The 72,089-nt window shown below is 36.5% G+C and overlaps 1 non-coding gene across 1 annotated transcript; it reads left to right on the top strand.

Moving 5' to 3' along the window:
• The first annotated feature begins 50,239 nt into the window (after nucleotides 1-50,239).
• On the top strand, nucleotides 50,240-50,313 carry Trnat-agu (transfer RNA threonine (anticodon AGU)). The gene has a single exon. It is a non-coding gene; the product is annotated as a tRNA-Thr (tRNA).
• The last annotated feature ends 21,776 nt before the right edge of the window (nucleotides 50,314-72,089 follow it).

Below are 72,089 nucleotides of genomic sequence, written 5' to 3'. Positions count from 1 at the left end.
CATCATCATTGCCTTCTTCTTTGTCTTTTTCATCATCATCATCATCATCATCATCATCATCATCATCGTCAGCAGCAGGAGCATCTCCATCACCAATAACATCATTGTCATCCTCATCAGTGTTTTCCTCCTCCTCCTCCTCCTCCTCCTCCTCCTCCTCCTCCTCCTCATCCTCCTCATCCTCATCCTCATCCTCATCCTCATCCTCCTCATCATCATCATCATCATCATCATCATCATCATCAAAGCAAAAGCAAACTTGCCAACCAAGTCATATAAAGGCATTATTACCAATATAACCATGCACAGGTTGGATTCCACCTGTTACTAACTTAAATCTCATATCACAAAATTACCTCAGTCTTTCTACATCTTCATATCAAGCATTATTACCATTGTAGCATGCATAGCCCGAGTAGCAAGCTATATCTTGATGTCATGTTATCAGATATAACAAGCAGAATATTTGCAAAGATTCTATCGGTAAACTACTAAAAAAAGAGCTGTATGCCTAGAGGGGATAGCAGCTCGCTTCTCTAGGAGAAAAGGATACAGCACCTTGTCTGTAATAAATTGTGTAGGATTATTACAACTTGAGGCAGTGCAGCGGTATAAGACTTATATAGAATGTGTTTTACTAAATAGTTTTTACTTCAAACTTCACAGTGTGAGAAGTAAAACATGGATTGTTCTTAAGAAATTTGATGGATTTCAAATATTGCCTTTTTGGCTTAATGGGATGTGTGGTTCTTGACAGAATGGTCATGATGAAAAAAACTCATTGTGGCGCTTCAATCTAAAACAGGCACTATAGTGATTCACAGCTTCAACCCCCCCCCTCAACTTTCTTCAAATCTGTTTCTCACTTTCCTTTCCATATAGGACTAAATAGTTTTTTTACTTCAAACTTCCAGCCGAGACCCACCAAAATTTAGGGTCAAAGGTCAAATTTCAATATTGGTCCAATCAAGCTCAAATTGAACAAGAAAATCGCCATGGGTTGTTGCAGGTTCATTTACTTCTACCAAAAGTAATCGCAAAAGCAGGCGGTGGCGAAAGCAGGCGAGACTCAAACTTCATTGTGGCAGTGTGAGAAGTAAAACATGGATCGCTCTTTAAGAAATTTGACGGAATTCAAACATTGTCTTTTTGGCTTAATGGGATGTGTGGTTCTTGACAGAATGGTCATGATGAAAAAAACTTGTTGTGGCGCTTCAACCTTAAAGTGGCACTTTGTGATCCACAACCTAACCCCCAAATTGAAAAAGATATCATAATTTGTATTTTTCCGGTTGTCCACAGCCTGAAATTACAATACAGTGGTTTATAAATCGCTGTAATACGTGTAATTATGCGCAACTCGCAGATTTAATGGTCGAATCAAGTGAAACTTTTTCGTAATATCTTTTAAGCCATACCCTAAAAGAGGATGTTAAAATCTCAAAATACTCCTTTAAGAACCATAATACAATCGAGAATATTTTTAAGGTGTGACACTCAAATTCCTTTGCCATTATTGATGTGAACAGAATTTATTATGTTTGTTACTGTGTAGCCCGGCGATTAACGTTTTTAACTCTGGTGCAAGAAACCACTTGGTTCAATTCCCGATTGAAGCAAACGTCCGTACTGCTCCATTACTGCATTTCAGTTGTGAAAGAGGCTGTGAATGACAAAGATCTCGCAGCCAGTTCTGATCAGGGTGATGCCTGGCTGTTTGTACACCCCACCCAAAAACCCCAATGGAAATAAACTTCATATTAGCTTTCTTGGGTTATCCTGGGCAATAAGGTTTAAAGAACCAAAAGTAAAAAAGATTATGGCAGACATGAGTGTGACCTTAATGATCTGTGTGCTAGCCATAGGCTTCAACATAAAAAAAATTAGTTGTGAGATATTTCTAAAATATCATGAGTTATCTCAAAAACCAATGAACCAATACTGGGCTTGTTTGTACTCATTTTAATTAATTTTTCATGCTGATTCCAAATATATTCATGACCACGTACAATTCTGAAATTTTTGAATTTTTAAAGGAAATGTCAAACTTGTTATCTGTAGTCGACACCCTCCCTCCTCCAGTCATCATTTTGTTGCTTGCTTTTTTCTTCTGTTGTTGAAAGGAATCCCATGCTTTTTTTATTGTATTGTGGAAAGTGCTTGAATATTTTCACAAGTCATTGAATTACAATTCACATGAATTCTAGTTATCAGTCAAGATTCACAGGTCACGTCCGTGTAAAAAAGTCACAGATCTGGCCGATTCTGCCCACACTCCCATCTATTACCCGCCCACATAGCGTCCACTGCTTATTTGTTTGCACCAGATTCTCATACATGACAATGTGTCAGGGCACAGTTCATTCATCTCTATATGCTTGCACACTCATTGAATGAACTTTGGACATATTGAGTACAAAAACTCATACTCCACAACATGAGGTCAAGTTTAGCTCAACTGCAGACGACAAGTTTCAAAAAATTTTAACAAAATTCAAAAATGTCAGAATTGTAAATTTTCATGACCATATTTGGAATCAGCATGAAAAATGTATCAAAATGAGTACAAACACGCCTAGTATTGGTTCAGTGATTCTTAAGATAGCTCTTGATATTTTGAGAAAATATCTCAAAACTTGGACTTGATGTTGAAGCCTATGGCTAGCATGCAGAGCATTAATGTTAGATGTAGGTTTTTGAACTTTAGCCATTTGAAATGAGGTAGTTCTAGCTCATGATAATTGCTTTCTTTATATAAACTTAAGTCCACTTATGCGCCTGGACTTTTGCTGAAAATGTGGTCGTTTTGTTTATTTAATTCATGTAATTGTGTAACAAACCTAGTTGGGGTCAATGAACTCAATAGAATATTATGCTTGTTTGTTCTCATTAAGATATACATTTCCCTTGCTCTTGATAAACTTGCAAATGTTGTTATTTAAAATTTACCATCTGGGTATTTTGTGTTCAAACCTATCTGCATAATGTTAAACATGATATTTTCGCTGCCTTAAAATTTCGCATTTTGGAGAGAACCCATGTTTCTGCCACATCAAATGTTCGCAAATTTGTACATTTTCTTTGGTTATCAGAAGAAAAAAATATTTATGTGCATGAAAATTGGCGATTTGAGTACAGGTGCAAAATTAGCGAAATTTTCTTGGATGCAAAAATTACTATAATAGCATATGGGTCATTGAACTATCGAGATAGTATGCAAGACAAGTTGGAGAGGATGTGAATGGCGATAAATATCAATAAACTCATTGTGGCTTGTTGAGTACACCGACATTTTACACACCATCTTAATTTATTCCCCGTACATCGAGTAACAATTCCACGAGGGGTTCAGGTACGTGTCGTTTTCGTAGATGCGTATATTGCAATGGGGTAGTTGTTGTCTTACTCTTAAATGTTAGCAAGACTCGGGGGATTGGTGCTGGTGTATATGGTGCAGTTTGACTAGTGTTTTATCAAATTGATGTTATTACTGAAAAGCGTGATGTTTTTTCGCGATATGAACTGTTCGGAAGAGTTTGCGGTTTCTTATATTAGCGATTACAAACAGTAACACATTAAAGCTTACTGGGTAAAAATATTTTCTTTTAAGTTTGTGGTTCTGAACTTTACCGCAAATAAAAACCTCGTGAACATTTCCCGTTTACAGTATCAGGACAAAAAGGGTGTACCATGACTCGAAATTTCAAATGTTTCTTTTACTTTGGTTGATGTGTTCTCCATTTCATAATTTGTTTATATAAATCCAAGTTTGGTTTGTTAATGTTGGGAAATCTTGCAAATCTTTAATTTCCTCAAGTAATACAGAGTTCTAATTCAAGAGATTTTCTGGACTTGCATTGGGTTATTCCACTTCAACATACACCCTCTGTGGAAGACATGACCTTACTCTCACACACAAGGGATGTAGACTTCAAATGGAGTCACCCATTCAGCTAACATTCAATTCACACTCCCTGTGTGGAAGATCAAGATCAAGTCTTCCAAGTATGGATTTCAACTTGAATAGCACATTTCAAATGTTTCTTTTGCTTTGGTTGATGTGTTTTTTGTTTCATAATGTTTTTATAAAGGCAAGGTTGGTTTGATTGAAAGCGATTTTCAGAGGTTTCCTAATTTTGGGAAATCTTTCAAATCTTATTTTTTCCCTCACAGAGATCTTATTGTGGAGATTTTATTTATAGAGATTTTATGGAATTCCAATGGGCCAATTTTGGTATATGTATGGTCCTTTTGTAAAAAATATCGATATTTTTTCCCGGAAAATAACCAAATTTTACCTCACTATTAATAGCTAAATCTGCCACTGTGTGGAAGATTAAGGCCATGTCTTACATAGGGGGAGCATGGATTTCAACTGGAATAGCCAAGTAGAGCTTATCACACAACATACAGCCACTGTGATTGAATCTAATCGAACATTTTCATACCTGTACGCTTGGTAAATTTCCCACACACCAAAATTTAGTGTCGGGGAATAAGTAGGTAGTTGACACACATGTTATACAGTAATTGGCACTGAGTGTTTAGTGCTATGGCAGTAGATTTAGTTGAAGTGTAACATATATAGGCATAAACGGGTTAAATTAAATTGGCAGTTTGTCAAAATATTTGATTATTTTAACAAATTGGCTGACACCTTGTGTTTCACATGCTGTATATCATGCATGCATTCTGTCTGTGTTATGTACTAGGTAAAATATGGTACTCTCTGCTTGATTGGAGTTGGTATAGTGTATCATTCTGAACAGTCATATAGTTTGATAAGCTTGTAACCATTTATAATAGATATGTATTTAAGTCTGTAGTGCTTTAGTATATGTCAGCTTATAACATATAACTGTACTGCTATCTTTGGTAGATGATATTTGATTGCTTGCACAAGTTGTGCTATCATCAGTAGATAGCTACGACATGTATTTATGGTTCTATCTATACTGTAGATACCAACTTATGACATATAACTACTGTTATCTTCGGTAGATAGCAATATATTATATATCCTGTAATATAGCAATCTTCAGAAGACAGCAATATATATAGCTATCATCAGTAGATAGCTATGTCATGTATTTATGGTTCTGTCTACTATAGATGCCACCTTATGGCATGCAACTGTACTGTTATCTTCAGTAGATAGCTGTATTACAGGATATATAATATATTGCTATCTTCAGTAGACAGCAATATATTATATATCCTGTAATATAGCTATCTTCAGTAGACAGCAATATGTTATATATCATGTAATACAGCTATCTTCAGTAGACAGCAATATAATTATATCGTCGGTCGCAACACATAGTGGCGTACGGTGATTTTGGTCAGTTTTATAAAATTTGGCCCAACGGCTTTATATATCAAGTTTTTCAAGTATACCAAGTTAGAAAGCTCAACTATACTTAATTAATGAATAACGTTAATTAATTAATTGACTTATGTTAAGAATCCCGTAAAAATCCAATATCTTCCGTTTCACAAACTGATGTACGATTATCATACGCCATTATGTGAAACGGCGAAAATCGGATTTGATGACATTTAGGCACATCATCCGTCAATAATGTGGCGTACCCTTCAGAAACCAGCCGAAAACCCAAAATCTTCTGTTTCACATAGTGGCGTATGTGCGACTTACGCTTCAAAAACCTGCTGAACCTCCCAATCTTCCGTTTCACATAGTGGCGTACGTGCGACTTACGCTTCAAAAATCCGCAAACACCCAAATCTTCCGTTTCACATAGTGGCGTATAAGTTTAGAGCTAGATATATCATGCAAAAGTTATTCCTTTTTAACTTTTTAAGTTACAGTTTAATAGTGTAATCCTTTAACTTCAATTTCAAATGTAATCTGTCCACTGAGAGATAATATTGGAGGAGTTCTGACTATGTTATTTGTAGCATATCCTTCAAACACGTTTTTCTCGGAAATGTATTTTGCGTTTGTCCTGCACGTACACCACTATGTGTTGCGACCGACGATATATACTGTAATGTAGCATGCAACTGTACTGTTATCTTCAGTAGATAGCTGTATTACAGGATATATAATATATTGCTATCTTCAGTAGACAACAATATGTTATATATCCTGTAATACAGCTATCTTCAATAGACAGCAATATGTTATATATCATGTAATACAGCTATCTTTAGTAGACAGCAATATGTTATATATCATGTAATACAGCTATCTTCAGTAGACAGCAATATGTTATATATTCTGTAATACAGCTATCTTCAGTAGACAGCAATATGTTATATATTCTGTAATACAGCTATCTTCAGTAGACAGCAATATTATATATCCTGTAATACAGCTATCTTAAAACATTATTAAGCGTTCACAAAATATTTAGCGTAAGTGTTCGCCAAACAATATTTTGCAATAACATTTTTAAAATGTTGTCGTAATGTTTTCTCTTGTCAAACATTTAAAAAATTTTACATGATCTTTATATAATCTGACATTTTTAAATATTATTCCCGTCTTGACCCAAACCATACCGTGTTTATAACACGTTTTAACAACATTTTTGTGTTTGCTGCATGAATATTACCACTTTACAGTACTTCCCAGCTCATTAAAAGATAAATAACACACAGACATTATACACCTAAGGCTGAATTTTTGTAATAAATTTAGCTCATAATAAAACAGCAACAAAATAATAAACCAGCCAGTCGCTAGTTCAATATCCTCCCCAATGCATGCCATGATAACCCCATGAGAACTACCTGCCGATTGGCCAAAAAGAAGTTTTCATTATCAATTGTACCAATCAGCAACATTGTTAGAATGAGTTCACCACACAAAAAATTGGGGTGAATTATTTGCAAAGCTCCATTCTGATTGGTGATTAAAGTGAAGATATCATGTAATTGACCAATCAGAGGCAATGTTAGATCGGCAGGTAGTGCTCAGGGGTTAAAAATTTGTGAAAATTGATTGACTGGGAAGATGATTGAGAGAACTGAAAGAAGATTTTGTTCAATTTTTTGTCATGTTGTATTGCGTCTTGTCATGTTTTATTGATGATATGGATATCAAACTTGAGATTTTCTTGGTTTAGATGTTTATGAAGATGAAACACTCCATGAGATTTGTGTCAGTAACTCAGTATGAATAATTAAAACCATTTTGTCAACTTTATTTGCCAGAAGGGAAGTCTGACAGGTATTTTTTGTCTTGTTGTTTGCGATGTACTTGGTTTACTGAAGTAATTGTCGTCATGTTGAATAAAGGCCTCAAGGTGTTTTGGGTATGTGTGTGTGGAAGTTTGGAGGGTATTGGGGAATGTAAAATGTTGCTTCTTTCTTCTTCTTTTTTCATTAGGTAAAGTTGTGACTTCCATCATGTGTTAAATTAGTGGAAAGATTGATGGTTTATCACCTTATAAGGAGTCAATGGGATCTAAATTATGTGGTGTGATCAAGCAAAATCAGTATAAGTTTAAACTAATTGGTGAATGACAACAACGTTTTAGTTCATTAAATGTAACTTGATTATATATTTTTCTTACACATTCAAATGCAGACATTTTAATCATGGTAATGCTGACAAACTAGTAAAAATTGCAACAAAAAAATCAAATAGATTTATCTCAAATTGGTCATATTTGTGAGAAGTCACTACCGTAAAACCTTGTCTACAAGCATATAGAGTGCTTTTGATAAAAGCTAAATTAATCCAGACACCATCCATCGACAAAATTATAATATTTTTTAGTTGGAGCAAATTAATTACCGATACAAGCATATACAAACAAATACTATTGTAAGACCAATCTACTGTATTGGCATATTTATTGCTGTCTCGTATTAATTTAGCTTTAATCAAAAACACTTTATATGCTTCTAGACGAGGTTTTACGTTATGTCATCCGAGCGACAAACTTAACGTGAGAAAAGAAAAAACTTAACATGAGAAAAGAAGGGAAAGTACGATGTCTAGACACTGCAGATGGTTAAATTGGTTGTATGTATAAGAGTAAAAAAGTACAATAAATGTTGCAAACAGACAAGATAATAGAACTGGATTAAATATTCCGGCAGTGTGTGCATTGTATCTGTACTGCAAGATGGTATCGGGTGAACACAAATAAAGCTGTCTACTGAAGATAGCAATGTACGAGGGGGTACATCCAAAAGTTTTTGACATCACCCAGAAGTGAAAGAGCTATACCGATGAAATTTTGTCAGTGTAATCACAGGTCCTTATGTACATTATGGTCCACAAATGGTCTCATAAGTATGTTTACTTTCTTTACAGGTGGCGCTAATGAGTATTTTTCACTGTCAAGTCTTTTAAAAATATCTCAGACTAGAGAAGATCTTATAAGAAGCAGTCAATTTTGCAATATTTTTATTTTTTCTCTGTCAATTTATGTCTTTAGGAAGCAAAAAAAAGTTTCTTTTTCTTAACTTTTGCTGTCAACATAATGTTACAAAAATGCATGTTCAAATTTGCCATTGTAACATAATGTCTTGCTGTTTGCAGAGTCTGGTTGATTTATGCCCTTTGAGTGCTCGCCAAAAAGGGATTTTTATTTCAATTTTGCTGTCAACATAATGTTACAAAAAATGCATTTTAAAGTTTGCTGTTGAAACATAACGTTACAAGCAACATTCATGACTTACTGTTTGCAGAGTCAGTTTGATTTATGCCCTTTGTCTGCTTGCCAGAAAGGGAATTTTATTTCAATTTTGCTGTCAACATAATGTTAGAAAAAATGCATTTTAAAGTTTGCTGTTGTAACATAAATGTTACAAGCAACATTCATGCAATGTTTTACTGTTTGCAGAGTCAGTTTGATTTATACCCTTTGTGTGCTTGCCAAAAACGAATTTTAATGCATTTTAAAGTTTGCTGTTGTAACATAATGTTACAAGCAACATTCCCATGACTTACTGTTTGCAGAGTCTGGTTGATTAATGCCCTTTGTCTGTTGGCCATGGTTAAACCTCAGACAGAAACTTCTTGACTTTTCCCTCAAATAATTACCGATTTGCATCGGCAAAGCTGCATCCAAATCAGTATCATATTTATCCTAAGTAGATGGACCCTACCGCACTTCACAAGTACTTAAAGCCCTAAATCAAATTCAACCTCCACCATGAGCCCATAAAACGCAACTTGAGACCACAAAATCAACGCATTTTAAACGTAATGAACAAGTTATTCACCACTCATGAATCCAATGTCTTTTGTTGCTAAATGGTCCAGATTCAATGCATCAAATCATCTGGGAATTTGTGTTACACTCAGCTGCCCTATCAAGTGGTCTTTGTCCCTGCTTGCCATATTTTGGTTAAAATAGCTCCATACCATGTGGCATAGTTCACTTAGATTGTGCAGAGAGTTACTATGACCTTTCACCTTAGGTTTCTGGGTATGAGATTTTATTCTCAAAATATGCAAAGTTAACATTTAAGAATCGTGTATCACTGGAGCTACGGAACATTGCAGTTTGAAGAGAAGCATGTGTGATGTCGCTGTGTGATGTGGTGTTGCTTTTAGTTTCATTCTATGAAACATTTTGTTCCCTAAAAATGAAGCATATCTCTCAAAACCATGAATCAGTGCTTTCAGTCATTGCAGAAATTTATTATCCACAATTATGAGTAAAATGTTAGGATACTTTATACATTTTCCAGATCTCTGCTTCCTGTAACAGTTGTAGGTTTTAATAAATGTGATTGTGTATCACTTGTTGGGAGTGAAATTGTACAAAATAATGTGTATTGAGATGTTGATGCGTCTAATGCACTCCTCCTGTGGGGCTCATGCATTAGACGCATCGACATTTTAGTATGTGTGTATTATTTTGTACAATTTCTTGAGCAACAAATGATACACATTTACCTATGTGAAAAAAATGGCATGATTTTTGTTTTCTGAATAGTTCTTGCTATCTAAGAGTGTATGAGTGATGAATGGAGTGGCGGATGATAGTGCAATATGTACAATTGTACACCCGAACATTGCTTGGAATGGGGGGGAAGCACTAAGTCTTAAACTATGAAAACACAGTATTAATTTCCAATTTTGCACACAGGACCTTCAAAATAGCAAGTGTTACACTTAATTTGCACAAGATTGCAAGTATTTTCAACTCAGCAATAGAAATGTAGAATAATGATATTTGTTTTTATTTTTTATTTATTTTTATTTTTCATTCATCAAAGAAATCTTAATGAATGGACTATTGCAGTTGAAATCCACACACCCCTATGGAAGACATGACCTTAAGAGAGTGAGAATTTCAGATTGAGATTGGTTACTTGAATAGGTGACTCCAAATCTACACCCCTGTGTGGGAGATAAAGGTCATGTCTTCCATAGGGAAGCCAATGTTTGCCCTACTTTCCGAGAACTTTTCTCTCAGACAACAAAAATCGTAAGACACACTTCTTTTTATCATGAAATACTACACCACTGTTATCAATTGCTACATCTTAGATTTTCATGTCCCACCGGAAATATTGTTAAATTGAATGAAAGTTAGTGTTATATATTAGTTAGATACAGCATCGGAGATATAGACTAAAGCTTCCATTCCTCTGTGATAGGGAAATCACAAGTAGAAAATGAAAAACAAAGAAATCATGAAATATTGGAAAAAAAAGAAAAACAATCTGTGGTAAAATGAAAAAAAAACCCGATGGGATACTCTCTTGAGTGGCTGTGTCCAATAACTCTTGTTGTGAAGTATAGAGGTATTTATTTGGGCCATGCGAATGGGCTATTCCAGTTGAAATTCACACATCCAATGGAAGACATCTCCTTAATTTTCCACACAGTGGTTGTTGATATCATTCAGGGGGGTGACTGACAGATATACATTGCATGTGCGTACTGTTGGTCTATTAAAAGCCTACTTAGGGCCTACAATTGGCAGCAAGTTTGAGGATAAAATTACAAATTTGATGCTAATATTGAAGACATTTGCTACATTTAGATGCTACAAAATGTATTAAGATAATAGAGCCCAATTAATAATTGATAAGTGTAACATGATGTACCTGAAAGCAGTATAACATTAGGCTATGCAAGTTGAAATCCATACACCCCCTTATGGAAGACATGACCTTAATCTTCCACACAGGGAGTGTGAATTTCAAATGGAGTCACCCATTCAGTTACCCCATTTGAAATTCACACTCAGTGTGTTGAAGATTAAGGTTGTGTCTTCCATAGGTGTATAAAGTTTTTAGCTGGAATAGCCCAAATTTTTGGCAAATAAAATCAGTATTTTCTTACTGAAATTGGGGTATTAGAGGGAAAATTTGAGAGAAAAAGAAAATCAGGATGTACATGCATAATTCATTGGTATCATTTTGTACAATTCAAGAAGGTGAATCATTTTGGGGTAAGCTACATGGGAGAACAGATCCACATCAATGTGATTTATCTCAAATCTAGATTATTGCAGACTTACAGACAAGGAGGGTGGATAAAGTTTGGTTTGGATAGGGATATGCTGCCAATAATCTGAAAGTGGCCCCATATTTATATTACTTTTCCAAAAATATTTGTTTTTCTATTCCTGATGCCCAGAATTGTGAAATGTGGGCTAGTTAAGTAAAAATGATGGTTTTAATTTGAAAACAATGGCCCATTTTTATTCCAAAATTGGGACAATTATTATGCCAGAGTCCTGACATAATTACTTATGGACTGCTGTCAACAGCGTGCAAATTGCAACAGTGGAAAAAAGTTGTGGTGTGTAAATCTGCCCCCTGTAGTATCGACCAGTAAGCTGCACTTTAACACTAAGGGAGAGGGGTATAGCAGAAATGTCAGCAACACATACAGTGGCGTACCGTGGCCGCTCCTACCCCGGGGGACTGAAGAAAATTCAATTTGCCGCCCTTCCTCAACAGCCGAAAAGGTTGACCCAATTTTTTTTCGGTGGTTTGAAAAAGTGGAAAAAAAAAAGGATTATAAGCACTAGCGCCCTAAAAGAACACATTTTGATGTATAGTACAATTTTTTCACAATTTTTAATACTTTTTCAAATTTTTTTCCGCCCTTTTTCTTTACTAATTCTTTTTGCCTCCCTTCTTCTTCCACCGCCCCTTCTTTTTCCGCCCCTTCTGCTTCCTCCTCCCCTTCGTTTTTGCCGCCCCTGCTTTACCCCCGGGGCTCGTGCACCCAAAGCCCCCCAAAAAATATGCGCATGACATAGAGGCACCCCATCTGACAAGACGGAGGTAAAGTCACTCAGTGCATTGCTTTTACACATTCACTGCACAGTGCAGTTGCACAGTATATGGATGCAATGTAGATCATGGAAGGACCTCTTTGATGCGCATCAGTATGGATCTTTTCTACTATATGGATTCCTCATTTGATTTAGGATGGGGATTTTATCTTATTTCAGCTCTAATGTACCCCTGGGTATACAGTGACAAAGTACTAGTAATGTGGACGACCCAGTTTTACTGACTTCTTTTCTTCTTTTTTTTGTTGAAAAATCAGAGATTTATTTCATCAGTTTTTCCTTTCCATTTCAAGCATTTTTTACCAATTTGAGTATTTTTTCACTAAATTGTATTTTCATATTGAAATTTCCACATCAACAGTTCTAGAATAGGATTTTCCATAATTCTGTTTCTTTTATTGCCCAGTCCTGATAGTTGAGTATCGTATTAATAAAAGTACCGCCCATCCTTGGGTCTCATAATGGCGATATATCAGACAACATACAACTGAGTTGGCCTCCTTAATTAATGTATAATTAAGCCAGTAGTCAGCTTGCAACAATTTCAATGGTACCACAGCAAACCTAAGTAACAAAGTTCTGTAAAAAAATAAACTAAGAATTACTAGTTTTCTGTTCATTTTTGTCATCTTAGATATGATAATGGATGATGTAGGTTACGTATAGGCTCCGGCAAATATGAAATATCGGAGGGCCATCCATATAAGGTCTACTGGGGGTTTGTTGTACTTGACTTAGCCTCCCACACACCAAAATTATGGGGGGGGGGGCTGGTTCCATTTAGAGGCACATATACTTCTAGATGGAATTGTATTACTTGTTTCATTGCTATTAAAATATATGTAAAATTCAGTATACTAATGACTCTTGTTTCTATTTTCCTTTTCATATATTTTCTCATTCTTTGATGGGTTTACTGCTGATTGTCATCCTCATTGCAACAATAGGTATGTATAACTAATGATTTGCAACTTTTGAAAATGCACCAAATTTCAATTCGCTGATGTAGTGCACGTTAGTATCCATTGGTTCCTGGTTCAAGTCTAGGCTCATACACCTAATTTTATTAGCAATAGGCTTTGTGTTGTGATCATTTCGATCAGTGGTTCATAACAAAGAAAGCATGAGATAGTTAACCAAGCAACGGTCAGGCTATATTCTGACATGCATTATGCCAGTGAATACAAGTATCCATCTTTGTTAATTCAAACATTTTGGTATGTGGTATCAAACTGGAGAAAAAAAAAGATTCTGCATTTGATTATATCAAACAAATTGTTATCACATGATCATGTTTAGCCGTGTTTATATTATGTATTTAAATATAGCTGACACATGGGAATTATTTATTAACAAGTAAATTTATACATATACCTGATAATATCAAAATATCCAAAAGGCTTTTCAACTGATGTTTAAGCTGTCTGATGAAGTTATGACAGTAAACATTGCTTAGAATGTCAGAAGTAAATATACAAAAGCAGCCATACATTGGCAATGCAAGACTACTTGAGTTTTCAATTAAAGATTAGTTGTATAATCAATGTTGTCCTTAAAAGTTGGAGTAAATCATGTTTAAACATTAAAAACATTTCCCTTCCTCAAAAGAAGTGCATGTTTGAATCAATATTCATTATTATGTGTCATTCTGGAGAAACAATCCTAATCTGTGAGTCAAAGAGGAAAATATGCGTAAAGGAGGATCAGCATGGTTGGTAAATGAATCAGAGATTCAAGAGATATCTGTTTTGGGAAGCGCACCTCTAAGTCTGTTGATAGATTCAAACTCAAAGCCACTGTTATAGTGCAGCAATAAGGTCGTATGTTGGATTGCTGCTGCATCAGTGGCGGCACCAGGAAATTTTTTTTTGGGGGGGGGGGCATGGGGGGGGGAAGTGAATTTCAAGGGGGGCAAAATCAACAAATTTTATGCAAAATTACCGCAAAAAGTGAAATTTTTCGTAATTTTTGGTTTTTTCTGGGGGGGGGGGCAACAGGGGGCAAGACTTCTGACTGGGGGGGGCATTTGCCCCCCCATGCCCCACTGTGCTGCATGCTGGATACTTGGATTTTCATGTCATATGACAAATATAAATAGAATGTGGTTCAGCTTAGGGTTGGGATTATGTGGGGGCAACCGTCTCTCAAAAGACCCGTTACTCAGAAGGCCCACTATTCAGAAAACCTGTCGCCCAGAAGGTCCGCTATTCAGAATTCTGAATAGTGGGTTTGTTTTCATTTAAAATGACCCGCTAACCAGAAGACAGGCTAATTAGAATCACACCCACTATTCAGACAACCCGCCACTCAGAAAACCCAGTTCTCATGGTTAGGGTTAGGGCTAGGGTTAGGGCTAACTCAGTTCTTTCAAATGATTAAAACAGCCCACTAGTCAGAATTCTGAATAGTGGCCATTCTGAGTAGTGGGTCTTCTGGTTAACGGATACAGCCAGCTAGCCATAAATCCCGCTAGTCAGAAAAAAATTCTGAGTAGCGGGACTTTTACATAAAATACAACAAAAAGCCCACTATCCTGAAAGTCTGTTATTCAGAAGGCCTGCTACCCAGAAAATTCTGACTAGAGGGCCTTCTGAATAATGGGTTTTCTGAATAGCAGGTCTTCAGACTTCTTCAAATGTAGTCGGTCAGGGTGAATTATTTTGAAACCCATACGCCCCTTGTATTATAGCAAAAGGCCCGCTACCCAGAAAATTCTGACTAGAGGGCCTTCTGAATAATGGGTTTTCTGAATAGCAGGTCTTCAGACTTCTTCAAATGTAGTCGGTCAGGGTGAATTATTTTGAAACCCATACGCCCCTTGTATTATATTTTTACCTGTATCTTCCACAACTGGAGTAATAAGTATTTCAATTGGAAGCTACCCAATTGTCTATTCTATTCTATCTAACTCATACTCCATCTGTGGAAGACTTTTGCTAAATCTTCCACAGGGGTAGTGTGGATTTCAAATGGAATAGCCCATTGGGACCAAGTACAGAAGGCAGCTATGACACCTTTCGCAGTGTCATCATCAGTAGTAATCTCTGAATATGTACGTTTGCTGGCTTGACACGATTGTTGTCTTTTTTCACTTCTCTGTTCATTTGCAATTCATACAATCTTTTCCCTATAATCCAGGAAAGGCAGTCAGTGAACCATCCCATCCATCCACCCAGATATATCCAGGAAACTTGTTCTATGGGTCTCGATTTGTTTTATTTTATTGATGTATGCATGTAAAGTCAGACAGTTGTTTTTTTATTTTGACTGAAAAGAAGCCTTGATTTTTTTTAAATTCTGATTAAGCATTTATGATTTTTTGACAGAAAATTTGTGAAAAAAATTCTGAACATTTTCAAAATATGTTTGCAAAAAATTATAATTTTTTTGCCAAATTTTCCCTTTATACTTGAAAAGTGCATCATCTATTCTGTCTAATGTGATCACCCCCTGTCAATTTGATACATGCAATTCACAATTATTACCATAATAAAAAAGATGGGCAATAAACTCCCTCTAAGATTAAAGGAGTATTTTCTGATTCTAGCATCCTCTTTTTATGGTGTATTTCAGTAGATATCCATGAAAAAAATATATTCACAAAATTGCAGTTGATTCCAATTTTGCATGATATATTACGTTAATCCACGGTCACTGTGTTGTAATTTTGGTGTATTAACAGAACAAATTTGATGATTTTTTGCCAAGCGAATGAATCGGCAAGAAAATGTTTGCACACAAACATTATGTAGCCAGAGGTTTCCAGTAGTATAGAATCTTTTTGTTGGCAAGTGGGGGATGAGGCTGTGGATTACAAAATGCCCCTTTACTATTATAGGCAAAGCATGATTAACACTTGTTTAGGGCAGGCACCTTTTGAACTAAATTGTCATTTTCAGTCTTATTTCTACCAGGATTTTTGCACAGATTGTAGCAATATGGTAATTGTATTACATGAGATTCACATCCCTAGCAAATCAAACAATTGGCAGTCATTGAACTTAGGCTATGCAAATGGAAAAGGAAAATTACAAGGTTTCAAAAGATTTTTTTCCCAAGATAGATGTTCTAAAATTGTAATCCGCAGGCAAATTTTTGCTCTGCATTATTAAGTTTTTCATTTATTAGAAAGATGAATTTTTGTTAATGTTTCAAATTTTTAACATCGGGCATAATTTGATTTTGTAATTGGAAAAAAAGGACCTTTTGTTGCATATTCCTCTTCCCCTGACCCAAGCCTATATGGTTGTGGTGTCTGCAATGGAGATAGCTGTTTCTAAGGTGATGGAAAAAAAACCCTGTTCTACGGGTGGACAGATCTTTCAAATAGGGTCAATCGGTCTGGCATTTATTTTCTGGAGGTTGAAATAACCCTAAAATTTCATCAAAATCTGAACAAACTGAAAAAAAATCTGAAGTTTTTTGCAAACATATTTTCATAAAATGTTCAGCCAAAATTAATAATTTTTGGGCAAAAAACGTCTCATTTTATATTATTTTAGCAAAATTAAACAAATAAAAATTCTCCTGTGATGGGGTTTTGAATAGATGCACGGGCATTTGATACCTACATTTGAAAATCGCAAGCTCTGTAATATATCAAAAGTACAAGTTAAAACTGGTTATCAACACTCACATTTTCAAACCAAATAATTCAAAGAAACCATTCTGTGTCATTAGCGGTATATCACACATCAATATAGAAGTTTGTTTAGAAAATGTCACGCATATTTATTATTAAAACCCTTCAAATTTGATTGAAGCAATTATAAACGCATAATTATGATTTACGTCCCAGCCTAAACTATCCAATTATGGTTAAGTAAAGCTATTATGTCCGACATGTGCAAAATGATATGATAAATAAATCAACCACAAGCTTGACGAATCACCATAACACCACTATCAGTTCAATTACGTTGTAATATACCGTGTCTAATCAATTAATAGAGCGCATCATATAATTTGATTGACACCAGAACTCGTCACAACTCGTAATGATAATAAATCTACATCAGGTTAGGAAAAGATGACGATATATCATTGGTTAGGTTTTCTACCGATTTGTTTTGGTTGACCATAATGCTGGTTAGCGTAATTATGTTGTAATGGAGAGTATGTACTGTCCAATCAATTAATTAACGTATGCATCATAGTTGTGTCATAACTGTTAACAATAACAAATCTATATGCCAGTGAGGTACATTTCTTTTTGACAGGGGGTGGCAGATCAGTGATTGTAAAAATAGTGAATCCAGCACCTTTTGGCGACAGAATAAATTTATGGCACACAGTGAAGCTAACATAGTCAAATATGGTGCATACGTGGAACAAATTTGTGCAAAAAGTGCAACAAAGTTGCACTTGTTAGGCTAAAATGGCCAAATATGAGGCTAATTTTGTCAGAATCCCACATACATCAGGCTTCAACATTCACTCCGTCGGACATCCGGGAACATTGTCCCCTTTGCACAAGCGCCACGATAACAACCAGCTCGAGAAAGGGAACTGCACATGCACACACTGGTTTTACAAGGCTATTTCCCCTTTGTGACATCAGCCCTACCAAGAGAATTGGGGGGGGGTGATTGTATGTACCATTCCCCATTCCCACCCTGGGGTGATGGGGTGGGGTCATGTCACAATGCATTCTTAGGTGTAATGGTGTAATAGGATAAGTGATTGAAGTTGAAAATGAAACAGAAAAATACACCAGGAATCAGCTTCCAAATATGCCATAGCATAAACAACATAAGTAGAGCCATTAAGCCTGCCTGTTCTCTGCATGCCCTCATTACAATTCTGCATGAATTTCACATACATTGTATATCCTATCAACCCGAAGTCACTGATTCAAATTCTGTCAAATCCACTTCAAAATTTAGGCATTATCGGACCAACCATATATTGCCACATAACACAGACTGATTTCAGTTGATATTCTGGTTTTTTTCTGACGCTTGAAGATATAATGTGAATTGATAAGAGAAGGATTCAGAGGTTGCCGGTCGATGGCAAGAAGGCCGTAATGCTCTGTGTGCTAGCCACAGCCTTCAACATCATAAGTTTTGAGATATTTTCTCAAAATATCAAGAGCTATCTGAAGAACCACTGAGTCAATACATGGCTTGTTTGTACATATTTCATGCTCTTTCCAAATATGGTCATGAAAATGTACAATTCTGAAATTTTTGAATTGTTAAACAAGATTTGAAACTCGTCGTCTGCAGTTGACACCCGAGTGGAGTGAGTTATTTGCTCTGAATAGCATGCGCTTACTTCCTTGTATTCAACCAACCAACTATTGTAAAAAGCAGAACCCTGATGACTGCTTATTCTATCCTAAGCTTGGAGAAATGAGAATTTTCACAGCTTAGTAGGAATAAAACAAAAGCTAGAAGTGGAATGCTATGTTTGCATTTATTGATAGCCTTCAATGGTGAAGTAGGACTTGGAGTCAGATTGGATGAAAGTGGGTTATACTTTTTGAATGAATTTCCCCTCTTTTTTTATCTTTTTTAAAATCTTTTTTTGATAAGGAGGATCAATAAAAATTGGTTTCCTCTGTAATTGTGACTTTCGTAAGCTAAATAAAAAAGAAGGTATCATTTATATTGGATTACCCAAAATTTTGACAAGTTAAGCAGAAAGTCCTTATTTTCAAAATTAACCAAATAGTAAAACCTCTTCCACAATCAACAATTGTTAGAAGCCGAATATCAAATCATGTATGTTCTTTACTTCATGAAATAGAGCACCCTTTACGAAAGCATGCCCTTATAATACTCAACCGATCTTCAAAGATAATGTTTAGCACATTGAATTAGAATTGGAACAACCGGATGGAATCTTACCCCAAGTCAAACGGAATAATACCTATTGATATTAATCAGATTGCTAATCCTATCTTCTCATTAGCATCATCTATGATATATAGGTCATCAAGTATTCTTATAATTCCAGATTTTTTAGTGCATGCAGTTTTTTTCCATATCTGTAATGTTCATTGAGGTTATGTTTTTTTGTCATAATGTTCATCAAAGGGATCTTCATACCTACCTGAGGTCTTTTTAGCATGGCCTCATTTCTATATTGGCTATTCCAGTTGAGATCCACACACCCCCTATGGAAGACATGGCCTTAATCTCCCACACAGGGGGTGTGGATTTCAAATGGAGTCACCAATTTAGGTAGTTCCATTTGAAATTCACACTCCCTTTTGTGGGAGAGTAAGATCATGTCTTCTATAGGGGGTGTATAGATTTCAACTGGAATAGCCCAATAGTTCAATAATCTCCATTCAACGATCATAACTTGGTAGTTGGCTTCAAGTTGTGGCTATGAGTTTTTGTTCCCAATTCATAAAGAGGTCATTCAATGAGTGTACAAATGCATTGGAGGTCATGAACTATGTCCTGAGTGTTGAGTATATTTTAGTGAAGGTTGAACAGCAATTTGAATAATAATCTTTGAGTTGAAAAGATTTGGTACAAATTGATGTGGCTTGGTTGTGATGCTGAATATCAAATTTTCTCATTAAGATCATCTATCATTTGTAGATATTTATAAATTACTTGAAAATCACTGTTTATTAGATAAATTTTGCTGAGTCTCTTCAATGGGAGCTTGATTAATTAAGTCAGTTAAATAGATTGATTCAAAATTGATTTTGGTAGGTTATTTGCCCTGTATAGAAATGAAAACAGTTAGTTTTCCATAGGGTTGTGGATTTATAATGTAACAGCCAAATGTTGTACTGCTGTCTTTACAATGAATACAAACTTGAGACTCGTCATCATGATTACCGTGCCGGTCTCAATCCATTTTACCGCAAATCTCGTTTTGAAATATTCACGAGTTACGAGCGCTATATGTGACATGCTAATCCGTGTTGATGGACAAGTTTTTTTGTCGGTGTCACATGGGACCGGTTCATACACACACAACAGCGTTTTGATGTTACGGTCGAAGTGGGATTTTCATTTTGATTTCATGACACGCTTTCTAAAAGGATGCTTATAATTGGATAGAAATAAATAACCAAATAACAAGATGGAAATGGTGATCAACATCTTAACATCCAAATTCTGTGAAATTGGAATTATCATTCATTTAAACCCTGTCGGCTAAAGATTGATACAATTTTAAAATATTGATGCTTTTTCTATTGCCTTTCTTAATGTTGAGATGTTGTAATTAGCATGTTTTTTTTGGCATTGATGAGATGAGGCCTTTATAGGGGGATGCAGTCCTACATGTACAATAGGCTAGGCTCCAGCAGATTTGTAATATTGGGGGGGCAGCCCATCAATATAGGGCAGCCCATCAATATGGGGCCTGCTCTGAGGCATGCAATGGTGAAGGGGTGGATCCTCTCCAGCGCGAACCATTTTTAGATGAATACTTTACATTATGAATTACCGTATACCCTAAAATTATGAATTCTACCCTGAAATTATGAATTTTATCTTAAATTATTGGGGGTAAAAAAGGGATGCCCAAAGTTACGCAAAGATGCAAAAAAGTGCACAAAAAGTGAAAGGAAAGTGGGGCGCCTGCTTGCGAAGCGCCTGATAGATGAAACACCCTGACCGCCTCTCACTTTGGGTGAGAGAAGATGTTAAGGTTATGCGATTCCATGCTGCGTAATCTGTTTAATTACCAACTTTTCAAATTGCACCAAATATTGTTTATTCATTAATTTCTCCATTTCGGATTTAAATTTACACAAGTATGATATTGTACCGTAGTTGTCAAAATTCTTCACACGTTCATTAGTTTGTTTTATTGCTTTTAATAATTTGCGCTCGAAGTTAGGATGACTCAAACTACTAGTAGTGCAGACTTTTTTTTGATGCGCTTATTTCAGTTTGTTGTCATCACTGTGTTCATTACTTCACTGTCAACACTCCATGTATATCATCTTGTATGTCGCAACCTTGCTTACTGGGCCGAGACAGACCATCTCATGTCACAAGGATCACAAACAACCTCATCTCTCTAGATTAAGTTCCTGTACTCCAATATGTTTATACATTCAAAGAATGACCTTTGGATATGTTGGGTATACAAAATCATATTCCACAACTTGAGGTCAAAATTTAAACTTTGGTTGTTCAGTGAGGGTCACTGAGCCATGCCATTGGGTATGAGGTCATTATGCATCATGTCATCTTGCTCTCATTAATGGCTATTCCAGTTGAAGCACATCACCCCCTATGGAAGACATGACCTTAATCATCCACACAGGGAGTATGAATTTCAAATGGAGTTTACCTGAATGGCTGACTCCATATGAAATCTACACCCCCTGTGTGGATGATTAAGGCCATGTCTTCCATAGGGGGTGTATGGATGTTAACCGGAATAGCTGATCCGCCGACTTCTCGTCATAGCTGGGATACCACGGATGCCTACAGGTTGAGCACTGCCTACAACAAATGTTGGCGTTTGTGCTAATGTTACACAGCGAGGTGTTTGGATTACGAGCTGAGCCAGACAAATCGGCGCTGTGCTTCATTAGTAGGAAATACTGGGGTGGTTATGTAATTGTAAATGATCCATGGGACTCTAGTAGTGTCCTGGCTGACTGCATGTTGGGAGTCATATTTTCACAGGAAAGTTTATCATTGAGCATGATGAAGACTGGAAGAAATATGGATCGTTGGCATGTGCAAGAAGGGATAGGTGTGTTTATTTTGTTGGGAGAAAATTTTCACAGAAAGCTTAACATTGAACAAAATAGGAACCGTGCAAAAGAAGGATTGGTACATGTGTATGCTTATGACGTTCATGAAGGGATAAGCATCTCCTTGCAGAATTGGCTCAATTCTCTGATTCAATCCATATACCCTTAATGGAAGACACAACCATAATCTACCACACAGTGGGTATATATTTATTTAAAATGGAGTCACCCATTCAGGTAACTCATTTGAAATTCACACTCCCTGTGTGGAAGATTAAAGTTATGTCTTTTACAGGGTGTGTATAAATTTCAACTGGAATAAACTACTAGTATTGGGAATCCCCTTGAACAGCGAGCACAAAGCTCAGCTACTCCATTGAGCTACCACACAGAACACAGAGTCAGTGCTATTGGTGAAAGGCCCGGTAAAAGGGTTTTTTCTTCCATAATTTCCAAAAGTGCTTATTTGTTTCATATACCAGAAAAGAGTGAATTTTCAAGTTTATATATCCCTACGACTAAATTCCATAAAATATCTTAATAAAATAACCTTCTAAACCTCCCAATTTAGATTATGATTTTGACTTTAGATTTGTACAGCAAAACTTTTTACCCCAGTTTTCAAATTTGGGTCAGTCGTGGAGGGCAGCACAGCATTATATTATTCTTAATATGAAGATTAATATTTCTAGCTTAATGGTACTCTTGCAGATATTGTAAAATCCACCAGCAAACAGCAATATTCTTGTCACCCACTTAAATCATCTTTTAATCACACAAATTAAAATCCTTCCAAGAAGTCTAGACCTTCAAATTACATTAAGATCAGTTACTCAAGTACTGAGTATCTTTGGTTACTCCCAGCGCTACACATACCTTACGCACCTCAGTAGCAGGTCAGTAGTCCAGGGCACTTAACAAGCAAAGACTTTGCAATTTGAAGCGCTTGTTAATAGCCCTATTACACTGAATGGGCAGCTGAATTGATTGGGACTGTGTGTCAGGTGTGTAATGTATAGTAATGATGTAATGTAAACGGTCATTGACAGAAGGTGAAAAGGACAGAAATGAAATTGTTCTAGAAATTGGTTTTCTAAGCATCCATTTCCTTTTGCTTCCCTCTGTTTATCACAAATCAGTTCTTCAAGACCGCTGTCCAAAGCAGTTGACTATCATAAGTTGGATCCAGATTTTAGGATATGGAGTCAGTATTATATAGTAGCTCTACAACTTCCCAGCCCTGACCGGGACAACTCTCACCCTTAACTACGTTCTGCCATAGATAGTACTTAGATAATCTATGGTTCTGCCCCCTTAAAACTATTAGAAGTTGGAGCCAGATTTTAGGATATGGAATTAGTACTAGCTAGTAGCTCTACAACTTCCCAATCCTGACCAGGACAAATCTCACCCTTAACTACATTCCGCCCTTACAACTACCAGACTGGTTGAAAACAGGTGTAGAAACTGTAACCAGAGTGTTGAAGCTATAACATGATATGTCTATATCATGTATACCAGCACCATCCTTCCCCCATCTCAACTGACATTAGTCGTGTTCAGACGGTCATAGAATTCTAATGATTGGCATTCTCAAGAATTGCGATTCCTGAGTCAATCCCATGACTGATGTTCACACAACTCAATTGAAGCCTTTAATCCACAAGTTCCGCAATGCCTGCTGACGTCAGCTCTGGATAACAAGTGGAAGCTTACTGTGACCCATCAAATAGTGCGCCAAAATTGAGCCGTATTAAATGTAATTAAACCAAGGTCATAGGTTAAGTTCAACACTCGAGAATCGCAAAATGTATCGTCCACACAGTGGTAGCTATCGAGGACCACTCAGGGATATCAGGAAATCCCATAAATATTGAAGATACATTTTGGGGCAAACTTGGGGATTGGAATCCTCAAGTTAGTGCACACAGCAGATTTCCCCAAGTTTTTACTTGAGAACCGCATACCTTAAGCACAAAGTCCTCCGTGTGGACGTGCCTAATACCATGAGGAGCCACAGTACAGCATCATCTCTGGCACCAGTCTCATTTCCATGAGTTAGTGATTGGCCATCAGTGTGTATACAGTGATTAAAGGCCACGGTATTTATAGCACAGTTGATATAATGAAATTATAGAGATTATAAATATACATAGCGAAATGCTCCTACGTGATGCGATCAAATGGAACAAGTCGTTTGTTGATCAAAATAATTTTTTTATTTATTTGTGCGCTCATGCTGAAAATCATATTACCACCTAAGTGGCACTACAGATTTTATATTAGATGTAGAATATTAGATGTAACATGTCTACTGTATTTAATCTATTCCCATTATATTTCTAGTAATGTAAAGTTGTTACGAATGTTTGATGATGTAAAATCGATAATATATTTCTACTAGGTATTCTATGTAACATATTATCGATTTTACATCATCAAAGATTCATTAGAACTTATACATTACTGGAAACAGAATGAGACTAGATTTAATAACATAGATATGTTACATCAAATATTCTCTGTTGAATACTCAAAGTCTGTAGCAGCCCTAATATGATATTCTATTACCCCCGCGAGCCATTATTCAAAATCGTGCACTGTGATTTGTTGAAACGCGTCATGTGAAAGACCATTAATTAGCAATAAAGTGGCCAGGGCAACAAACTTTATGTTCTTCTCGCATCACAGCGCACAGCAAAGCGTGATGCAGTATATTAGTGTTGTTACGCATTCTACGCAAAGCAGTACGCTTGGTTACGCGTTCTGCAATACTCACTATCACTTACGCTTTGACTACGCGTAGGCGCTCCACCTTTAAGTAAACAACTTGAAATATTTAGGCAAAAAATGTGATATTTTCTCTTTAAATCACACTATTTTGTGGTAATAGAATAGAAATAAAGGGTGCAGCATTATCCTTTACATGCAAATAATGTGTCCTCGGCAGTAATAACGTTTAAATAATGGGTTCGGCTGCGCCTCACCCATTATTGACATTTTAACTGCCTCGGACACATTATTTGCATGTAAAGGATAATGCTGCACCCTTTATTCCTTAAATATTGCATTATTCATCTTTAAGGGTCTTAAAAACGTACAAAAGTATGGTTAAGGGTACTACACCCTCCATAAATTTATGAGTTTTTTTTCATTTTTCTCAAAAACTAATAACACAGTGGTAACAAAAGTTATGTATATTATAGGGGCAAGGAATTCAATTACTACACTGACATTTCAGTGACCCAAGGCAAGCGGTTCATTATTTATGATAAGAAATGAGGTACAGCTAGGATGTACCTCATTTCCCATCATATATACTGAACCGAGTGTTTTGAGTCACTGAAATTTCAGTGTAGTAATTGGATTCCTTGCCCCAATAATATGCGTAACTTTTGTTACCAGTGTGTTATTATTTTTTGAGAAAATGCAAAAATAGTCACAATTTACCACAGGGTGTAGTACCCCTTAAAACACTGGTTGCATAAACATTCTTTGGTATGAATTAGAGTCACGCGGTAGCCGTGACCAGCAAGTTTAAAAAAAAAAAGACTGATAAAGAAGACTAATAACAGATGCTCCCTGCATGAGACTATATTTACACCTAACATTAAAACACTTGACTTCTATTGTTCGATGTTATTTTTCGCTGGGTACCAAATGTATCTAAAACCATGCTAAATGTTATTTACAGTCCCAGGTGTAATATCTTGACAACTCATTAATTCAAAAGGGCCACCAATCCTACAGTCAATCATTGTTCGCAATAAACAAATATTTTTGCTTCCATTTCACGCGGTATTTCATAGCGAAAATTAGTGGCAAATTATACTGATCCAGAACTTTTAGACACTGCTACAGGTCTACCTGGTTATCACCTTCACACTACTTTTTCAGATTCACTTCCAAATATACCCTAGCAGTTTCTGAGATACCCTACATACAAATTCTGAGCCCCATTCGCCAAAAAATCAAGTTTTTCACAATTCTTTTGTTCTTATCGGACGACGCATCTATTTATATAATAAATGCTGTATTTCGACACAGTAATTTACAGCAGAGGCCCGTGGCCTAATGGTTAGAGCGCTTGACGCAAGATACGCTATCCCGAGTTCGAAACCCGGTGACCCACTGATTTTTTTTTCAATGTTTTATTAAACAATTTATTGTCATTAATCAAGGATAACATAATTTTAAACATCCAGTGCTATTGTGATATTATTTTTTTAAATTAAAGCAAGTTGTTTGATTCTCAGGGAAATTGTTTATTGTGTTAAGGGCCTATTTAAAAACACAGCATAGTGTGATACAACACCATCAAGGATCAAAAGAAATCTGAATAACACAAGATGATAATAGAACAATAAAACATGATTGTGATATGTATGAATGGTTGTTGAATCGATTTAGAGACCTGACTCTCTGTCATCTTCAGCTATCGTAGAACATGACAATTGTCATACCGTCCCGGTAGGTTGATTAGGCTGAGTTCACATAGAAGTATACGGTATACGGTATTCGCTATACGAAATACGCTCATTCGATCAGGCTGAGTTCATTTAGGAGTATACTATGTGAACTCAGCCTGATCGAATGAGCGATAATTTCAGATAGCTTAACAGCTTATATGTCAGTTTACCCATTTTCTTCGTCTTATCAAATGCTTGTAACTTTACTTCATGAGGTCACATTGCATTCAATGAGGTGTCATAATGTGCAGAATTAGATAGTGCATCTATTAAAAAAATGAATTTACCCACATATGGTTTACGTTTTTTAAATTTGGACGGTATACCCTGCACTAAAATCGAACACGCGCGATTCCCACTATACTATACTAAACGCAGGTATACGGCCTTAGCTCTTATGTGACCCGGTACTATGAAATTACCTTGCTCGATTTAAGCTATACGCGTCCACCTGCAAAACGTGCATCGTATACCCGAATAGTATACTTCTATGCGATCGTAGCCTTATGTGACCCGGTACTATGAAATTGCCTTGCTCGATTTAAGCTATACGCGTGAACCTGCAAAACGTGCACCGTATACCCGAATAGTATACTTCTATGTGAACGCAGCCTTACAAACACTCTGTAGGTGTGGAAAATTGTTCCGCTAGTACGGAAGGCCAGCAGGAAAAAAAATCCAAATAACATTTATCAAGCATATATAGTACGGAAGCGTCTATGTGACACAACTTGTCAAGATAATTATCTTGCCATGTCGACTTATTATCAGCATGATGTCAACATGACGATATAAAATATCTCGCCAAGACAACTGAACAAACAAGTCAACATGGCAAGATAAATTATCATGCTAAGTCGACATACCAAAAATGGATGTCGTCTTCGCGAAATAAATTATTATGCCAAGTGAATTTAGCAGCAAATTAATGTCTACATAGCAGGATATTTTGTCACGTCAAGTTGACAAACAATATAAGTCAACATGGTAAGATAAATTATCATATCAGTAGACTTCGGTTGTATATATAAATGCGCTTTTATAAATGCGCACGTGACCAGATGGCCAGCGCCATATTTGCATTACATCACTGTCAATCACTGAAATGGCGACCATTGAAGGAGTGGCTACAGTTGTGACCTTGTTTCGTGGCTAGCACTGGCAAGGAACATTGGCTGGAGGTTCGATGCTATAAATTTGCAAGCCTTAGGATAAATCATGGATATCAAAGGATCATGATTATTGCACAGCACCCCCCATGTACAAACATAACTAATGTTTATTTATTTTTTTATTTATTTATTTATTTATTTATTTATTTATTTATTTATTTATTTATTTATTTATTTATTTATTTATTTATTTATTTATTTATTTATTTATTTATTTATTTATTTATTTATTTATTTATTTATTTATTTATTTATTTATTTATTTATAAACGAAAACCCTGTTCTATTTTGAACAAATTGGGAAACACATTTTTCCTGTACAAATGAATGCCGACCCCAAATTTCGGAAATTTCAGGACAATTTTTTTTTGTATTTCTCAAATTGAAATTTATTTACAGATTTTTGTGATTTTTTGGGTTATTTAACAAAATTTAAAAAAAATACCAACCGACCGACCGACCCTACTTGAAAGGTCCGTTCCCCCATAACACCCCCCTTCTCTCTTTCTCGCCTTACTTATAATTTTATAAATATTATTTGTCCCCCCTTCCCCCAAAACCACCCTCCCCCTTTTTACACTCATAAATGAATTGTTTTTTTTTTTTTTTTCCCTTCCGTGTAAAGTAAAAATTTATAAGGCGGTTGAATCAAACTGAACAAAATTGGCGTATACAATTACAATATACCATGACAATAATGTTTATAACGAGATCTATCTTACTAGCTGAATAAACCTCGAACCATGCATCACATACGTGATTGTACGTCATATTGTCATATAACGTATGAGCGTGATGTATAGTATACGAGTCTTCCTCAAGATCTTCCAGCCGGGATGATTAGATCGTGTACAGTCATCTACGTGTTTGTGCGCTAGTTTGTCCGTCCAATGGTGACCACGGGTGTACAGATTACTGGTTTAGCATGGGGGACACAAAAAGGTGCTTAAACACACATTTTTTGTCCATTTGCGAGCGAATGAGTAAATTAGAATTGAGGAGGTCGGGCGGGGACATCTAGCCTATTAGTTTGAGAGGGTCATTATACCGAAAAGGGCTAAAGTTATAGTTTCCTCAATTTACGTTATAATTGAATTAGAGTTAAAATTATGGTCAGAGTTATGTTCATTGGCGTCGCTACGGGGGGGGGGGGGATACTTATCTTGACTCCCAAATAAATAAATCCATGACCCCTTCCTTCCGAAGAAAATGACAGCCCCCTAAGGTCCCTACGTGCAAACATTATCAAATAACATCATCGGCAGCTACCCAGTTCTGACCTTAATGCCAGTAAGAATCACATTTCGTCATCAATATGTCCAATATTGCCACGCCCATTTAGCACGGAAATAATGAAATATAACTTTTTAAATCAGCTATATCTAGCATTTCCGTCATACATTTTTTTTTTCCGTGATGGAAAATCCAAATAAAGAGTTTATGTTTCGGGTCAAATTATTTTGCCCTTTGCAATCAATGCCACTATTTTTCAAAACCAATTTTCCTTGTAACCTGTCATTTTCGCCTATACTTTTGCGTGTGGAATTTGTGCACATCCGAGTACCTTACATCGTTGAACACGGTATGGCGACTTGTAGATGTCACGTGCGCATTTATATATATACCCGAAGTCCACTGCATATCTAGGAATAGTAATTTTTGACACCGTATGATTTAAATTATTGAAAAGCATCCTCGGGATGTAGAGGAGGGGGCGGCCCGAAATTAAAGGAAAAATTAAATCTCAAAAGACCGCAGACAACCGCCGCTCAATAGGGATATCCAACTAGATTGCCCCGCAGGGCTACAAAGAACCACAAACCGCGAAATTTGGATATCCAGCTAGATTGCCCCGCAGGACTCAGGAACCACAAATCTTGAAATATGGATATCCTACAAATTAAAACCACGAAAAACCGCCAACAACTGCTGCTCAATAGAAATATCCAACTATATTGCCCCGCGGGCTACAAAGAGCCACCAACCGCGAAATTTGGATATCCAACTAGATTGCCCCGCAGGGCTATAAAGAACCACACACCGCGAAATATGGATGTCCAACAAGTTTTAACTATAAATTAGCCCTCGATAGAGGGCAAGGCTTGAAGGATAAGTGAAATTATAACCACGAACCGCGAAAGTTGCCTTAACAAACAATATAAGTCAACATGGTAAGATAAATTATCATACCAAGTAATAGTAATTTTTTACACCGTATAATTTAAATTATTGAAAAGCATCCTCGGGATGTAGTGGAGGGGGGCGGCCCGAAATTAAAGGGAAAATTAAAACCACAAATCTCAAAAGACCGCCGACAACCGCCGCTCAATAGGGATATCCAACTAGATTGCCCCGCAGGGCTGCAAAGAACCACAAACCGCGAAATTTGGATATCCAGCTAGATTGCCGCGCAGGACTCATGAACCACAAATCTTGAAATATGGATATCCTACAAATTAAAACCACAAACAGCGAAAAACAGCGAACAACTGCCGCTCAATAGAAATATCCAACTAGATTGCCCCGCAGGGCTACAAAGAACCACAAACCGCGACATTTGGATATCCAACTAGATTGCCCCGCAGGGCTATAAAGAACCACACACCGCGAAATATGGATGTCCAACAAGTTTTAACTATAAATTAGCCCTCGATAGAGGGCAAGGCTTGAAGGATAAGGAAAATTATAACCACGAACCGCGAAAGACCTCCAACAACCGCCGCTCAATAGAGATATCCAACTAGATTGCCTGCAGGGCTACAAAGAACCACACACCGCGAAATATGGATATCCAACAAGCTTAAACAATAAATTAGCCCCGATAGAGGATAGGGCTTGAAGAATACCACGAACCGCGAAAGACCGCCAACAACCGCCGCTCAATACAGATATCCAACTAGATTGCCTGCAGGGCTACAAAGAACCACAAACGGCGAAATTTGGATTTTAAATATAAATTAGCCCTCGATAGAGGGCAAGGCTTGAAGGATAAGTGAAATTATAACCACGAACCGCGAAAGTTGCCTTAACAAACAATATAAGTCAACATGGTAAGATAAATTATCATACCAAGTAATAGTAATTTTTTACACCGTATAATTTAAATTATTGAAAAGCATCCTCGGGATGTAGAGGAGGAGGCGGCCCGAAATTAAAGGGAAAATTAAAACCACAAATCTCAAAAGACCGCCGACAACCGCCGCTCAATAGGGATATCCAACTAGATTGCCCCGCAGGGCTGCAAAGAACCACAAACCGCGAAATTTGGATATCCAGCTAGATTGCCGCGCAGGACTCAGGAACCACAAATCTTGAAATATGGATATCCTACAAATTAAAACCACAAACAGCGAAAAACATCGAACAACTGCCGCTCAATAGAAATATCCAACTAGATTGCCCCGCAGGACTACAAAGAACCACAAACCGCGACATTTGGATATCCAACTAGATTGTCCCGCAGGGCTATAAAGAACCACACACCGCGAAATATGGATGTCCAACAAGTTTTAACTATAAATTAGCCCTCGATAGAGGGCAAGGCTTGAAGGATAAGGAAAATTATAACCACGAACCGCGAAAGACCTCCAACAACCGCCGCTCAATAGAGATATCCAACTAGATTGCCTGCAGGGCTACAAAGAACCACACACCGCGAAATATGGATATCCAACAAGCTTAAACAATAAATTAGCATCGATAGAGGATAGGGCTTGAAGAATACCACGAACCGCGAAAGACCGCCAACAACCGCCGCTCAATACAGATATCCAACTAGATTGCCTGCAGGGCTACAAAGAACCACAAACGGCGAAATTTGGATACCAACTAGATTGTCCCAGGGCTACATAGAACCACGTACATTTTTGTTATAGGTCTAGCTACATATACTCGTATTTTTATTGTCATAAATCAAGAATAATATTATTCAAACTTCTATTTTTTTTTTTATTTGTCTTATGGAGTACTTCGTAACTGGATGACTTTTCAAGCTTGGAGCTACTCGGCTTCATTCATAAAAAGAAAGGAAATCTACCAAAAAAACGTTGACAACGTAAAGAAAGCAGCAAGTTTAAAAAGCCCCACCTCGGCTCACTTTTTGAAACTTGGTCCCATTTTGAACATCAACGTTTTTATTTTATTTTTTAAAACAGAATACAGCGTTTCCAACAAGTTATAACGTTTTAATAATAGCATGACTGGCATTATATGCCTACTTGTTATTCATTTAATGCAATCATTAATCATGAAATTAATATTATAAAACAAAACAAAACATATATAGGATGTTGGCTTACCATGCAAATTAATATCGCATCGGCACATTAAAGATACATAACACATCTGGAAATGTTTGAAGTTGATAATATTATGATAAAGTTTAAATCAGTCCCAGGAAATCAGTACGTTTTACAAATGGGACCAAGTTTCAAAAAGTGAGCCGAGGTGGGGCTTTTTAAACTTGCTGCTTTCTTTACGTTGTCAACGTTTTTTGGTAGATTTATACTATACCACAGTGATAAGGCAAATTGGGCGTTTCTGCCAAAAATTTATTTTTAACCTAGGCTAATGAAAGTTGATTCTAAGTTTCCAGTCACCGGCCGGTGTCCTGCCCATATCACTTTGCCCAAAACTTTCATTATTTTCATGGAAAAGTCAATTATGTGACATAAATGAGACAGAAATAATCAAAAATTTAACTATGAAAATATCAGTTTTGCCAAGTTCTGGGGTCTAAGTCGTTGGAGTAGAGGTGTAAATAATGAAAATGAATGATTAAAAAATCAAATTAAGAAATTAAATGAAGAAATGAAAAATATTGCAAATTTTGTTTCATTTTAATAAAAACAAACTCAAATCTTTTCTCAATCTGTTGCAAAATGTCTGTAACAATGATCTAAGCATTACTCAAACACATTTTGTGAACGTAAGTTAAGTGAATTACTTTGTCATTTTTTAATAGAGATTGACTTAAAATATTTGACAGATGTCAGGGAAATCATGTGTAATAATGACTAAATGTAATGGATTGGATATAGACTCAAAATACTACATTATCACAGAATTATCGACACATTATAGAGCCAGATGGCATGACATACTTCCAAAAACATGTCACTGTTGATAATTGATCATCCATCACATGACTCTATGGCATAATAAAACCACATCATTTCATGCTTAATTTATTTTGTACAGCATTGGTGTAAAAGATTCAATTACATTTGTCATAAATTGATTACATTGTAGTTTGTCATTTGTCATCTGAAATTGATTTTTAAATTGAGGCAAATGACATCATGTTTTAGGTCAATGACATATCCTTAACTTTACCTTAATGTGTTTTAGTGGCGAAGCCAGCTCAAGCAATGCTCTTGTCCCTCAGTTTGTTTTGTTATAACAAATGATTGGTAAAACACCACACAAACTTTGAGATGTGCAGTGTGTGAGATGTATGCAGTGAGGACCTTTTGCATGATTGGACAGTCACTGGGGGATTTGAAGATTCGTTGCTAAGGAATTCTGTCAGACTCTGTTATTGCGTGTGATTTGCGCATGCTTTACACACACAATTGCATTGGACGCATTGGTTTGCTTGCATGTTTACGCGATGGCCACAGTTGTATTGCTTGCATCGGTAAGTCTGTATGTGTCATAAGGTAAAACAAGAAATGTCTTTAAAAAAGACAACGCCATGGATGAAGTTTATGTTTCATAATTTTACATTAAAAGCTAATAACATGTTTAACAATTAAACAAGTTATTGTCCGTCCCTAATAAGAAATTACACCAGGACGAGGATGTGTGTCTTCACGTCGAAATATTGAGGTTAGTCTCTATTATTTTTTGTGTTGAATGACTGTTTAAACCTTAATTGCTGTTTTAAGTACCAACACGTATGACCATTCACTCGAATATGTATACCAGGTATCTCATGAGAAAAATCAATAAAAATGATGTAGTAATCGGTAAAGCAGCCTTTTTTATATTGCATTTTGCAGCATCCAATCATTGTTGATTAAGTTGCAATGTCTGCGACATTTGTCCTGCAGTTCAAAGTTCTAGTATTCTAAATTGCAAAATTGTTTCCCTTTTATATGGAAAACGTCCAGCTTGACTTTAATTCATAACTTAGTTATAATAAATGTGCCTTTGAAATGACTTGTTGCCTCAGGTGTTATGTAGGTTGAGTATGGTATCAATGACCTTACAACAAGTTTGCTGCATAATAGACTCGTTATTACTCATTCATCATTTGATAATTCAAATAAGGCAGATTTCACTATCTCACAACCCTGTCCGGCTGGAGTTTTATAGGTTGAGATTAGTCTCCACCAATGTATATACAGCGTCACATACCATTCAATTTCTTGATCAAAGTCTGCGTAATAGACTAGCAATGATTAGACCATCTGCTGGGAATCGTATACTGGAGTCGATGACCCCTTTGCATAAAACACAAGGCTAGTATTCTCTGTACATCTCTAAGCCAAGAATAGGATGCTCATGTCAGGATAACTGTGGCTTTCTCTGTCTGTATATGTCTCTTTCTGTGTGTGTGCCTCTCTCTCACCTCTCAATATTTGTCTTTTGCCTTCTCCGTGCAAGTGTCAACTGCAGAGTTTCAAATTTTCAAAAATTTCACTTGCCAACTTCATGCTATCTACTGTAGATAGCAAACTGTGCATAGTGTATATACTGCTAACCATTAATAGTAAAACTTAAACTCAAATGCAGATAACTAATTTCAGATTTTTTCATTACCATATTTGGAATCAGCATGAAAAATGCAGTAAAATGAGTACAAACAAGCCTAGTATTGGTTCAGTGGTTCTTAAGATACCTCTTGATATTTTGAGAAATATCTCAAAACTTGGCCTTCTTACGATGCCTTGCATGCAGAGAATTAATTTTCCCTCTTTTCTTTCTCTCTCTCTTTCTGTCCCTTTGTCTCTGTCTGTCTGTATACATCTCCAATACTCTTTCTCCATTGTTGTAATATGCAAATTGTATAATGATACATTGTTATGGAATTTTCACTTTTAAGTTTTTTCATACATGGAGTTAAGGGTGTACTACACCCCTGGCCAATTTTGTGCCTATTTTTGCATTTTTCTCAAAAATTATAGCGCATTGGTGACAAGTAAGATATGTATATTATAGGGGCAAGGACTACAACTATTGCACTGAAAATTTTATTTCAGCACAGACAACAGTTGTGGAGTTACAGTCAAAAATGAGGGAAAACCAATATTTGATCAATAAATCAATAACTACTTGCCTTGAGTTGCTGAATTTTCAGTGCAGTAGCTGTAGTCCTTGCCCCTATAATATACATATCGTACTTGTCACCAATGCGCTATAATTTTTGAGAAAAATGCAAAAATAGGCACAAAATTGGGCAGAGGTGTAGTACCCCCTTAAGCAAAGTTTATATTAATTAAAAAACAAGAAAAATAATTAACTGATCAGTATCACATAAAATTGATATAGCTAATTGATAAAGAAATATTCAATTTAAGAGCAAAACAAAATGATGACCTAAATGCATGATAGACAAAATAAAATCAGTTGGATGGGACATCAAACACCGCTATATTTGCGTTGCTGTGGCAGATTTAAACAGGTTGGGCATCCTGGTTTGGCATTTTCTCATAAAAGATTCATGTAAACTGTTGGAAAAAATGAGTGAAGTCACCTTAAAATGACATGACTATGTAATGAATCACATAAGTTATAAAATGAAATTCAGATTTGATCAATAATTGATGCGATTAATAGTACGCGACATGATAATAATGTTGCCGGGAATGTTGCGCTTTAGTGGACTTGGCCATTTCTGTCAGACGATGGTTTTCTGTTACAATTTAATGACTTTTTTACATTTTAGTTTTTTTCTATGAAATGCTTCCAAAATTAGAAGTTTTTGATGAATTCTATGAGAAACAACAGACTAATAATGTGTTGTAAATTGTAAAACCTTTGGTGACAAGATGTCTCCGGGGGTGGGGACAGCAGTTCGAAACTACACACTTAAAACTACGGGGTCAAAAAATGACCCAAACGGGGTCATTTTTGACCCCAGCATAGTTATCAACTAAACACCATACCACTAACGGGGTCATTTTGACCCCATTGGTCGGGTCATTGCAATGACTACGTATTTGGGTCAAATAGTAACCCCATTGGGGTCAAAATATTACCACATTTCGGGTCAAATGAAATGACCCCTTCAAAAGGGTTGCCTTATTGGGTTACTTAATGACCTCATTTCGGGGTCAAATGAAATGACCCATTTGAAAGGGTTGTTTTATAGGGTTACTCAATAACCACATTAGGGGTTGTTTGGATTTTTTAGTAGGCCTATGGTCATGCTGGTCCCACCAGGACATAAGTGTGTTTCTGCACAGAGAAAGCATTACATAAACAGCAAACTGCAAAATGCATCTGTGTATCACACTCACACACAGTCAGCCATCGCCTGACAGTTCACGTATTATAAGCTTTCATGATATAAGCTTATAACAACTGCAGCCAAGACACCAGCCACGACAGCATGAAATTGGAATGAATCTGCGTGCATAGACAAGGGTCTATGCATCCTTGCAGTCTCACTTTTCAACTAACTGTTCATATTCCATCATGCAGACAAGCACACACGACAATCCGCTGAGCTGCACAATCAGAACAAATATGGCGCTGATGTGACCATGTGAGCCGATGCACACCGTGTGTGCAAATAGATCCGAAATGCAAGTCATTATAAAGTTGACAAATTAGGTAACTTCGGTCAAAAAATTAGTTTTATTTATTAATCAACAAACATTAATTGCAGCTCATGTTTAAACTCATTTATGAATTGAGATTTTCAAAGCGGAAGATTGAAACTGATATCAATGCTTGCGACGGTATCGGCAAAATGACCACTAAGTTTTTGACCACGTTAAATGCGTGGCTAAAATGACCTCATGAATGTGGTCAAATTAAAACAGTACAACCCCCTTGAAGGGTCAAAACAACCCCAAACGTGGTCAATTCAAAATGACCACGGAAAATGCAGTTTAATTAGCTCGTCTAATGAAACATAATATTATCTCGCGACTGAAATTGCCTTCCGTAGTGAAGTCACGTTTCACTATTTTCCCGGTGGCGGAAATAGCCTTCCGTAAGGAAGTCACGTGATAGTTTCAGCGGGCAAGGCTTCGCCTGGTTGCCGTTAGGTACATGTGTACCGGGTTTCATTCTATATCAGTCAAGCATTCGGAATCGGACGTAAAATTTTTTTCTCTCTATGTATCATGTCTATTGTACAACGAAGAGGCCGAATTAAATCAGCAAGCTTATATAATACAGCTTTCTTCACATGGAATAAACTGTGACGGCAACAGATATTAAATCAAGATGTTGTCTGCATAGTTTTGTGTAAATTACTCGATAATACAAGTATACTGAGGTAGTCGGGCGTTACGAATGCAATTAAGCTGTATGACGATAATCAAGAGTGTGTGCTGATATTCCGGGGTTTCTTATGCTTGAACATACATGTAATGGCAACGACCGATGGCTAACACAATTTCTGTATTCGGCTTCAACGGGCAGAACAGGGGATAAATCGGTGAGATATTTGTTTTCAACAATTTGTCAAACCTTGCCGTTAATCAGTTTTATTAGCAGTGAATAACTGGGTTCTAGCCCATCTTTAGAAATTAGCCATGGAGAATAGCTCCAGATACGGATACCTACTTCTAAAATACAGGTTTACATGTCAATCTAACGTTATCTTGCTGTATTTCAGCTAGGGGCCATGGGTAGAAAATCTGGGTTAATGTTCTTAGAACAATCCAAATAGGCCTACGTAATCAGATTGCGGGAGCACTTTCTTTGTCGCGGGACTGAAGTTGAAAATCGCCCAATTAGGCGCCCAAATCATGGGTTTGGCAACCCTGCGTAATCTATTCATGACTTCAGGGACGCGCGACCTCTATCATAGATGACCATAATGGTCATCAGTTCTATTCACCATGTTCATTGAAGTGACAAGAGAATGTATCTCACATCAGAAAGTAATACAATTATTGGTACTCATGAATGCTAAAGATCGATGAATCATGCAGGTGGCCATTTCTATAACACATCATAAACCAGGAAGAAGGAAACTTGTTTCTGTTCTGGTTAAATAAATTAAAAATGACATTTATTAGTAAAATTCGGTTCAATTTTTTGTTGTTGTTGGTGTTGTTGGTTCTGAATTGGAAAAATCTCTCTTGGTATAAAATGGCCATAGGCCTATGAGGGAAAGTTATTGTCAATTTTTAACGCAAGGATATGTGCACTGGACACGTAATGGTCGAATTGGATAGTGTTCCGTGTTCCATTTTGACGAAACGAATCGTAACAAGCAAACAAAATAAAAAATAATAACAGTAATAATGATAACTTGAATATTGTCGTCAAAGAAAAAGGCCATTTTAATTGTGCATTTGACGCGATTACGGCCATTGGTATATATAGGTTTTCATAAATGAAATTTCAACTCAAGCAGGGATATTTTACATTTGGAAAAAGAAAAAAAAAAAAATCATACTCAAAATTTCTGTTCGAATTGGAAAATCTCTCTGAGGATATAATGGCAATTTGAGCGAATTTTAATGTCAATTTCAAACATTTTATCGCAATCATTTTTTATTTTTATTGTGGAAGCCATACGTGTTTCCGTTTTGGCATCAACTAGAATAAATTAATGAAGGAGTTGGAGTGTAGAATATATACGAGGCTAATAATATACAGACATGTATATGACATACAGTATTTAGTGTAGGCTTTGCAGACAGAATTTGCTTCCCTTTTCTTCTGTTTTTAATTGCAGGTCGTGTGGATTTTACGAGATGGGGGATAGAAGGAAGAACGATGAGCGAAAGAACGGGAACTTCTATATGGGGAAAATTATGGGCCTACAACGGCTAACTACATTTAGTGCAGACAAAGAGACAAATGATCTACATCTTCATTAAAATACAGTGTTTCCCTCAAATTGAGTAGTGTTGCATCTCGAATATTAACATATTATACAGTGCTTCGTGCGAGTAAAAATAGCATCAGCAATTATGGAACTGAATTCTAACATGTCTATGGATGGGTAGGCAGTGAGGAATAGAGGAATATCGGTTCACAGCTTGATGGAAAGGTCAACACTTTTAATATTTGGTATCAGTGGAAGGAGCTTATACAATTCTTTGGCAATCTATCCAGGTTAAACAATTCAGGAAGCACAGTAAGGATACAGTTGGAGGGAATGAAAGAATAATCTTGGGTGTCATCAATGGATCATTCAATTAATAAAAGTTCATACATTAAGCGCTGAACTGATCCGAAAGCAAGTAGTTGAAATTAGCGAGTTTTATCTCGGTAGCAGCTAACCAAATATGTTATTGCAGAAATTATCTTTGATATATTTGTACAAACAAGGGTCATTCCACATCGGACAACTTGACTTTGGCTAGTTGGACAAATAGCGACAAGCGTTATAGCAGAAATCAGATGGGATTGAAATATTACTAATCAAATCAGGCGTTAGTGTGCGCAAATATTGATGCCTTGCCTTTTGATGCCTTGTCATTTATGTATTTCTGGATCTGTGTATCCACAAGGGTGATGTACTAGCAACCTCTCCCTTCTTTATCGCATCGTCATTTTTTTAACAATAAGCGTGCAATGTGGTTTCTTTGTGACGGACCCACGGATGTTTCTTCTGCTTTTATCGAAATCGCCGGTGGTTTTCTTTTCAACTCTATGTCATAATGTACATTGATTTTATGACGATATTGCTATAATTTTGTTTCAATATTACCTGCTTTATATAGTTTTGATGTGCTTATCATGCTTACTGTAGATTGATGTTGTTTTGAAAAGTAATTTTGTATATAAGGCCTATGCGTTGTAAATCGCTATATCATAATCATGTTTGATGCTTGCTATAGTTTATGATATTTGATATATATAATTTTGTATTTAAGGCCTATGCTTTGTAAATTGCTATATCATGTTTGATGTACTTGTAATTTGTTGCATAATTTTGTATTTAGGGCATGCTTGGTAAAGCGCTTAACGACATCTGTTTTAGCGCTTCATAAATGTTTCGTTATTATTTATATATTATTGACTTGGTTCAGATAAATAAAACAAAAAAGATGAATTATGTTTACCTTTTGGGAAATTTAACAAATTTAAGGCACATATTTTCTTACCTGTATCTATCAAACGAAGACCAGATCTCTTCACGATCATTAAGTTAAACAAATTTATAGTATTACAGGTCTTTCTTAATGGTAACTATCAAAAAGGGCTATTATATATAGACTTGGGTATTTACTTAGAGGGCAGCATAAAATTCATAGTAAAATATTATATATAGTTAATGGCTAAATGTAGTAGAGCGATTATTACGCAAAACAAATGGAAGGTAAATAGTTTCCTGAGTTGGAGCTATTAAATTAAGTCCAGAATTCATCCTTATTATCAAGTTATGGTAAATTATGCTCTTATTGTACCTATCAAACAAAGAACAGAAATTTTCACCGCAAGTTGGTAAGACAAAGTTGTGGTTTTTAAAAGTTGTATCTATTAAATGAAGACAAATTTAATCTTTGCATAATGCATATTGCATGGGTTCTTGCTTTTTTGATCGAAATTACTGTTGCATTTACGTTGTGCAATATGTACAGTGTGCATTGTTTACTATTTGGCGTGTTTTATAATGTATATATATTTCACAGTTAATTGCATCTTGATCAATCGTGTCCTTTTAGGCTTACACTGTGCAATATATTGTTTGTCTTTTTAAACTAGTTTTAATATATTTGCTCGAACTCTTTGTATGTTCTAAAAATTGTAAACTCAAATATTGTTCTCATTTTTTACAATGTATGTGGTTTTAATACCATGTTTTGTAAAGCGCTTTGAGTTCTTTTGATGTGATTGCACTATATAAGAAATTATTATCATTTTTATTATTATTATTGTTATTATTATTATTAGTTCTCCAGTAGTCAAATTACAGTATTCTCTTTTACGGTGTATGTATGTCACAATGTTTAATAGGTTCACCTAGTTGATACACCCAGAGACAAAAGGAAATTCACCTAAGTGGGCATGAAACATGTAGGGGCATTTGTCAAAACTTGGGAAGTCGACAGTGGCATATAGGGCCTACATTTGAACATCACATGTAGGCCTTGCGGGCTGAAAATTCAAATAACGCCAATATTAAAGCAGGCTAATAATCATTGGGTTTGTTTGTTTTGTTTGGCATTGGGTTTTTCTCATACGTAAATCTACCCAAAAGATAGTAGTACATTGTAGGAGTATTTATTGCCCGTCAGACTTTTTGTTATTCCAAACATAACGATGGCTAATGCACTGGTCAATTGAACCGTCAATCATTTTCTTCACCGCAAAGCTCGGCGGAAGGGTAGATGTCATGTAAAACATAAACTGCAATCAGAGGCGGGAAGTCAGGCAAGTTCCTTGACTTGTCTGCGGAACTTGGTTGGCAGTTTTTTGGATCATTTTTCTAAAATGATCAATTTAATGTACATAATTATACATATATTACATCAATAAATTCTATTTTGTCTTTCCAATCTTCGTGGGTATTTGCCTACTAGAAGATTTGGCGTTGGTTTATGCTGATGCCCACCATGTAATCTAAATATGAATATAATATGAAAATGAGAAAGGGGTCAGCCATTTAATTTCTTTTGATATATGTAAGTCCGCGGCTTTTTATATTGTCATCGTTAGATGCAGTCTTTATATTCTATCCATTGTTAAATCGAGTCTTTATATTTTCTCTATCGTTAGATAGTGCATTCCCTATTAGGGGAACTTTTGGTTTATATGCTAACTGGCTTTCGAAGTAATTGTTTGGGAGGCTCGGTCGGGTAATTACTCTGAGCGAAAAAGTTGACCATAAATCAATAAATATTAGTTGGCTGATTCAATGAATTTTCTCAAAGCATTGCATGAATAAATTATACGTTCTTTCTGAATGACTGATAAGTGTCCAAAAATTGGTGTGAGGCATTTCTTTATTTCAGTGTCTAGGGATAATGCAGTTTAATTAGCTCGTCTAATGAAACATAATATTATCTCGCGACTGAAATTGCCTTCCGTAGTGAAGTCACGTTTCACTATTTTCCGGTGGCGGAAATAGCCTTCCGTAAGGAAGTCACGTGATAGTTTAGCGGGCAAGGCTTCGCCGGGTTGCCGTTAGGTACATGTGTACCGGGTTTCATTCTATATCAGTCAAGCATTCGAATCGGACGTAAAATTTTTTCCCACCCTCCACTCCCTTTATGTCAAGGTTGATCTGATTAAAATTGATCAAAAGAGAGGACAGGGCGTCGAAAATGAGTATCGCAAGAGTGAGACAAATCACATGAAGGTTTCATCTTTATTAAGTCAAAATGTAATTAAGAATGAAATGAAATCAGAACATGTTGGATGTCACGGTTCTTTGTGTTGCATAATAGTATGACTATATGAGTGTACGTGTGTGAGTAGTTCACTTCAGCTTCAGTTTCTATCTCAGCAACATGTTCTATTCTGTTGCGCAGCTGTAATATTTATTCTCAGTGAAATAGTGTGGTGAAGTTTGCTTCTGCCTCAGAAGCATTAGTGAAATTGATTTTAATTTGTGCCATTTTGAGTCAGAAGGAGAAAGGAAAACATAATTGGTTGAGAGCCCTCGGGTTAGAATATACTGCGGAATAGTATGACTAAGGGTGAGAGTGCGTGAGTAGATCATTTCAGGTTCAGGTCTAATTCAGCAACACGTTTCATGCTGTGGCGCAGTTATAAATTTTCAAATATCGTTGTAAAATAGTGTGGTTAAGTTGCTTCTTCTACAGAAGCATAAGTAAAAGTGTTAAAATTTATGCCATTTCAATCTTGGGCGGTATTTTGGTTGATGAATGTTGTGTAGAGCGGGAAGGAAGGAATCAACACCAGGTTGGCATGGGGTAGCTAGACAGGGGCCAAGTACTATGCCCTCAGATTTTTCTTGTTCAACAAAATATAAGTAAAAAGGAAATATTGTGATCAAGTTTTTATGAGGTTGCGCAGCCGTCTAGTTATCTCGTTAAATTCTAGGGTAGGCTGTCCTATTGCATTTAGAGTAGGCATCATAACCTAGTGGTGCATACGATATCATAAGCTTTCAAAGCACGGCGATGTGTGTCAAGGAACCCGGGACAGTTTTTGGATCATTTTTCTAAAATGATCAATTTAATGTACATAATTATACATATATTACATCAATAAATTCTATTTTGTCTTTCCAATCTTCGTGGGTATTTGCCTACTAGAAGATTTGGCGTTGGTTTATGCTGATGCCCACCATGTAATCTAAATATGAATATAATATGAAAATGAGAAAGGGGTCAGCCATTTAATTTCTTTTGATATATGTAAGTCCATGCTTTTTATATTGTCATCGTTAGATGCAGTCTTTATATTCTATCCATTGTTAAATCGAGTCTTTAGAATTTCACTATCGTTAGATAGTGCATTCCCTATTAGGGGAACTTTTGGTTTATATCGCTAACTGGCTTTGAAGTAATTGTTTGGGAGGCTCGGTCGGGTAATTACTCTGAGCGAAAAAGTTGACCATAAATCAATAAATATTAGTTGGCTGATTCAATGAATTTTCTCAAAGCATTGCATGAATAAATTATCGTTCTTTCTGAATGACTGATAAGTGTCCAAAAATTGGTGTGAGGCATTTCTTTATTTCAGTGTCTAGGGATAATATAACCCCGTAGTTTTTAGTGTGTAGGGGTCTTTTGGTGAAAGCCTAGACACCAAAAAGACCCCAAAAAAGGCTGTCTATTTCGTGAGACTGGGGAAATCTTACCAAAAAAAAGAGGGTCTTTTATTATGACTGGGAAAATTTTGGTTAAAATATATAAGTTCATACAAAATTTTCAAAAAATCATCAAAATTTGAAATTTTTTGAAAAATTTGAAAAAAACACAGGGTCATTCTGTGAGAGATTATCAGAAATTTGTCCATATTCTTGAAAAAGGGGGGTCTTTTTGGTGACAGGAAAACAAACAAGGGGGTCTTGAGTGAGAGGGTGTTCAGTAAAACAAAAAATCTCACCTCTCTTCTCATCCTTGCTCTTATCTGTATGTCGCCTCTCTCTATCTCTCTCTCTCTATCCTTCTAAGTTCTCTTTTCAAGTGATAAAGTATGGTAAAGTGAGTGGCATGGAGTGTTCATCTGCATATGGCTCAATTCAAAGGCAACCTTATCATCCTTTGATATTGTCTATCCATATTGTCTCTGCTCTCTCTCCGTCTTTCTTGAGCCATCTCTTTCATCATCCCTGTCTCAACTTCAAATAAAAAAGCTAGTAGTCAGCAAGTCCATTATAGCAAGACATGCAAGCAAATATAATTCTCTTACATGGTTGTTTTAAACCTCACACCAGAGGCTTTCTAAGACAATATTTTTACTTGTCTTCAGGGTAAGTCATATAAAACAATGTATGTTTAATAAAGGTCACTGGTCTAGAAACATTGTTACAAGCTTAAAATATCACTGCTCTTTTCAAGGTGACTTTAATATATTGAAACAGTATAAAGTCTGATGCAGACTCCACATCGTAGCGCGATGCGATGCTTCTAAAACTGAAATCGGAGCCAAGTTTTTACGAGCTCGGAGGTGAAAATTGTCATCACGCGTGGAAATTTTGTAGGTAATGAGGAGTTCAACTTTAGCACAATGCAAGACCGTACAGGTTTGTGATTGGCTGATGGAAAATCAAGGTCGACAGAATGACCATAAAAGGAGATGCAGACCCCACATACTTTTAAAACATTGCACACACTTAAAACTACGGGGTCAAAAAATGACCCAAACGGGGTCATTTTTGACCCCAGCATAGTTATCAACTAAACACCATACCACTAACGGGGTCATTTTGACCCCATTGGTCGGGGTCATTGCAATGACTACGTATTTGGGTCAAATAGTAACCCCATTGGGGTCAAAATATTACCACATTTAGGGGTCAAATGAAATGTCCCCTTCAAAAGGGTTGCCTTATTGGGTTACTTAATGACCTCATTTCGGGGTCAAATGAAATGACCCATTTGAAAGGGTTGTTTTATAGGGTTACTCAATAACCACATTTAGGGGTTGTTTGGATTTTTTTAGTAGGCCTATGGTCATGCTGGTCCCACCAAGACATAAGTGTGTTTCTGCACAGAGAAAGCATTACATAAACAGCAAACTGCAAAATGCATCTGTGTATCACACTCACACACAGTCAGTCATCGCCTATGACAGTTCACATATTATAAGCTTACATGATATAAGCTTATAACAACTGCAACCAAGACACCAGCCACGACAGCATGAAATTGGAATGAATCTGCGTGCATAGACAAGGGTCTATGCATCCTTGCAGTCTCACTTTTCAACTAGCTTTTCATATTCCATCATGCAGACAAGCACACACGACAATCCGCTGAGCTGCACAATCAGAACAAATATGGCGCTGATGTGACCACGTGAGCGATGCACACCGTGTGTGCAAATAGTTCAAATGCAAGTCATTATAAAGTTGACAAATTGGGTAACTTCGGTCAAAAAATTAGTTTTATTTATTAATCAACAAACATTAATTGCAGCTCATGTTTAAACTCATTTATGAATTGAGATTTTCAAAGCGGAAGATTGAAACTGATATCAATGGGCGACGGTATCGGCAAAATGACCACTAAGTTTTTGACCACGTTAAATGCGTGGCTAAAATGACCTCGTGAATGTGGTCAAATTAAAACAGTACAACCCCTTGAAGGGTCAAAACAACCCCAAACGTGGTCAATTCAAAATGACCACGGAAAATATAACCCCGTAGTTTTTAGTGTGCAGCTTCGTGCAATGAAATTAAAATGTACATTTTAATTTCATTGTGCGATGCTGCGATTGTTTGTTCTTTCATTGGATGGGGGATTCAATTTGTGAAGGACCAGCCTGTGTTGGGGTATGACTGCCAAGCTGATGGTTGGGTTGTGAAGTGTCAATGCAGGGGGAAGGAAGGCAGAGCATGCAAGAAAAATTACTCTCTTAATGTAAAAGATTGACTATTTATGAACTCCGAAAAGAGTCTAAATCACTCAAAAAGAGTGAACATTCCATTCCAAAAAAAGTGATTTTCATTCCAAATGAGTGAATTTCATTTCAAAAGAGTAAAATGTCCACTCTTTAAGGAGCTATAAGGGACAACTCTTATTGGAGTGGTTCTTAATATGAAAGAGCGAAAATGCACTCTTTTGGGGGTAAAAAATCACTCTTTTGGAGTGATTTTGACTCTTTTAGAATGCATAAGTACTTGCTCTTTTGGTTCATACTGTTACATGTTTGAAGAGAGTAAATACTACACATTTCCTCAACAATCTATATAATACAACCACCATAAACAATTGCCAGATATAGACTTTCAAACTGATAACACAAACACATGATCACAAGCACCAGTTATCTTCACTATGTTTATAATATTCATATTCATATCATAAAAGGAAAAGATCCCTGCCAAACACGTAGCTTTAGATGAGACACCATAATGCCAGAGAAGATATATTATGCTTCCCATAATGCATTTCTCCCATTTTAATTTTCAATACTGATTTGCTATCTATAGGCAACATGGGTTGATAGTGATGAAATGGATACCTCAATGAAGATCTTGCAAAGATTGTTTATTTCTTGCCCATGTTTAGCCAGTATATTCTCACAATGAAAACAAAGTAATGGGAGTGCCTTTGATGAAATGAGGCGATACATCATGTTGCAAAGGATTCTGGGAAGGGTAACATATACTCTCTGACATAATGCTATGTTATCCACAGAAATGGCATTCCTGTCATCAGAATCCCAAATTTGTACCAAGTGGTGTGTGTGTGTATTTTAAAGGTATCAAGTTAAAGCATAGAACATGAATCTAGCATGTAATGTTTATTTTAGTAGGATCATATGGTGAAATGTGTGTATGCGACATGAATCTGAATATGTTAGAAGTATAGGTTTATGTAATGGGCATTTATGTTTCAGACTCAAGTTAATGAAGTCATGGAAAGTCATGGTGAACATACCCAGCAAACACAAAATGTTTGACAGAAAATGTTTAAAAGTCATGTTATAAAGAGTGCAAAATATTTTAATAACATTTGGAAAACATTTTTGAAAACTTAATGAAGAACATTCTAACATAATCTAAAGTGATGACAAAATATTATGCAGAAATGGTTACCTAACAATATTTTGCAATAACATTAAGACAACATTTAGCAACAAAACTTGTAGTGATGTTTTTAAATGTTTTTGTTTTTAAACTAAAACACATATAACACATTTGGAATGTTTTATAAACATTTTTTGTTTTCTGGGTAGCTAGCTATACTTTGATCAGCTTTTAATCGGCGGGAATTGTTAGGTTTTTACCACTACGCCGAAAAGTAGGGCACCATTAAAAGTGATATAGTTGACCTGAATGGTCTATAGTTTATGCGTGTTAAAGAAAGTATTATGACTCAATGAGTAACTTATGATGCTTCTGGCAAGACACCACAAGACAATCCTCCAAATAAAACATATTGATATTAACCCTAACCCAAATAGGACTCACTAAAACTCACTATTAAAACCACTCTGCGTACATGCATTCCACGTGACTTGATGACGCAATCAGACCAAGTCATATACAGGGATGTGAGAGTTCCGCGTTTTCGCGAATTTCCGCGTTTTTAGCTTGCCTGCGTCGCGTTTTTATTTTCCCAAACTAAAAATCCGTTTTGCTTTTCCCCAATGATTTATACATTATATGTTGTCCGTCCGTCTGTCTTCCATTAATTTAATGTATGAGACTAACTTACGTTGCGTGTATTAAACCTGCATATGAGACTAATTTGCGAAAGACGACCGCATGTATAGAGATCCGTGGTAGGATGTGTAGCATTGTGTAGTATCATATCATATGGCAGCGGTCATCGAACGTTGCCGTTGGGATCGATGTTTTGTTTACGTACGACGCCATTGCAGAATTGTTTCATGTGGGTTGTTGAATTGTACCATTTTCAATCGTAACCATCCATCTATAGTGTGACAACATGTTTACTAAAAAGCACAAGGAATTAAGAGAGGATATATCATGGCTACCAGGATTGTAATTTTGTCGCACAATACTGTGCAATGAAATATAGCTTTTAATCTTCTAATATTTATGATGAAATACGCACAAATACGGATGGTAGTAGGTAAGCTTTCTATGCATGCTTCAAACACACTAATGGATACTTGTTTTTTTCCGTGTTTTTTGGAAAGCTCCACTCACACCCCTGCATATATACCCAGGGAATCGTTGGCGGGCCAACGTCACCTGTAGCTACATGCTGGGGATCTTCTGCATGTGGCATCACGAGGGGTCCCAGGCTCGAATCCCGGGGGTGCCAAGTGACTTTTCTCCTCATCTTCCCTCCTTTTTCGTTTCTTCTTTTCCTTCCGATAGCAAAAAAATCACGGGTAGGGTTAGGGTTAATATGCATGTTTTTCCTAGACTTAGGCCTCCTTAACCCTAACCCAACTAGGACTCACTAAAAGCTCACTATTAAAACCACTCTGCGTGCATGCATTCCACGTGACTTGATGGCCTTAATCAGCCCAAGTCATATATACCCAGGGAATCGTTGGCGGGCCAACGTCACCTGTGTGCTACATACTGGGGATCTTCTGCGTGGCATGCGAGGGGTCCCAGGCTCGAATCCCGGGGTGCCAAGTGACTTTTCTCCTCACCTTCCCTCCTTTTTCGTTTCTTCTTTCCCTTCCGATAGCAAAAAAAACCACAGGTAGGGTTAGGGTTAATCTGCGATGTTTTAAGGTCCGCCGATTATGAGCTGATCAAAGTATAGCCCTGTAGCCATTGATGGTGTTGCGGGGGTTGTGATAACACCTTCCATTTGCAAAGCCTGAATCAACTGAATTTTTGTAAATTTGCTTATTTGTGTGGATATCTAATGAACTATACCCTAAAAAAAGGCTGCTTATATACTTCTCTAACTGATAAAAAATTGTTTATCGCATTAATAACTGATTTGTTTCTATTTTCTTCTTCTTTTTCATGTTGCTTCTTGCTGTTGTGGTATGACGTCTCTTGGATGATATCTTTGCAGGTATGTTTACGATAGTTTCTTATTCATTTATATGTGTCACATGATTGTGACAGGCCATTGTGATTCTTGTCCATTATCATTTGTTTTGGAGCATGAATCCTAACCCAATACTATCTGTCCAAATCTTGAATAAAATGGGCTATGCCAGATGAAATCCATACACCCCCTATGGAAGACATTACCTTAATCTCCCATACAGGGGGTGTATAGATTTCAAATAGAGCCACCCATTCAGGTATTAAACCTCATTTGAAATTCACACTCCTTGTGTGAGGGATTAACCTCATAGGGGTGTATGGATGTCAACCGGAACAGCCCAATGTTACTCTCTAAATGTGAAAAAGTGAAAAACTCACTCCCCAAAAGAATGATTCACTTATAAGACCACTCAAAAAAGAGTGAAACTTTAAAACCACTCTAAAAAGAGTGAAAACCACTCTAAAAGAGTGAATTTTTAACTCTTTCAAGGAGTTAAATAAAGGAGTTGAAATTCACTCTTTTAGAGTGGTTTTCACTCTTTATTGAGTGGTTTTAAAAGTGAATCACTCTTTTGTGGAGTGAGTTTTTCACTCTTTTACATTTAGAGAATAGAAATCCTTGCCCTTTTTGAGTAATCCTCTTTGTCCACCTGTTATCTTCTCTTCTCATAATATTCTTATATTTCTTCTAATGCCACAATCACATTTTCAAATCTTTATACATTTCTAACCTTTATCTGTAAATCCTTTACCTTAACCCCCTGAGCCAGTACCTGCCTGATCTAACATTGCCTGTGATTGGTTAATTACATGATATTTTCACTTTAATCACCAATCAGAATCGAGGTTTGCAAATAATTCACCCCAATTTTTTGTGTAATGAAATTATTCTAACAATGTTGCTGATTGGGCCAATTGATAATGAAAACATCTTTTTGGCCAATCGGCAGGTAGTTCTCATGGGGTTAATACTATAGGATGGTGACCCATATTCATCATAAGTCTTGCAGTTGTTTTGACTATCTTCTAAAAATAAACGTTAAAGGGACATTTAGAGATGAGTTTTACAAAATTTTGCACCAAAATGTTTGAATTAATGGAAACCCTACATATACATATTTCAAATAATTTTTTAACACAAGTCTCCACGTACAAAAATGACAGCTTTCTTAAAGCTTCCTGGATGGAATGATGATAGAGGGGGTATTGCATTGAAGGCCTACAGATGCGCTTCCTTGGTGTGTTTCATATATGATGTATTAGTTAAATCCATGATATGTAATTCATTTGTATGTATTTCATTTGTATTTTGATGTATTTTGTTTGACCCCTGGGCCAGACTGGAAATCAGTGTGGACCACTGAGTTTGTTCCCCAGGCAAAATAAGATCTAATAAAATAATAAAATAAAATAAAATAAAATAGATAATAACATTGTTGCTCTTCTCCATCTGACTCATTAGCTCAGTTGGTAGAGCATCGGTCCAGTGATCTGAAGGTCCCAGGTTCAAATCCTGGATGGTCAGTGAATTTTTTCACTGGCGACTGTCATGTATGCATTCTCACTACTCAAAAAAGTTGATTAGAAATGATTGGATCTGATGCTTTTCACAAAACACACTGTTTTTGTCAAAGAAACGTTTTTTGCAACATTTATTTGTCATCTCATGTTAAATTGTGAAGTCAGATAAGGACATTCTAAATTATTCTGTCGATCACCCTACAAAATCTGTGGATTTTCCTTTAATAAAGCCATCAATAACTTAAGTCCAGTTCTGAACTCTGTCTGGCCAATATAATAGGATTATTTGTGACCATTTCATCCCCATATCCGGGATTGCTGTAGACAGGATTTGATAAATGTATTTGTGAAACGTCTTAAGTCCTCTGTTTTCTACTTGTTTAGTTGATAATGGGACATGAGGTCCGTATAGTACAGCTTGTTTTCAGATATCAGTATATATATATAGACAAGAGGATAATGCAGCCTTGTCTTGTTATGTAGTGAATTTTATTTTTGTAAGGTTTTCTACGCTTCCTTGAGCATTATAATATTTTGGCAACTTTAAGTTAAGTTAAATTATTCAAATTCTAACTCAAAACTTGTTAATGAATTAGGGTGTTGTTCCCATTTTTGGCCCGCACAAAATGCGGGCCTTATGTTATGGCGCAGATGGTTGGCTGTCCGGTTCTTACTCACTGTGCAGCTTAAACATAATAACTGATCAGCAACAAACTTTGTAGGGTATGGTGGCCTTGTGTCCTCTTTGTTGAAAATTGAAATGTACATTTTAATTTCATCGCGCGATGCTGCGATGTTTGAAAAGCATCGCAGCATCGTATCGCGCTGCAAAGTTGAGTCAGGATCAGGCTTAACAAGTCAAACTTAATGTTTGTCATCCATACTGGCAGCCTACTATTACCTACTGGGACTTTTTGTTTTGAATGATTTGAAGACAAAATTGGCAAGGCTGTCCACGGAGGTGTGAAACAAGCTGTTAGAATCACCAGGCATGTCGTTCAAGACGGACATATCCATGCTTCACAACAAGGTGCCTGGGCGTGAAATTTGACCGACATTAGGTGTTGCCATGGCAACAATCCAACGGGAATAATGCAGGACATTGGGTTTTAGTAACACATTTGCGTGGAGGCCTGAGTGTGATTTTTGCGGACATTGCATTACAAATTGTGTATTGCGTCAAAACGCCCGGATAAAATGTCAAAATAATGACTTTTTGCTGTTGTGTGGTGTTGAATTTTGCATGACTGTTTATTTGAAAGAAAGAGAAGAATATGTCATAGTGTAACTTACGTTTGTCAACTGCAAGATAAAGTTTAGTTCAGATTTACTTGTATTATTAATGATTATGGTTTTAGCTGGTTAGTGCAGTGTATTCAACAGCATAGTGACGAGTGTGCTGTCTACAGTAGATAGCATCAAGTTAGCTGTGCACCATTAATGGATTTGCAGTTTAAATCCATACATCTTCTGAAAGATCTTCACCCAGCATGGTTCAGAGCATAATGTTACTATTGGAATGCCTGCTTCCTCCTATCCCATGCAATTCTGACCATAAGTATTGTATTTTATCCGTCAGTGTTTGGCCCACCACCTGCCCCGTTTGATATCTTTACTTACGTTATTACCATCTGCAAGCGCATGTACACGCGCGTGCACAATTAAGGTGGTTATTGAACTTGGCATCGGGGCTACATCTTTGTCATGTGACTTGGTATGTGTGTACAAATGAAGTGACAAAAACCGTATGGCTGCTGTTTGATCAGTAAGCTGGCGTACTTGTGGGAATATGATGAAATAATCTGTTTATTCAACATTGGCTCCCGCAACTTCCGATAGTTTCCTGTCCCATAGAAACCAATGGTTAAGAGAAAAATTGTGTGACTTTTCGATTATTTGACCCCATGATTCGGGCTGAAATTTTTTGGCAACCCTGTCAATCAGCTAAGTGTGACCTGGTGAAGGGGATGGCTCTAAATAGCAGGTTAAGGCATTTTTACAGAACAGACAAGTATAGCTGACATTGCAATTGGGTGTTACCCTAATCGGAACTGACTCTAATGAGGTCTTTATCATGGGTCCTGATTTGATCTGATTTTTTTGCCCTGCAGCTTTTTTGAACCTGGGACTTCTTGCACCAAAGGCTAAGACCTTAACTAGTGTGTCACACTGCATAGCATCTAAATCAGGCATCCGCAAATAGCTGTGTGCGTGCCACGGGTTTCCGAGTGGCGTGCGACACCCTTTTATTTACAAAAAAATGAAAAAAAAATGAAAAAAAGTTTTTGATAATTTTGAAGTGTATTTATCTGTAATATTATGTCTGTTATGTTGAAGTAGTTGAAAACATGAACAAAAACATGCCAGGAGATCCCTTCTATACCACTTTCATTGACCAAAACCCACAAGCTTTTAGGGGCTATGCCCCTTGGACCCCTGGCCCCAAGCAGTGGTCCTAAAAGCGGGACCCTGGACCCCACGCATGAGACACTATGCTCTATTTGGTTAATGGCACTTTAATTTATTTTATTTTTTAATGTAGCACTTCACAGAATCTATTTGAGAATGCCTGATCTAAATGATAAAGCATTTGGAATCCGCTTGTTTTAGGATAATAATATCAATTTCTGATGACAGAAGTGCAAGATATTTTTGCATAAGGCAGCTACCATACTTACCTCATACTTCACCCATTGATGATAATTCCCATAAAGACACACATTACAGACTTCTCCTCTGATAACAGAGATCAAAATCCTCCCTGCCAAATCATGTTGTTGTTTCTGTAAATCATTGTAAAACTACCATGGCTGCCTTATGTTGAATCAACTTACCATTTGATGTCCAGCACTGTGAGTATGATATTCAGACAGCAAAAGTTTCAGTGTTTTAGCCAATTTCAGTGTTTTTTGTTATTGTTTTCAGTGTTTTTCAGCCTTTTTCTGAATCAAATTCACAGAAAATGGTAAAAAAAAACACGGTTTTCAGTGTTTTTTTTTTAAAAACAGTTTTCATGCCTGAATATTATACAAACTATCAGAGGAGGTTCAAGTGTGTCATTGGTATGGGGAGGGACTGTGCAGGGAGGAGGAGGGAGGTTGCAATACACTCCCTCAGATCCACAAACGGTCCACCTGGGCTGAGATACATGCTTAAATATGCGCCAAACGTCCCTTATTGTGGAGAAAAAGCACACAATGTCCACATTTTTCAGTGATAATTCTCTAAACAGACCCACAAAGTCTGCATTAAATATCGAGACCATCAAGGTCTGCAAATTGGGTTCCCAAAAATTTAGCATGTGCAATGGAAGGGGGAGGGGGGCAAGCAATTTTGGCAGGCAGAGAGGGGACAATGTTTTTTTTTTGCAGGCTGTGAGGGGGGCAAGCATGTTCATTTGGAATTTTCGGAGTTCAACCTGTTCACAAATTACTGAATAATAATCATGATTTGGGCTATTCCAGTTGAAACCCACACACCCTGTGGAAGACATAATCTTAATCTCTCACATAGGAGGGGTAGATTTCAAAGGGGGTGTATGGATTTCAACTGGAATAATCCATTTGGGAGCAGACAACACTGAATGGTTGGCTCCATTTGAAATACCCACTCCCTGTGTAGAAGATTAAAGTCATGTCTTCCATAGGGGGTGTATGGATTTCAACTGGAATAATCCATTTGGGAGCAGACAACACTGAATGGGTGGCTCCATTTGAAATACCCACTCCCTGTGTGGAAGATTAAAGTCATGTCTTCCATAGGGGGTGTATGGATTTCAACTGGAATAGCCCATTTTGGAGCAGACAACACTGAGTGGGTGACTCCATTTGAAATTCACACTCCCTGTGTGGAAGATTAAAGTCATGTCTTCCATAGGGGGTGTATGGATTTCAACTGGAATAATCCATTTGGGAGCAGACAACACTGAATGGGTGGCTCCATTTGAAATACCCACTCCCTGAGCTGTGTAGAAGATTAAAGTCATGTCTTCCATAGGGGGTGTATGGATTTCAACTGGAATAGCCCATCAGCATCTCACATACAGCAGCTATCATATTCTCATGTTGAAATATTGTTACAACAGTATTTGCTTTCCCCCATACAACAGTCATATGTACACCTCAAGGGTCAGCTTTAAGGGGTTTTATTCCAGTTCCATTCACTCTTTTTATTCATTGATATCCATCTATTTCTACTTTCATTCATACTAATTTCTATACAAAATATTTTTCTTTTCATATTTTTCCCCCTCTCTTCCGTCAGTGTTTAATTCAAAAAATATTTTTCTTTCCTGGGGTTAAATAAGGGGAATATTTCCTTTTTTGGGTGAAAGTGAAGTGTGAAAAACGCATTTACGTGACATTTTTCTCACCCTTTTCCCTTCCTTTTGATATCAATAAGATCAATTTTATTTTACACTGGGGCAAAATAGGGATGACTCTTTTCCCCCAGAAGGGATGAACTCTGAATTTTATTTGATATATTTTTTTATCAAATTCTCATTTAGTTATTATTTTATCACTGTTATTTCAATAGATTTAATTTCAATATTGCTGAATAGCTGTAATGGATACATTTCCTTATATAGTAATGACATGTCCTTATATAGTAAGGACATTTCCTTATTTAGAAGTCAAGTGTAAGTGGAAAATGTTTTCAGTTCTTGAGGTGCAATTTATTTAGATAACTTGTTACTAGCATATTATCACCATAGCGGTGTTCTTACAAAATTGTTTGGAAATTTTTTCTTCAAAATATTGTTTATGACCGACTTGCAGAAAAGAATCACCTAATTTGCTCAGGTACGATTCAGCTGTTGGTTTGAGTATTTTAAACTGGGATAAGAAAATTCATTTGTTGGACAGAGCACCTTTAATTCTCTGCATGCTAGCCATAGCCTTCAACGTAAAAAGTCCAAGTTTTGAGATATTTTCTCAAAATATCAAAACTATCTTGTGAGCCTCTGCAAAAATAATAGGCTTGTTTGTACCCATTTTAATGTATTTTTCATGCTGATTCCAAATATGGTCATGAAAATTTACAATTCTGAAATTTTTGAATAAAAAAACAACTGTCAAATCATTTGAAGTACTTAAAAAGATGAGAGCACCTTTATTAATAAAAATTGATGAAAAGCACCATCCTGGATTATGCTATAAATTGACTTTTGAACCAGTGCACCTTTAAATTCTGTGAAAATTAATCTATAGACAGAAGCACCTTTAACTCTAAGTAAAATTGATCCAAGCAAGTATCACTCCACACCAAGCATTGTGCACACAAATAATAATATCCACTCTACGTCCGTCCATCCACTCGGACATCCCACTAGACTCACAAAACAAGCTTCTCACACTATTCCACCTCACGAGGTCTAATATAATCCTTCAAAATGAACAGGACACTGAAAAGATGATCCTTCCGTCGGACGACGGTCACTTCACATCCCCGCCATTATTATTCTCATCACGTTGTATTATCACAGTGGAGTATGGAAGTGTTTGGCCGATTTTCTCACTTACGGATGTGAGTGTACGTTTGGATGCATAGCTAAGGAATGGTGATGATAGACTCGCCGGTTGGTTGTGTCTGCGGTTTTGGCGAAAGGTGGTTTGGTCAGTTTTTAATTCTTCATTATCCGGCGTGTATTGTGTGACTATTATGAAATTGGATCGCTTGTAAACAACTATGATGAACATAGCATGAAAATGATTGGTGATTTAAAGGTGCAGTGGGATGTTCTATTGGAAATCCACACTCACTCCCCCTGTGGAATATTTAGCTAAATTCTTCCAAAGAGGGAGTATGGGTTTCAAATACAATGGACAATTGGTGACTTCCATCTGAAATACTCACTCCAGTTGTGGAAGATATATAAGTAAAGCTGTGTAAAGGAGGAGTATGGGTTTTGAAATAAGCAACACTATCTAATTCCATTAAAAAATATACTCCCTCTGTGGGAGATGTTTCTTAAATCGTTCACAGAGGTGTGTCAGATTTAATAGACTAATGGTTTGGATAAATTTCAAAGCTATGAACATAATTGGATCTGAAGAATATAGGTGCTGTGTTGTCTGTAATAAATGCCCCAGGAGCATGCAATGTTTTGAAAGAAGGGGTGTTTATTAGAAGCAAATTTTCAGCGAAAAAGTCTAAATATCGGGAGAAAATGAAAAGAATGATCCACTTCTGGTTCATTTCTAGTTTCAAATCTAATGTGGTGGGACCCTGTAACAGGATATTATTGTAGTAAATACAATGAAATTACATCAAGAAGATGGAAAAAAGAAGTGACAAGAAACCCTCAATCAAAACTACAATAAGACAACTTTTTTTTTTAACTCTCTCCATGTGGGTGTCGACCAGCGTTGAAATTTTGGTTGTCCGGTTGCCGGGACAACTAAAAAATCGCCGGACAACCATTAATACTGATTCGGTTGTCCGCCGGACAACCATAAATCTAGCCAAAAGTCACATTTGTAGGCCTACGGACAACCAAAAACTAAGACAGACAACCAGAAATTGTAATCTGGTTGTCCGTGGGACAACCATTTATTTTTCCTAAATTCGAACACTGGTGTCGACTACAGACGACAAATCTACTGAAGATAACAATAAATAATGGAACTTTGCTGTCTACTTATTCAAACATTACTTAATAGCAATTTGCTGTCTACTGAAGATAGCACTGACATTTACTGAAGATAGCAATAAATAATAATAGAACTTTGTGTCATATATTGAAGCAATTTGCTGTCTACTGAAGATAGGACTGAGAGAAATGTGCTATTTACTGAAGATAACAATAAATAATGGAACTTTGCTGTCTACTTATTCAAACATTACTTAATAGCAATTTGCTGTCTACTGAAGATAGCACTGACATTTACTGAAGATAGCAATAAATAATAATAGAACTTTGTGTCATTGAAGCAATTTGCTGTCTACTGAAGATAGGACTGAGAGAAATGTGCTATTTACTGAAGATAACAATAAATAAGTAATAGAACTTTGCTGTCTACTTAATCAAAAATTACTACCGTATTGGTCCGAGTATAGTCCCACCCGTTTTTTAGGTGAACATTTTTCACAATTGGGGGTGGGATTATACTCAATTTCAAAAAAAAAAAAAAAGTGTCCTGGACCTAGACCTGAATGCTAGGATCATTCATGGTTGACCTAAAAAAAATTTTAAAAAATTTCAAGATATTTTGTATTTTAAATATGAAAATTGATAATTTGTTTTCATGTCATACTCTATTAATGATATCAAAATGCATTGAATTTGAATGCATTTTGATATCATTAATAGAGTATGACATGAAAACAAAGTATCAATTTTCATATTAAAAATACAAAATATCTTGAAATTTTTTTATATTTTTAGGTCAACCATGAATGATCCTAGATGATCCTAGCATTCAGGTCTAGGTCCAGGGACATTCCAAACCCGGGGGGTGGGACTATACACGAACGTGGGACTATACTCGGACGAATACGGTAATAGCAATTTACTGTCTACTGAAGATAACACTGAGAGAAATGTGCTTGGGACTTCATGTAGAAGCCTATGGCTAGCATGCAGAGCATTAAGTATGTTCTCCTAATTACTTTAACAGATGAATACTGACAAAACATTACCAACATTTACCTTTAAAAAGCAATCAGCAAGATTAAACTGCAGATTAATTGCAACTCAATTTTTAATTCTGGTGAAGCATAAAGTTAATGATAGATAAGTCTATCAGTGTAGAAGCATCTAGGAAGTGGATGATTAGGGATTGTATGTAGTTCAGTGTTCTGTACCGGGGTTTCGCTGTTGCGACAAAAAAGATACAATTTGAAAAGCAAGAATTGAAAATAATGGAAAAACCAAGCTAATCATATTGAGCTGTAAATCACAGTTGAGAACCAAATAATGCAGCAGAGAATCAAAAATGCAGCATTTGTGGCAACAAAAAACTCAAACAAAATATTTTGGCTATACACTCACCCATAGCAATTCTTCTGAAAAAAACCCCCATTTCATTGCCATTCTTTAGCCATCATTATTTGAATCAAATTGTCCATGTCAAAAAAGAGGAGAAGCAGTAGCGTAGCATCATAAGGGCACAATCAATTTGAAAATTTAGAAAATCTCACAGGAAAATTTGCTGCAAAATGGCTTGTGCCCCCCCATCAGGCCCAGTCCCCGATACTTCTCACTGAAGAGAAGATGGTTGGCTATCTATATTTAACTTTTTTCAATATATTTGCGAATCAAAACTGTCATTTCAAGGTCCCTAAATACTAAGTGAATATCAGGATCATTACTTTTTCATTACAGCATTTTAAAAAGTTTAGACACCAACCAATTTTAGAACTGGTGAAGCTGCCTTTTCAATACATTATAGAATATAAACCATGTAAACTGTCAATACAAAGTACCAGGCCCGCATGTGTGTTATACAATAGTGTTAACTGTGTTATACAATCCGTAAATCGGAGTATAATCACCCTATTTTTATCCAAACACAAATACATCAAGTGCAAACATCTTTTGAATTCAGTTTCATAAATAAACACCTTCTCAAAATAAAACGGGTCGAAATGAGAGCCAGTAAATGTTTTTGAAAATACTTGGCAAGTGAACATGCGATAAAAAACGTTTGTTGCTTTATACTGTGTAAAGTTTGCGGTACAAGAGTGTGTATCTTGTTACATGGCACTAGATAATGACGGGCACTTCCAGTTGTAATCCATACACCCCCTATGGAAAACATGGCCTTCATCTTCTACACAGGGAGTGTGAATTTCAAATGGAGCCACCCATTCAGTGTTGTCTGCTCCAAAATGGGTTATTCCAGTTGAAATCCATACATCCACTATGGAAGATGTGACCTTAATCTTCCACACAGGGAGTGTGCATTTCAAATGGGGTTACCTGAATGGGTGATTCCATTTGAAATCTACATCCCTTCTGTAGGAGGTTAAGGTTATCTCTTCCATAGGGGGTGTATGGATTTCAACTGGAAGAGCCTGATGGGAAAATAGGATACAGCTATGTATCATATTTAAGTGCAAAAGTACGCTGATATTTTTTGCCGCTAAGTTTAATAACATTTCATGTTGTACATGTAAGTTATACTATGATATGGATGGATGGTGGCTGTCATCTGTAATGATAAGTGAAATGTTGCTAAAAAGCTGAATTTATACTACATCACTGGGCGATAGTGCTTGGTTTCTAGCCAATGAGATAGCACGTTTTTTGTTGCATTGGGTATAGCGCGCTACATCATTGGTCAAATACCAATCGCTTGTCGCTCAGCGATGGAGTATAAATTCAGCTTTATTTTTTTTCTAGGCTAATGAGAGTTGATTCCAAGTTTCCCATCACCCGCCTCATCTCTTTTTCATTTTGACCAGAACTTGCATTGTTTTCATAAAACTGTCAATTATTAGGACGTATTTGCAATTACCCTCCTTGTAAACGCTAAGCTCACATTTTTAGCAACTGCGTATCTTTTAATTTCTATTTTATTTACATTTTTACCTGGGTCTAGACCATTCTGGTGAAATCCATACACCCCCTGTAGAAGACATGATCTTAATCTCCTACACAGGTGTGCAGAATTCAAATGGAGTCACCCATTTAGGTAACCCCATTTGAAATCTACACCCCTTGTGTGGAAGATTAAGGTCATGTCTTCCATCGGGGGTGTATGGATTTCAACTGGAATAACCCAATGTAGATATTTTATACCCAGAAGGTCAGATACATTTTGTGTGCTTTTTGCAGTTTTCTAAGATGGTCCAAGAATTAAAAAAAAAACATGAAAAATACAACCTAAATTAGAATTTAATTTAAAACTGATTAAAATATCTCTTTAATATGAACAATTATTATTATACTAACAAAATTTACCATCATCGCAGTATTTTGTTACATATATGCTGCTTAAGTTTCATCAACATAGTAGCTTTTGACAAACCGAGCGGACAAAATGCAATTTCATCAGTCAAGCAATTTCCGCTGTCGGTCAATTATACACTAGCCATTCAGTGTTAGATAGTTGACTCTCCTTAAAATGGTAGCACTAACTAAAGCTCTTATGAATATTTATGAAGTGGTAATTTGCATATCATGCACACAATTTGTTGATCTTGCTGAAGTAGATTTAATTTTGACCTGATACAATACAAGGAAGGGTCTCATTAATATTCATGAGGTAGTTATTTACATACGTAGTTGTTGACATGTTGTATGGCCTGCAATGTGAAATATTGAATTTAAACTAAAAAGTAACCACTTATTAATATTCATGATGAAGTAATTTGCATATGTTATATGGGTGACATTGTGCATGGCATTTTGATGACCCTTACTGGGGAGTATTATGTATTAGACACAATTTTGATCGGATACTATATAAAATCTGGCATTAGGGTCCCATTTCTTCTTCCACCAGGACAAAATGATCTGAGGCTTTTAATACCCCCCCCCACGGAATGGAACCACAAATTTCCACGAATAAAGGAAAGGAGGGATGTTGATCTCAAATCATTAAACAGTTATTTGTTAAATCAAAGAAATCAAAGAAATCATTAAAAATGAGATTACATTTTTGTAAAGCGAATGAGCATGCTATAAATAATAGCTTAAGACTGAAAACAAACTAAAAATGGTAAAATATCACATTTTGGTCAATTGTATCCGCATGCAATTGAACAGGGCTTTACATTTATTAACACTGGCGATTTCTGCCTTTTTGTCAGACTTTTTAGATGACTAAAATAGCTAATGACAATCTTATCCTCTATTCCTACCAATTTTGAAATTGAAAAACATCCTAAAAATGTTAAAACATCACATTTTGGTCCTTACTTGGGGAGTTTGTGACAATTGTACGTAGCTGTATGCACATGAACCAAGCTTAATGTTTATTAACACTGGCGATTTCTGCCTTTTTGTCAGATTTTTGAGATGACTAAAATACCTAATGGCAATTTTATCCTCTATTCCTACCAATTTTGTTTAAGCTTTTGCTGGGATCACCGACAGTAAGTACCTGTACACAATAACAGATTAAAGTTTTAGCTTTGAGATGAAAAAAAGAAGTAAAAACACAGTTTGAAATGTGTTTGAATACAAAAAAAGACAATTGAGTACAAAAAAGGACAAATTGCATGCACACACAGGATATGAGAATTTGGTATTTCAAGAAAGTGACTGAAAATAATGATCAGCTCTCGCTCTCCCAGAAATTCCAATTTACACCGACAGTATCTTTACACAATAACAGATTGAAATTTTAGCTTTGAGATGGAGAAAAAAAACCAGTTTGAAATGTGTTGGAGTACAAAAAGGGACAATTGAGTACAAAAAGGACAAATTACATGCACACACAGGATATGAGAATTAGGTATTTCAGGAAAATGACTGAAAATAAAGATCATCTCTCGCTCTCCCGGAAATTCAAATTTACACCGACAGTATCTTTACACAATAACAGATTGAAATTTTAGCTTTGAGATGGAGAAAAAAACCAGTTTGAAATGTGTTGGAGTACAAAAAGGGACAAATTGAGCACAAAAAAGGACAAATTACATGCACATACAGGATATGAGAATTAGGTATTTCAGGAAATAGACTGAACGATCAGCTCTCGCTCTCCCGGAAATTCCAATTTACATCTGCAAACTCCCAAAACAAGGAGATCCCTAAATCCTCCTCAGTAAACCCTGGCTTCTAACATGCAAATCAAATACTGAGGATAAGAGCCAGAATGGCATATCTGCAATAGCTGCCCTGTGTACATCTTGACCATTTCTGCATTCTATATTGTATATATTTTAAAATATGACACCTGGCAGCTATTGCAGATAGGGTCTTCTGGTCCTGAACCCTCATATTATACATATGTGACCGTACACCATTAAATGAGGTACACGTAGCACCAAATTGAGGTACCTATGAATACGACCTTCATGCCGATTTTACACTGTAACTCAGAATACAATTGAGGACATTTACGGCTCATTCGTGGTGTATGGTCACATATATGTATTCAATAAGGCATGTATCGATTACCATTTATATGCAGTAATAATATCATCATCATCATCGTCATCGTTTGCCACTTCTCTGTGAGGGCTGGAAATCAACCTATAGCCGGTGATAATCTAACTCGGATGTGATGATACAAGTTCAAACTATTAAAGTTTTTGAATAGCACAATGTATAATATTATAGTCAGATATTACCATATGCTTACCATGCAATGTCAGCAGATGGATATGTTATAATTCTAAATAATTCTGAAATTTGTAGTTTCATGACCATATTTGGATTCTACACAGAAAATGCATTAAAAGAGTACAAACATGCCTAGTATTGGTTCAGCGGTTCTTGAATTAACCATATTTGTTATTGATACTTTCTTGAATCTGTAACATTTTGTTATTTAAGCTTAACCCTCTCCATATGAGTGTCGACTGCAGACGACAAGTTTCAATTTTTTTTTTAATTGAAAAATTTCAGAATTGTAAACTTTCATGACCATGTTTGGAATCAGCATGAAAAATGCATTAAAATGAGTACAAACAAGCATAGTATCGTTTCAGTAGTTCTTGATACAGCTCTTGATATTTTGAGAAAATATCTCAAAACTTGGGCGTTTTATGTTGAAGCCTATGGCCAGCACACAGAGTATTAAGAAGGAAAGGTATTAACAAAGCTATTAAATCGGTTCTCCTTAGGTTACAGTTACAAAAGGTGAATTGGTGAAGAGGACTCCTAGCCATTATAGGGAAAATGTAAACATTGTCGGTGCTAGGTAAATTGAAAACGGTTTTGAACAGACTGCTCTAATTTTTTCATTTTAAACATTTAAAAACACTTGCTTTGTAGACATGTTGACTGACTACCCTTCAGGGGTGTGTTCATAGTCATACTAAGCTACTTGAAATAAGTAAGAAAAAAATCAATATTGTGAGTTCATATTGCCATAAAAATGTTACATTTATGTAAATTACAGCGATATTAATCTGTTATTACGTTTGCATGTTTTCAAAATGGTGTGCATGATTGCATATTTATTCCAATTATTTTTTATCACAAAAATGTTTAGTGGTGTGATGGCTCTTGTCGATATGCGCATAGGACTGGCTAGCAATGTTTCTGCTGAATCTCATGAATGTTAAACGAAACCCCGCATAGTCGTTACGGCTCGTACGGTCGACCCCAGTGGCTATTTTACCAGGACGCTGGCCTCAAAATTCACAAATTAATGACAGAAGGAGTCAAAGCCAAAATGACTCCGGGCTCAGCGTGCTTTCTTTTATTTCTCTGTTTGCCAAATATAGCCACAATCGTTCGGGGATGAATTTTGCGCAACCTAGAATGTTATCAATACGGTGGGTTTTCGTATTTGCAAAGAGGAACATAGGAGATAAATGGTTGAATATTGTAATCATTCCACTGCGGTTATTGTTTTTTCAGGGTCCGACAATTCAGTTCTTCCAGCTGAAATCCATACACCCTATGGAAGACATGACTTAAATCTTCCACACAGGGGGTGTGAATTTCAAATGGGGTTACCTGAATGGGTCACTCCATTTGAAATCTACACCTCCTCTGTTTAAAGGAGATTAAGGTCGTGTCTTCCATAGGGTGTATAGATTGCAACTAGAATAGCGCAATTGATTCTGTAAATGTGGTGACAAATTTACAAATGCTCAGTTTCTTCTTCTCAACCTCACTCACATCAGTAGACTTGGTCAAATCTTTGTTTAGCTCAATGCATGGAGAAAATCATCTGAAAGTTTCAATCGGGGGAGGTAATGATGGTGAAGTCTGATTGTGTTTGGAGGGTCTATCATCATGTATAATTTTTGGCATATTTGAATAGGCCATTCTATTCTACTCTCTATGATTTATAGGGCATACTTTGTTACAGGCTTGGGGTGGGAGTGGTGTGTTCTAAGTTGGTAGCCTTCACATGTGCACTGTTCTCGGAATTACAGCAGTAATAAGTCGGCTTTAAAATGCTGCATAAATCAGAATGCTCACACACACAGATGCATATGTTTGATGTCACTATCAGTGGTGGTACAAGAATGTATTGGGGGCATGGGGAAACGCAAAGTTGCTGTAAAAAGTGGAAACTTTCATAATTTTACTGGGGGGGTTCTGCCTGGGAGTATTTCCCCCATGATCACCCCCCTCCTGGTGGTACCACCACTGGTCACTACCAATCTTGGAAATGTCACAAGGTTTAGATTTTACTTGCTTGAAGGGAATAAGTTCAGTGTATATGTTATTCTACTTATGGTCACATTTTTGTCTTCCTAAAGTATTTCAACCCCGGATTTCAACCACATATTTCTTTTCATTGAGAAATGAGGGACATGGATGAAGTCTACCATCATCCTGGCTAAAGAACATAATGGGGCAATGAGCAAAGGGAATCAATGCGGAGTCCGTCTTATGTTACACAGGCTAGTATGAAACAGGCCATCGGATGGGGGCTCAGCATGGGGAAGGGGCCAAATGGGTCAAGCTATTATTGCGTTTTCTTTCATCAGTAGGATATATTGAGTGGGTACTTGTTATTCAACTTGTGGCATTGTATGAGATTTGAAAAGTGGCGTTTGAGTGGAATATGATAGTGAGAAATTGTAATTTGGAGATTATCAGCTAAGTGGTGCTTTGCCAGCTCTAACTTTGTGGCAGGTAGTGATCGGTAGGAATTGGATTGGTTTTGTTACATGCACACACGATAAGCACACGTCCAATGTGCGGAGTGCATAAAATCATGCTCACCCAGAATTGTTTTGCATGACAACAGGGGATAGACAATGAGTCAAAAGACAAAAACACAGTTTAAAAAGTCTTTTTCCGACTAACTGGGTACTGGGTAATAAAAAAGCAGATTTTTGAGAATTGTGTTTTCCACTCACTCACTTTTTTGAAAACCGGGGTCATCAGTTTTGCTCCCATGATGTCCCCGGTTGGAATAATGCCATTTTTGTCATTTTTAGTTATGGGGGGATATTCCTGGTGAAAACAAATACACACACACCCCCTACCTGTTTGTGCCAGCAATCGCATACCTTTTGTATTTCTGTCAACGCAAGGACATCTGAACCAACATACTGAGGACCAAAATTGTGGTTTTTTTTTGTGTGTATAGCTGTATATACACAATACGAAATATGACTACCAACTGCAGATGTATCTCTAAAATGCATTTGTCATGCAATTTGGACCTACTGTAGACCTCCATGAACCAAGCATGGTTACGCAATAGTATACATAATAGAGAGCTTGCGATTTCCAAACGTATGTTACATACACTCGTGCATCTATTCACAAGCCCGTTACATGAGAGTGATTTTGAATAGATGCAGGGGTGTTTGGAAATCGCAAGCTCTCTGTGACTTTTAAGCACAATCACCTTGCTATTATTTATAGACCTCAAACATATTTTCCTTTCCTAGCTTCCTGATGTGTCTTTCTAAGGGATTTAACTAGTGGATATACAAATTACATTCATGTAAAAAACAATCGTGAAAAAAATTGACAATGATGTTTTTGATAAAGATTTATACCCTGATATTCATTTACAAATGTTTTGCTTTTGCTCCAAAATTGGTGAAACAAATATTCTGAGCCAGAGTTATTTTTAATATACTTATAAATGAAGAGGCTCAGATGAAAAATGCTGTAAATTTAAAGGCTGCCTTCTATATTTTCTCCCTATTCTCAATATTGATAAACTTGTAAGTGCTAAATGCCATTGTTGCCTGGATGTCGTCTACCACACGAGAGTGGAACTTGTTTGTCGAGGCATATGTAGCTTGGTGTAGACGTCCTGGAAAAACTTTGTAGTCTCTTGCTCTGCATTCAAATGGAATGAATGACGAAATTATGAGAGCATTATACACGAATGAAAACTATTAAAATATGGATGGTTCTGTGAAAATACAGTGTCCGTGTTTCAAATTTTGTGTCCTCTTTTCTTTAATAATTCTAATTTCAATAATTGTTTAAAAGGGTCCAGCCTTTGTTATCAACCATTAATTTTTGACTTGTTTGGAACTCCAGTGGTTTGTTTTTTAAAATATAAAATGTTAAAAAATGATTAAATGGACACTGACTATTGTTCACACTGCCACTACTCCTGGCAGTGCCTATTGCCTTTTTTAGACACTTGGGTGGACCAAGTTCCGCCAGGCATACGTGCCGTGATCCCCAGTGATGTGAACACAGCTATTGATAAAAACACTTTAAGGCAGCACATGGTGGCCATCACACTTTGCAGCCAAATTCCATATACTTTATATTGGTATTATGGAAATTGAGTATGTTGTAAGTGTCTCATGTCTGTGATAAGATTTCCAGGGGATTCATCCTTAGCCTGGATTATTATGAGACAAATGTCATAGGGACAATTCTGAGTTAATTATGCAACTCAGTATGTATGAATGAATGATGTAATATTAAAGTGACATGCACTGAGTTGTCTGATAAATGGCAGCACCAGGAATTGTTTCTCTGGGGGCATGGGGACAAAGTGAAGGTTGGAGGGGGATGCCTCCTTGCCCCCTGCCCCCCCCCCCTAGTTAATATGTTAGTATGATGTTGGTGTGGGTAAGGAATGTTCTGTGGTGAAAATTGTATTTCATGGCAGAAAATTGTGTATTTTGTGTAAATTGTAACCACTGACTACTACAGACCATGTATCAACAGTCATAGTCCACGTGCATTGTATGCTATAAATTCTCGCATATTCATGAGGGCTGATTGTTTTGATTGTGCTGTGTCTTACAATCACACCAGCGTTGCGTGCCTTCATGTATACGTGATAGAGCGTTGCATGCCTCCGCAATTACGTGATAGACCATAAAAATATGAGGTAAGTGCGTAGCAGGCCTGTCGCATTTCATGGAACAATCGGCCCTCATTATCGGGTGATGCTGAAACTTTGACTGTTTGTAGGCGGCTTGTTATCTTTTTCGTCCATGATTGTAACAAGGGAAATTTTAGTGTCGTAATATTCCCAATATGATTGAACATGAACGGGACGAAAATTTCATTTTGCACCAGGCTTGCACCTAAACAAAAGAGATATTTGGTGATTTGCTCACAAGGATGGCCTCAATTTGTTTTGAATTTCTACTTTTTGCACAATTGTAATAGTAATACCCAATGGTGTACTAATATACGCTGTGAAAGACCTGAAGCGCTTTGATTACAACCAAATTTTGCCCAGATTTATTCACCAATTCCACCATAGAACTCAAGTTCATTCTTTAGTATAAGCAGGCTCACAGCCAGTTAAAGCTATAATGTATGATTTTGGTCAAATTTTAATTTCATTATTCTTTGCCAAAAGGTTTTCTGATTATTTGAAGCGATGGGGAAGAAGGCGATAGAAGTTACAAACACTTTTTAAATTTGTCCTATTTTTTCTCTTTTACAAATTAATCAGCTTTGATTTTTTTCAAAGAAATTGTAGACAACTTGACATAAGAATTTTTCATGGGTGTTTATTTTTGTAATAAATGCTGAAATTTTTAAGATTTGGTTTAGAAATTAACCATAACTTGTCGAAGAAACGTCTCATGACTTTAGTTTAAGAAAAAAGTCAGTAACTTTTAAAAACTTTAAAGTTGCATGCATAAATTCATGCACACTGCCATCACTTTTGACTGCCGTGCTGGAGTCTAGAGGGCCAGCATCTAAAGTGTTTGAAAGTGACTGAAGAAAAGTTTCATAACTTTGTTTAAGAAAAAAAGTTAGTGACTTTTAAAAAGTTTTAAGTGGTATTCATAAATTTGTGCACACTGCCATCACTTTTGACTGCAGTGCTGGAGTCTAGAGGTACGGCATCAAAAAGCTTGAAAGTGACTGAAGAAAAGTTTCATAACTTGTTTAAGAAAAAATAGTAACTTTTAAAAACTTTTAAGGTGCATGCATAAATTTGTGCACACTGCCATCACTTTTGACTGCCGTGCTGGAATCTAGAGGGACAGTATCGAAGTGTTTGAAAGTGACTGAGGAAAAGTCTCATAACTTTGTTAAAGAAAGAAAAAAAACTCAACTTCTAAAAAGTTTTCATTTGCATTCATAAATGATGCGCCCACTGCCATCACTTTTGACTGCCATGCAGTAGTCTAGAGGGACAGCGTCTAAATGTTTAAAGTGATTGAAGAAAAGTCTCATAACTTTTAACTTTGTTTAAGAAAATATAGTAACTTTTAGAAAGTTTTTAAAGGGCATTTTAGGTTTCAAGTGGTATTTTAGGTCAGGATTAGGGTTAGAGATAAGGTTAGTGTTAAGGTTAGCATAGAGGTTGTGCATTATGACGTACCATACCGTAAATATAACGGACTACTCAAATGCATTCAACAAAAGCATGATTGAAATCTACCGTGACAGTTCAGTTCATCTCACACACATAACAAAATGCACTACAATCAAATAGGTTGATAACAACATTTGATTGAATGGACTGCACTGCGCCATGATTAGGCCGTGTAAAATTAATATTTTGGTTCTCGTCCCCTCCCTCCTCAATTTCTGGGATTTGTCACATTTTTTTTTTTTTTTTTTAGATTTTTCAATTTTTTTAGACTTTGGAATGATTTATGAAATCTTCATACATATAAATAAGTTTATTAGAGAACAAGCATCACTTCCAAGTCTTTTGTGGTACTCTAGGGGTTTATCCTCAGAATCTCACATTTGAAAAAAAAAAGGGCCTCATCGTTTCCTCAAGCACTGTTGGAGAAGACCGAAAACTACTGACAATGCTAATTTTACATTGGAAAAAAAAAAAAAAAAAAAAAAAAAAACACCTCCCTCCCTCATCAATTCATGAAAATCCTCTGGACGAGAACCAAAACATTAATTTTATACGGCCTTACGGTGAAGGACACCGGTTCAAATCCGTTGTTTGGAGCCAATCGATAAAAGCATGCAGGGCCTCTATTAGGGTTAGGATATGGTTTGGCTAAAGCTATATCTTTGATTGAACATAGTGTTTCCTCAAAGACCTTAGTTCTGCAATCTGCATGATAAAAAGACTCAGACAGTTCACACTCTACATTGTAGCGTCTACAATGTAATATCTTTCAAAACATGTTTATGACACCTAAGAACTGAAACATTATTCCCAATGTAATAGAAAATTGACAGTATTTTATTACAGAAATTTAATTACTTTTGTTTTTGAAGGGTCTTCTTACATATGTGATCTTTATAAAAGGCTTTACTGATGTTAAAGTGTTACTTTTGTGTGATATGTTTTATTTTGCATTCAATTTTATTGATACCTTGAATGGTCTATACAGGATCTTTGAAAATTAAATTACTTTTCTAGATCATCAATTCTACAAGGTGAATTAATTAATAGAAATAATTCACAATATAAGTGGATGTTCTAAATATGTATTTTACAGTGTTCTTATTCAGTTTTGAAACATTGAATGAAATTTGGAAGTAATAAGTGACACAGTGCTTTTTCTGAATGATTACCATGCAACTGCAGTGTAAATTCAGCTTAAGTTGGGGAAATAAAATAAAAATCCTGTAAAGTGTGTTTATATTCAAACAAGATTAACCCTAACCGCCTAGGGGCTTTTTGGCGACGGGAAGAGAAAGAAGGAAAGAATAAAGAGAGAAAAGAAAGAAAGAAGTGTTTGCTCTGGGTGGGATTCGAACCCGAGACCCCTCGCATGCCAAGCACTCGGTCGGCGACACTTTGCCACGGGTCTTGGGCTTAGCTGGCCAGCGAAACCGTGCCTATATATCACTTAGGGCGATTGCGTCATCACAACGCGTGGGATGCATGCACGAACAGCGCATATATCAAGTAGTATTTTGTAGTATTCAGGAGGGTTAGGGTTAATGCACATTGCACACTGAAATATGCCTAAACAACAGCTTGGAGTAAGTAAGGATATATATTTTTTTGGGGGGGGGGGGTTAGCTGAGCCCCCTGTATACCCCTCCCCCTTAGTGTGGAAGAGGCTGACAACACACAGGGTAAACCCCATTCAGGGTGTCAGGGTTAAGTAGTGCTGATTAGGCCACAAAAAAAATATGTTGTGTTGCCCTCCGCGGCGGGTCAAAATCGCGAAAATCTGGGCCCGGGTTTTTTTTTTTTTTCATCATTTTATCATACATGTACCCCCAAGCCTATTCCCAGATCCATAACGTTCACTAAAAAGATTGTGCCCCAAGCCAGCACTTTAATTGGATAGTAGGACTGACTCATTGAATCCCAACAACATGGATGTTTAGGCCCTTCACAATTGATTTTGAGTTTCCTATTTCCCACCCGCATCAAAAATTGAAAATTGCAAAATATTTAATTATTTGATTTTTCTCTCTGTCATTTTCTCTGTTAAATGACATTTTTGTTACATTAATTTACTACTTTCTTACTTAAATCATGAATCCTGAACAAACAAATAACACATATTATTAATTATCAATGTATAAAATCAACCATAATTGCAATATGATCTGCAGTGCCAAAATGTACCATGCAGGATGTTCATGTTGATCTTGGGCTGTGACCACTTGTTTCAAAATGAAGAAAATAATAAGTAATAAATAACTAATAATTAAGTTACCTCATGCCTATTTTAAAATCTTTAAATAGTAAACTAAGAATTAATTGTGAAGGGCCTTAATATTAATATTTACTTCAATAAAATATTCAACATTGGGTAGAAAATACAGCCAATATTAAGCATATACCTCTCTTCACTCATGTTACTGTGAAATAGTAGGTATCAAATGGTTCAGTTGCTAAAAAAAAAAATCCGGCCGGGTGTACCGCCAGATTTTAGGCTTGGGAGGGCAACACAGCAATTTTTTTTTTGGCCTTAGGTTAGGTTAGTGCAACCCCCCCCCAATTTGGAAAAGTATTCAAAAGTCCCAAAATTAAAGAATTTGCAAGTGTTTTTTTTTTTATTCTTTTTGGGACAGAAAAGGTCCAAATTTTGGGAAGAAAATCCACTTTTCACAAAATCGCCCCCACCCCTCTTGGAAAAAATTCCACTTTTTCAAAATCAGCACCCCCAAATGAAATACTTTGTATGGGCCTGGTTAGATATAACTCTTTTTTTTTTTCATCAGTTCTGATGAAAACTCCTCGTAACCTGGGCACCTCTCAAACTTGTTGCAGCTATGCCGGCGGCCATGTTTTGTGTTGCCGTGGTGATCTATAAATTTGAGACATGCTTCAGCCTAGGAGACAAGAGGTGGCTTAGTGCTGTGAGGGATGTTGATGAATGGCGACAAATAACTACTATATACCGGGGACTTCTGTGAGCTTTTATTTTTACGCTCTTTACACTTAGGTTTCAGAACAGCAAATTTAAAATGTGTCCAAATATTTTGAACCCATAGGCCTGCCCATAGGACTAAATGTGTAGATCTTTGAATTCACAAATAAAGTAAAACGTAAAACCACTCATAACTGTAAAAATCACTAAACATTGATACAGCAAAAATATCCTTCTATTCGCTACTTGCACGGTTCCGCCATTATGCACTATGTGCGGGGAGAGCCTCGAACTGGCAGCATACATGAATGGGAATTGAACTAGTCATAACGTTCTGTGTAAGGTTACATAATTCTTCCTTTCATGTATGCTGCCAGTTCGAGGCTCTCCCTCGCACATAGTGCATAATGGCGGAACCGCAAGTAGCTTAATAGAGTACATCAAGTTGTTTATAGTGCATGAACCAGGATAAGCAGTTCACTCATCTGTGATTGA

This window comes from Amphiura filiformis, chromosome 19 (assembly GCF_039555335.1).
Source record: "Amphiura filiformis chromosome 19, Afil_fr2py, whole genome shotgun sequence".
NCBI classification, from domain to species: Eukaryota; Metazoa; Echinodermata; class Ophiuroidea; order Amphilepidida; family Amphiuridae; genus Amphiura; species Amphiura filiformis.
Note: the sequence above shows the minus strand (reverse complement) of the source record. Positions and strands in the feature narration are given on the sequence as shown.